Source organism: Monodelphis domestica, chromosome 3 (genome assembly GCF_027887165.1).
Source record: "Monodelphis domestica isolate mMonDom1 chromosome 3, mMonDom1.pri, whole genome shotgun sequence".
In the NCBI taxonomy this organism is placed as follows: Eukaryota; Metazoa; Chordata; class Mammalia; order Didelphimorphia; family Didelphidae; genus Monodelphis; species Monodelphis domestica.
Genome location: NC_077229.1, coordinates 306,438,105 through 306,510,193, shown reverse-complemented (window position 1 = coordinate 306,510,193; position 72,089 = coordinate 306,438,105). Strand labels below are relative to the sequence as shown.

The following is a 72,089-nucleotide window of genomic DNA, read 5'->3' as shown; positions in this document are numbered from 1 at the left end:
TAATATTTCTAGGAGTTAGCAGCTAACTGTTAGCCTCTTAGGACCTCTTTTAGGAGGTGATTGGTAGATTCTTTCAATTTATATTTTGTCCTCTGGTTCTAGAATATTAGGGCAGTTTTCCTTGAAGATTTCTTGAAAAGTGTTGTCTAAGCTCTCTTTTTGATCATAGCTTTCTGGTAGTCTGATTATTCTGAGTTTTTGCAGGTCAGTTGTTTTTTCCATGAGTATTTTCTTCCATTTTTTTCATTCTTTTGACTTTGCTAGATTATTTCTTGATATCTCATGGAGTCATTTGCTTTCAGTTGCCCAATTCTAACTTTTAAGTCATAATTTTCTTGATTGAGTTTTTGTATCTTCTTTTCCATTTGGCTGAAACTACTTTGTAAAGAATTTTTTTCTTCATTGATTTTTGTACCTCTTTTCCCAAAGGGCTAATTCTGTCTTTCCAAGATGTTTTTCACTTCAATGCATTTTTGTATATATATTTTTTCCATTTGGCCAACTCTGCTTTTTAAAAAGTTCTCATTTTGGATTTTTGTGATTCTTTTACCAATTGGCCTATTTTGTTTTTGTCTTTTCTTTTTTTAATTTTAAACATTATTTTATTTGGTCATTTCCAAACATTATTCACTGGAAACAAAGATTATTTTCTTTTCCTCCCTGCCCCCCCTCCCACCACCTTTCCCTCTCCCATAGCCGACACACGATTCCACTGGTTATCACATGTGTTCTTGACTCGAACCCATTTCCCTGTTGTTGGTATTTGCATTAGAGTGTTCATTTAGAGTCTCTCTTCAGTCATATCCCCTCCACCCCTGTAGTCAAGCAGTTACTTTTCATCAGTGTTTTTACTCCCACAGTTTATCCCCTGCTTGTGGATAGTATTTTTTAAATCCCTGCAGATTGTTCAGGGACATTGCATTGACACTAATGGAGAAGTCCATCACCTTTGATTGTACCATAGTGTATCAGTCTCTGTGTACAATGTGTTCTTGGTTCTGCTCCTTTCGTTCTGCATCACTTCCTGTAGGTTGTTCCAGTCTCCATGGAATTCCTCCACTTTATTATTCCTTTTAGCACAATAGTATTCCATCACCAACATATACCACAATTTGTTCAGCCATTCCCCAATTGAAGGACATCCCCTCGTTTTCCAATTTTTGACCACCACAAAGAGTGCAGCTATGAATATTCTTGTACAAGTCTTTTCCCTTATTATCTCTTTGGGGAACAAACCCAGCAGTGCTATAGCTGGATCAAAGGGCAGACAGTCTTTTATCACCCTTTGGGCATAGTTCCAAATTGCCCTCCAGAATGGCTGGGTAAATTCACAACTCCACCAGCAATGAATTAGTGTCCCCACTTTGCCACCTCCCCTCCAGCATTCATTACTTTCCATAGCTGTTATGTTAGCCAATCTGCTAGGTGTGAGGTGATTCCTCAGAGTTGTTCTGATTTGCATCTCTCTGATTATAAGAGATGTAGAGCACTTTTTCATGTGCTTATTAATAGTTTTGATTTCTTTGGCTGAGAACTGCCTGTACATGTCCCTTGCCCATTTATCAATTGGAGAATGGCTTGATTTTTTGTACAGTTGATTTAGCTCTTTATAAATTTGAGTAATTAAACCTTTGTCAGAGGTTTCTATGAAGATTTTTTCCCAGTTTGTTGCTAACCTTCTGATTTTGATTACATTGGTTTTGTTTGTGCAAAAACTTTTTAATTTAATGTATTCCAGATTATTTATTTTGCATTTTGTAACTCTTTCTAAGTCTTGCTTGGTTTTGAAGTCTTTCCCTTCCCAAAGGTCTGACATGTATGCTATTCTGTGTTCGCCTAATTTTCTTATAGTTTCCTTCTTTATGTTCAAGTCATTCACTGTTTTGTTTTTTAAGGATTATTTTATTCAGGATTTTTTGTGCATCATTCTCACTTCTTTTCCTAATTTTTCCTCTACCTCTCTTCTTTGATTTTTAAAATCCTTTTGAACTCCTCTGTTCATTCTTTTTGGGCTTGAGAGCAATTCATATTTTTCTTGGAGGCTTTGGATGCAGCATTATTAGCTTGTTGTCTTCTTCCAAGTTTGAGTATACTCTGTCAACAAAATAACTTTCTATGTTTTTGGTTTACTCATTTTCCCTTCTTTTCTTTTAGTTAAAAAAAAAAAACTGTTAAAGTTGGGCTCTGTAACTGGTGAAGGGAGAAGTGTTCCAAGCTTTAGATACTTTATGTAGCTGCTTTCAGTTGGCACTGAGTATCTATTTACTTTCAATTATTCCAAGGTGGTATGATGTAAGAAGAGGTGTGTTTTATACTGTGCCCTGGCTGTGCCTGTCTGTGAATAACCCCAAGTACTCTTTTACCCCTTGTAACTATGACCAGAGTCCCTTGCTCCTCTTTGGCTGCAAGTGCTGGTGTGGGTTAGTGCTCCTCCTCACCCTGTGGTTGTATCCCAAGACTGTACCCTAGTTCTGTGAATGGACAGTGTGACAAGAATCTTGCACCCAGAGTCAGCAAAGGGACCCCTGTAATCTCCTTTTAAGTAGATGCCCAACCCCTCTTACCATCTGTGACTGAGAGTTCTGGAAGCCTTGGCTGCTGCTTCAGTTGTGCTGAGTTCTACCTCTATCTGGGTGCACTAAACCCCTCGTGCCAGCTTTCTAAGTTGTTTTGGGCTGAGAAGTTACTTCTTCTTTTCTTTTTTGTGGGTTATGCTTAGCCAGAATCCATTTTGAAGCATTGCATCTGCTTTTTGGAGGGTTATTTGGTAGAAATCAGATGGGTCCCTGTACCTCCTCCACCATCTTGTCTCTGCTTTTCTCTCCTTGGTTTAAGTCTCAACTAAAATCCCACCTTCTACAGGAAAACCATCCCCAATCTCTCTTAATTCCAGTGGCTTCCCTCTTAATTATTTCCTATTCATCCTGTTTATAGCTTGCTTTGTATTTATTTAAATGTTTTCTCCCCTTCACTCCCCAATTTAAAAAAAATATCTTTTGCCCCCTTTTTTCCCCACCAGAGCTTAGCACAGTCCCTGGTGCACAGTAGGTGTTTAATAAATGTTTATCAATTGATTGATTACTCTAAAATTTGGAAGCAACTATTCATAAAAATATAGGGTAGCAATTTAATAGAATAGTCACATATAATTTAGGATGAGGTAAATATCTGATGAAGTATGGATTTTTTGGTGAAGCCTGGAGAAAAATCATACCACCCATAATCCTAATTGAATTGTCTTGACAGGTACTATAAAGTCTCAGAAGAAATTTTTTTCCCCCAAAATCTACTTCATGTACACAGTGAGAATGGCATAGAATACCTAAACACAAAAGAGAATAGTCATGCAAGACATCTAACTCTTTGTAACAATAATGCATACAACTATTGTGCTAAAAGGAATAATAAAGTGGAGAAGTTCCATGGAGACTGGAACAACCTCCAGGAAGTGATGCAGAGCGAGAGGAGCAGAACCAGGAGAACATTGTACACAGAGACAAACACACTGTGGTATCATCGAACGTAATGGACTTCTCCATTAGTGGCGGTGTAATGTCCCTGAACAATTTGCAGGGATCCAGGAGAAAAAAACACTATTCATAAGCAAAGGATAAACTATGGGAGTGGAAACACCGAGAAAAAGCAACTGCCTGAATACAGAGGTTGAGGGGACATGACAGAGGATAGACTCTAAATGAACACCCTAATGCAAATACTATCAACAAAGCAATGGGTTCAAATCAAGAAAACATCTAATGCCCAGTGGACTTACGCGTCGGCTATGGGGGGTGGGGGGGGAGGAAAAGAAAATGATCTATGTCTTTAACGAATAATGCTTGGAAATGATCAAATAAAATATATTTAAAAAAAAACAATAATGCATACAATTCAAAATAAGTATAGTATGATTTTGTCTAGGGCTTTCTACAACCATAAGATGGTGGGTATGGAAGGCATGGTCTCTTGTGTCATTAACTGAAAAACTGTCACCACATTCTATTTGTATTTGCTTTTTGAAGTTTTCTTCATCTTTGCTGTTATTATTTATTCTTATTAATACTGGTAAAACCAAAATTTTAATAATTGAACTGAGTAATATGGGAATGAAGACATTTTAAAAATTCAATATTTTGGGTGAATGAAAATAATGTGTGACATTTAGAACTCTAATTTACAAAAATAGTGGTCACAACTTTTCCAGACTTGAAAACTTCCACTACTTTTCTGATCAGGTCATTGTTAAGAGGGCTATGGGAGAGGTGGGGGGGGGGGTAGGAAAAGAAAATGATCTTTGTCTCCAATGAATAATGTTTGGAAATGACCAAATAAAATATTGTTTTAAAAAAAAGAGGTCTGACATATTGGTTTCAAAACTAAAATGAGAAAATTCTGGTTCTGGAGAATTGTAACTAGTCAAATAAATTTCATCTGATTTTATCCCATTGATTAAATACTCCAAAAGATTCAACAGAGGTAGTATAGAACCTAGGTTCTGGTCACAAATTCCATTCACTTAAGTGATATCACCTGCAGTTAACATCTTTCATGCAGAATTGACCTTTAGGTGTGGGGTCAAGCTCAATAATGAGATTTCTAGGATCTGTTTTGGCTGATAATTATCCGACTGGGAAATTCAGAGTATAGAATTCATACTTCTCATACAATTGCTGTTATTTCAGTTGTGTCTGCCTCTTTATGACCCCATTTGGGATTTTCTTGGCAGAAATAATAGTTGTCTGCCTTTTCTTTCTTCAGATAATTTTCTATATGATGAAAATGCAGCCAACAAAGTTCAGTGACTTGACCTGGGTCACAGAGCTGGTGTCTGAGGCTGGATTTGAACTCAGTTCTTTCTGACTCCAGGCCTCACACTTGATCCAATCTAGTCATGCCACCTAACTGCCCCCTATAATATGCTGCTTCACTTGGGAAATTTTCATTAAGGAATTCTATTTCTTCTTGGAATTTCTGGGTTGGTACTTTTTGTGGTAAGATTTTATGAAATTCTTATGAGAAGAAGCTTTCGAGTCAAATCCACTGCATTCCGTAGCAAATTCCAGAAGGGGGACCAATCAGTGATTCTATCATCTTAATACCAGGTTTTGTTGAGAGATTGTGTGCTCTGAATATTATTTAAATGTTTTTTTAAGCCCTTACCTTCCATCTTAGAATCAATACTGTGTGTTGGTTCTAAGGCAGAAGAGTGGTAAGGGCTCAGGCAATGGGGGCCAAGTGACTTGCCCAGGGTCACACAGCTGGGAGGTGTCTGAGGTCACATTTGAACCCAGGACCTCCCATCTCTGGGCCTGAGCCACCCAGCTGCCCTTGAATATTATTTAAACCAATTCTTGACTAGCACATGTCTTTGAGTACTTGGTTACCTACTGATTTTGAAGATTAAAAAAAAAAAAGACAAAATCTCACATTTTAAGACAGAATTTTGAAAACCTTTATTTTGTTTGTATGATAAGCAACAATAATTATGACTGAATATCAATATTAATGCAGCTTCATAATTGTTTTTTTGGGGGGGAGGAGGCAAAAACATGGAAACTAAAATGTTCTGATCTTGTTCATTAATTGGTGCTCTTTGGAAAGTGTAACTCCAGGTCATCTCTATCTTTACTGCCTGCGTGGAAGATTAAGCAATGAAGTCAATTTAAAAAGAGAATGACACACAAATAATGATAAGTGGTGAACTTTCCATAGGATCAGCCAGAGGGACCTGTTGACAAAGCCAACATTCACTTCAAGCTGGCTTGTCTTCTAAGTTGTGAGTCACACATGATTGCAGCTGGAGTGTCATTTGATTTTCTATAACACTTTTGTTTGTTTATTTTTAACTTGTCTGTTCTTTAGCACAGTTTATTAGCATGCAACTTTATTAACCCTGTATTGATTTGTTTGAAATCTCAGAAAGGACTTTGCAAGGCTTTAAGTACCAATAAAACATCAGTTATTTCACGGGATACGACATATTTGAGAGAGGAAATGAAAAATATTATCAGTGTAGCAAGTCAGGCATCCTCCCTGTCACATGGGATCCCTAGAAAAGTTCCCTGAAATTTCAGGGATACTCTGGGTTCAGAGTCACATAAAATGTATCTGCTCCCACAGATATGCTTTCTTTTACCAGTCAGCCAAAGGACACAGTTCAAATTCAATGCATTTAATGAAATAGTTTTTTTTCTTTAAAATGAGAAGAGAATATTTATCCATATACCTGCAGGGCATTCCTCCACACATACCCGTACTAATAGGAGAAAGAGTGGACACAACCAAAAGGCAATTATGGAGGATAAACTTGTAAGAAGCACTTGAGGCTATGGAACACAGGAGGAGAGGGCACTGATATAACAAACAGGAGTAGCCACAGTATGCATGGAGAGAAGCAAACAATGTTCCTAACACCATAGGATCGCTGATATAAGGAAAAAAACCAAATGACCAAAACCAAAACTAAAAAAAGGTGAATTCACACCAGTGAAAAAGAAACAAGAGCAATTGGTGGAACAATTTTGCCTAACTAAATGCCAATCAATTTGACAATCTTAATGAAGTGTTTATGTAAATACAAATTGCCCAGATTAACAAAAGCAGAAAGAGAATATTTAAATAACCCTACCTTAGAAAAAAGAAATTGAACAGTCCATAAGTGAACTCCCTAAGATAAAAACTCTAGTACTAGCAAATTCTACCTAACTTTTATTTTATTTTATTTTACTAACTTTTTTTTAACATTATTTTATTTGGTCATTTCCAAACATTATTCATTGGAGACAAAGATCATTTTCTTTTTCTACCTCCCGGCCCCCATCTCTCCCCTAGCCAATGCGCGATTCCACTGGGTTTCACTTGTGTTCTTGATTCAAACCCATTTCCATGTTGTTGGTATTTGCATTAGAGTGTTCATTTAGAGTCTCTCCTCAGATATGTCCCCTCAACTCCTGTGGTCAAGCAGTTGCTTTTACTCGGTGTTTTTACTCCGACAGTTTTTCCTCTACTTGTGGATAGTGTTTTTTCTCCTAGATCACTGCAGACTGTTCAGGGACACTGCATTGACACTAATGGAGAAGTCCATTATGTTCTCTTGTACCACAGTGTATCAGTCTCTGTGTACAATGTTTTCCTGGTTCTGCTCCTCTCGCTCTGCATCACTTCCTGGAGGTTGTTCCAGTCTCCATGGAATTCCTCCGCTTTATTATTCCTTTTAGCACAATAGTGTTCCATCACCAACATATACCACAATTTGTTCAGCCATTCTCCAATTGAAGGGCATCCCGTCGTTTTCCAATTTTTGGCCACCACAAAGAGTGCAGCTATGAATATTCTTGTACAAGTATTTTTCCTTATTATCTCTTTGGGGTACAAGTCCAGCAGTGCTATGGCTGGATCAAAGGGCAGACAGTCTTTTATCACCCTTTGGGCATAGTTCCAAATTGCCCTCTGGAATGGTTGGATCAATTCACAACCCTACCAGCAATGAATTAGTGTCCCTACTTTGCCACATCCCCTCCAGCATTCATTAATTTCCTTGCTGTCATGTTAGCCAATCTGCTAGGTGTGAGGTGATACCTCAGAGTTGTTTTGATTTACATCTCTCTGATTATAAGAGATTTAGAACACTTTTTCATGTGCTTATTAATAGTTTTGATTTCTATATCTAAAAACTGCCTATTCATGTCCCTTGCCCATTTATCAATTGGCTTGATTTTTTGTACAATTGATTTAGCTCTTTGCAAATTTGAATAATTAAACCTTTGTCAGAGGTTTTTATGAAGATTGTTTCCCAATTTGTTGCTTCCCTTCTGATTTTGGTTACATTGGTTTTGTTTGTACAAAAACTTTTTAATTTGATGTAGTCAAAATTACTTATTTTACATTTTGTGACTCTTTCTAAGTCTTGCTTGGTTTTAAAATATTTCCCTTCCCAAAGCTCTGACATGTATACTATTAGGTGTTTGCCTGATTTACTTATAGTTTCCTTCTTTATGTTCAAGTCATTCACCCATTTTGAACTTATCTTGGTGGAGGGTGTGAGGTGTTGATCCAAAGCTAATCTCTCCCACACTGTCTTCCAATTTTCCCAGCAGTTTTTTTTTTTTTATCAAATAGTGGATTTTTGTCCCAAAAGCTGGGATCTTTGGGTTTATCATATACTGTCTTGCTGAGGTCACTTTCCCCAAGTCTATTCCACTTATCCTCCTTTCTGTATCTTAGCCAGTACCAAATTGTTTTGATGACCACTACTTTATAATATAGTTTGAGATCTGGGACTGCAAGGCCACCTTCCTTTGTATTTTTTTTTCATTATTTTCCTGGATATCCTTGATCCTTTGTTCTTCTAAATGAACTTTGTTATGGTTTTTTCAAAATCAGTAAAAAAAATTTTGGAAGTTCAATGGGTATGGCACTAAATAGGTAAATATGTTTGGGTAGGATGGTCATTTTTATTATATTGGCTCATTCTACCATGAGCAGTTAATGTTTTTCCAATTGTTCAAGTCTAGTTTTAGTTGTGTGGAGAGTGTTTTGTAGTTGTGTTCATATAGTTCCTGTGTTTGTCTCAGGAGATAGATTCCTAAGTATTTTATTTTGTCTAAGGTGATTTTGAATGGGATTTCTCTTTCTAGTTCTTGCTGCTGAGCTGTGTTGGAAATATATAGAAATGCTGATGACTTATGCGGATTTATTTTGTATCCTGCAACTTTGCTAAAGTTGTTGACTATTTCGACTAGCTTTTTGGTTGAATCTCTAGGATTCTTTAAGTAGACCATCATGTAATCTGCAAAGAGTGATAGCTTAGTCTCCTCCTTGCCTATTTTGATGCCTTCAATTTCTTTTTCTTCTCTAATTGCTACTGCTAGTGTTTCTAGTAAAATGTCAAATAGTAGAGGTGATAATGGGCATCCTTGTTTCACTCCTGATCTTATTGGGAATGCATCATTTATCCCCATTGCAGATGATAATAGCTGATGGTTTTAGATATATACTGTTTATTATTTTTAGGAATGACCCTTCTATTCCTATGCTTTCTGGTGTTTTTAATAGGAATGGGTGTTGTATTTTATCAAAGGCTTTTTCTGCATCTATTGAAATAATCATGTGATTTTTGTTGGTTTGCTTGTTGATATGGTCAATTATGTGGATGGTTTTCCTAATATTGAACCAGCCCTGCACCCTGGTATAAATCCTACTTCATCATGGTGAATGACCCTTCTGATCACTTGCTAGAGTCTTTTTCCTATTTAAGATTTTTGCATCTATATTCATTAGGGAGATTGGTCTGTAATTTTCTTTCTCTGTTTTTGACCTGCCTGGTTTTGGAATTAGTACCATGTTTGTGTCATAAAAGGAATTTGGTAGAACTCTTTCTTTGCTTATTATGTCAAATAGTTTGGATAGTATTGGGATTAGCTGTTCTTTGAATGTTTGATAGAATTCACTTGTGAATCCATCAGGCCCTAGGGATTTTTCCTTAGGGAGTTCTTTGATGCCTGTGGGATTTCATTTTCTGATATGGGATTATTTAAGAATTCTATTTCTTCTTCTGTTAGTCTAGGCAGTTTATATTTTTGTATATATTCATCCACATCGCCTAGATTGGTATATTTATTGCCATATAATTGGGCAAAGTAATTTTTAATGATTGCCTTAATTTCTTCTTCATTGGAGGTGATGTCCCCCTTTTCATCTTTGATGCTGTTAATTTGCTTTTCTTCTTTCCTTTTTTAAATTAGATTGACCAGTACTTTGTCTATTTTGTTTGTTTTTTCAAAGTACCAGCTTCTTGTCTTATTTATTAAATCAATAGTTCTATCACTTTTGATTTTATTAATTTCTCCCTTAATTTTTAGAATCTCTAGTTTGGTTTTCTTCTGGGCGTTTTTAATTTGTTCACTTTCAAGTTTTTTTTTTTTTAATTTGCATTTCCAATTCATTGATCTCTGCCCTCCATAGTTTGTTAATATATGCACTCAGGGATATGAATTTTCCTCTGATTACTGCTTTGGATGCATCCCATAAGGGTTGAAAGGATGTCTCACCATTGTCATTTTACTCAATGAAATTGTTTCTATGATTTTTTTTCTCTAACTAACCAATTTTGGAGTATCATATTATTTAATTTCCAATTAATTTTTGATTTGGTTCTCCATGTACCATTACTAATCATTATTTTTATTGCCTTATGATCTGAAAAGGCTGCATTTATTATTTCTGCTTTTCTGCATTTGTATGTCATGTTTCTGTAACCTAGTATATGATCAATCTTTGTGAATGTGCCATGTGGTGCTGAGGTATGTTCCTTTTTGTCCCTATTTATTTTTCTCCATATGTCTATTAACTCTAATTTTTCTAAGATTTCATTCACTTCTTTTACCTCTTTCTTATTTATTTTTTTATTTGATTTATCTAAATTTGATATTGGTTGGTTCAAATCTCCCACTAATATGGTTTTACTGTCTATTTCCTCCTTCAATTCTCCTAGTTTCGCCATTAGAAATTTGGGTGCTATACTATTTGGTGCACACATGTTGATTAGTGCCTTTTCCTCATTACCTAAAGTCCCTTTTAACAAAATATATTTATCTTCTCTATCCCTTTTAATCAGGTCTATTTTTGCTTTGGCTTTGTCAGATATCAGGATTGCAACCCCTGCCTTCTTTCTATCAGTTGAGGCCCAGAAGGTCTTACTCCATCCTTTAATTCTGACCTTGTGGGTGTCTACCCGCCTCATATGTATTTCTTGAAGACAACAAATGGTAGGGTTCTGGATTCTAATCCATTCTGCTATTCGTCTATGTTTTATGGGTGAGTTCATCCCATTCACGTTCAAAGTTATGATTATCACTTGTGGACTCCCTGGCGTTTTGATATCCTCCCCTAATTCTGACCTTTCTTCTTTAGCAATAACCTTTTAATCCAGTGATTTACTTTAAATCAGTGCCCCTTGTCCCCTCCATTTATGTTTCCCTTTCTAGCCCCTCCCTTTTTGTTCCCTCCCCCTCCCCCTCTCCTTCCCTCCCTTTTTGTGTTCCCTCCTCCCCACCCCCCCTTGGTTTTCCCTTCTCCCTACCCTTGTTGGGTAAGATAGAATTCAAGATCCCAATGGATCTGGATGTTCTTCCCTCTCAGAGTTGATTTCCCTGAGAGTAAGGTTTAAGTAAAAACTCTCTTCCTCTCCTTCTTATAGGAGAATTCTTCCCCTCCTCTTCCCATGTGTATCTTTGTGTGAGAAAGATTATTCTATTTAGTTTTTTCCCCTATTTCTTAGAGTATATCTTAGTACCATCAACGATTCCCCCCCTCCCTTTTCCTTCCTATCCCCCCTTTCTCCATATCTTCTTGATGCCCCAAACTTTCCCTATGCATGATTCTTCTTACTACTCTAATGATGCATACAATTTTTGAGGGTTACACATTACATTTTCCCCACATATTAATATATATATATATATATGTATATATATATATATATAAATTGATATAAATGTTGTCCTTATAGAAGAGAGTTTGAATAAAAGAAAAAGATACCATTTTCCTCCTTTTCCCTTTCCTTCATATTTACCTTTTCATGTTTCTCTTGCTTTTTGTGTTTGGATATCAAACTTCCCACAGAGCTCTGGTCTTTTCTTTATAAATGTTTGGAAATCTTGTATTTTGTTGAATGCCCATACTTTCCCCTGGAAGTATATAGTCAGTTTTGGTGGATAGCTGATTTTTGGTTGAAGACCCAGCTCTCTTGCTTTTCTGAATATCATATTCCATGCCTTGTGATTGTTCAGAGTGGAAATTGCTAGGTCCTATGTGACCCTGATTGGTGTTCCTTTATATTTAAATTGTCTTTTTCTGGCTTCTTGTAAGATTTTTTCTTTTGCTTGGAAGCTTTGGAATTTGGCAATTACATTCCTTGGAGTTGTCTTTTGGGGATTTAGTGTAGAGGGTGTTCTGTGAACTCTTTCAATGCATATTTTGTCCCCTTTTTCTAGAATCTCTGGGCAGTTTTCTTTGATATCATGTAGTATGATATCAAGATTACTGTTTATCTCTGGTTTTTCGGGCAGATCAATAATTCTCAAGTTGTCTTTCCTTCCTCTGTTTTCCAGGTCTGTCACCTTGTCAGTGAGATATTTTATGTTGTCTTCTAATTCTTTAGTCTTTTCACTTTGCTTTATTAATTCTTGCTCCTTTGCAAGATTATTGTCTTCTAGTTGCCTGATTCTGACCTTTAAAGACTGGTTTTCTTTTTCAGTTTGGTCTGACCTGTTTTTTGAGGTTTTGAGCTGTTTCTGCATTTGCATATTTTAGTCTCTCATATTGCTGAGTTCCTTTAGCATTGTTTCCTATTTTTCCAGCCAGAAGGCTTCCATCTTTTTAATAATTTCAGATTTAAATCCTTCAAGAGTTTGTGGAGAATTTCCATTTCCTTTGGAAGGTTTTGGAGCATTTGTTTGTATTTCCTCTTCTATCTCCTCTGTATTTTGTATTTTTGCTCTATAAAATGTGTCCAAAGTCACCGCCTTCTTGCTTTTCTTGGTGTTTGGAGGCTTTTGCATTTCTGTACTGTTTGCCATCTCTATCTGAGTGAGGAGGACTGACTCTTAGTGTATCTGTCTGATAGTCTGAGGCTTTAGCCCTAGGCAAATTGTCCGTTCTCCTCAGCTACGCTGTCTTCCCGGGGAAGACCAGGGTCTGCCCTCCCCTGCCTGCTGGCGTTTCAAGTGTTACTGCTCTCAGTTCCCTCCAGTTGCTTCTCCGCTGCCTTACTTCCACGCTCTGAGCCTGGCACAGCACTGTCCTCAAGGTACCTCAGAGCCTTTGCCGGCCCTGAGGTTTCTGTCCTTTTAGAAGACCCTGCACTCTAAGGGGGGGAAGGGTCCTGGCCTCCCTGAGCTCTGAGGGCTCCTGATGGGATTAGGTTCAGGTAGGTTGGACTGGATGTTCCCCAAAGCAAAAACCTCCGGTGAGACTCAGATGGAGCCCTGTAAGGCTCAGCGCCAGGGTCGGCTAGCCCTGTGTGACCTTACTTGGGGTAACGAAATGAAGAGTAATGAATGGACGCTATATGAAATGCATAGCGACAAAGCTTTATTGGGTTCACACAAAGCATATATAGGTTAATACACACAGGAAGATATGATGTTACCTCCCAGCAACAGCAGGAACCAATAATTGGGCAGATTCATAGGAATTCATGACGTTACCTGCCAGGCACAAGGAAGAACCGAGAAGATTCCAAACAAGGGCAGAGAAACAAGTTTCCCACAGTCTCTCACAATTTCTCACAAACCTTATCAATCCTCCCTCTGCTGCCTATTCCAACCTTGAACATGCAGCTGGGCAGGTCATACACAGTTCAACCCACAACCTTGACTATTCAGCCCAAGCAGGGAGAAGAGGAGGCTTTAACCATTATGGCTCTGCCTTTACGGCAATGCCTCGACTACAATTCCCCCTTTTTGTTTTGTGACAGTACGCGTTGTTAGGTCAGAACTTGTACAATCCTATCCAAGCTGGATACAAGGAGCTGGAATAGGCAGGGAAGGAGGACCAGTAAGATAACTATAAACAGTATGAAAGTCAATATGGTTATACTCATTTGAGCTAAAGGAGACAGCCAACTTTGGCCTGATTTAATCCAATTGTAAATAGAATCAGCAATATGTTCAGGATAAAGATCCTCAGCTACGGAACTATCCATTTCTTCAATAATACGGTTCAATTGTTGGATGTTTTCAGAGATATTGCCTTTTAGCCAAAGACCTTGTAGATTATTTCTAATTTTTTTTCAAATGCATCAGATGTGTTAACTTTAACAGGAAGAAGACAAAAAGCTGAATAACAATAATCACACCTTAATTTACCCGTAATAGCTACAATTTCTACTTGATTAATTAATAACAATACATCTTTAGATATTTGTTGTAAAGCACAAAAAATCCTTGTATTAATATCTTGCTGTATATGCAAGGCCTTGGTTATATTCTGCGCAAGCCCGTGTAAATATTCTGCATCATGTTCCAGGACACGAACATTAGCTACACTTTGTGCTATAGAAACACTACTGACAGTTGTAGCAGTAATGGAGGCTATCATGGCTACAATACCTAAAACTATGCAAGAAATACATCTTCTTTTTCTAGAGCTAATTAATTGAGATAATTTTTCCATTGCTCCATTTGCTGGTGAGTGATACCATCCCCCTGAGTGTCTAGCTTGAGTGTCTAATGTAACACTTCTATTTACTGTTTTTTTCATTATAAGTAACATTAACATAATGAGACATATTTACTTTATCCAATGCCAGGGCTATCTTTCCATAATCAGTCAAAATCGGTGTGAAATTAGCAGAATGTACCCAATTAGTTCTGGGGGCATCACCCACAAAGGCGAGCTGTATCCCCCTATAAAACAATCATGAAATTTATAAGAATCCAGTTTCTTTCTAATACACCTTGTGTTGTTATACCAATACACCCAAATCATATTTTTCCAATGAATACATGATGCCCTTTTAGATCTACATGACAGCAAGGGCGGAAACATATTAACAGTGTCTCTTTGTTCATATTCCATCACATATGGACAAATAGGTCTTTCTTGTCCCCAAATACAATCACAAGATTCCCCCAGCCAACCTAGATATTGCAGTTGGCCGTAACCTTCATATTTTACCCCTTTGTTTACACGATAAGGTCCTATCCAGAAAGAGTCTGACAGGTCAGGATGACCATAATAATGTACCTGCAGAGATCTGAGGGGCAGACATGCAGGATGGTCTCTTGCGAGGCACACTGGGGGTGCCTCAACTAGTCCAGTCCAATTGAAAGGCACAAACAAATTGTTGGCCTGATTGTTGTCCTTAGCTTGTCTCTCAAAATGATAAATGCCAGGAATATCAGTTAGTTTTTGTATATAAGATGACTTCTGGTAAAGCGTGTCCTGTGCTGACATACTCTACCCAAGGTGGTTGTTCCCCAAAAACCCATCTCTTTATTCCAGTAGCTGACCTTAAATTCTGGAATAGAAGCAGAAGAGTCAGTATCTTATGGAGACGTTGTCAAGTCTCCTTGCAAGGCTTCTTGTTCTTCTCTTTATGGTCAATTTCTCGAACTCAGCGGGGAGGGAGCCATACTCTGTCTTTACCTGTGGAGACACAAACAGAACCTCGGCCTTGCAAGACCACTGGTGGTCCTTGCCAAGTTTGATTATCATCTTTCCACATGCCACATTTTTGTTCTGGGTCAGGGAGCACAGGAATGGTGAATTTCGTACATAAGAAAATGCAGAGAAAATTTTTTCAGCTCTGGATACATTATTGGAAGTAAAAATCAAATTATTTATAGTATATACAGCTATTGCCAATTATCGATGTGGGGCACTGTCTCCCCCTTTTTATTTTAAAAGAAATGTTTTTTAAGATCTGATTACTGTGCTCCACAATAGTTTGTCCTTGTTGGCAAAAAAGAAAAAATTGTTTGGAAGTATAAGCAGGTCCATTATCTGTTTTAGGGAGGGTAAAAATGACAGGTGAGCTACTTTCCTTGTATACTCCTGCCTTGTAATTAGCATTTGCATCAACAAAAACATTAGGTCCTGATACTGGACGATCTCTTAGAATATGAGGAAAAACAATAGGATGTTGTGACAAAAAAGAAAATAAGCCTTGTGGAGTGTAGGTGGTAATAGCAATAAGGTACACTAATAGTAAAGACCATTCGTCATGACTTTGTAAATATTTCTGTATTATATCTTTAGCAATGGGTACCCGGACTTCATGAGGATACTATCCTAAACCTGAGATCACATGTTCTATGCCTTTCCCATTTTGCGTTTAGATTTAACCATTCAATGACTTTTTGTTTCTCAGTTAAGGCACCTCTTGGTAACATGAAAGTTGCAAAACTTTCACTTCCACGGCTAACTGAGGCTGATAGTGGTTAAGTGGAGCCTGATTCAATTTGTCTTCTACTATCTCTAAAGCAAGAGAGGCCTCAGGTGTTAAAGTTCCAGGGAAATTCAAATCAGAACTCCCTTCCAGTATTTTGAATAACGGTTGAAATTTAGTTGTAGTAAGAAATGAATATTACCTAACAATTTCTGATTATCATTTAAGGTATTAAGGCAGTCCTTTCTTAATTATATTTTTGAGGGATAACAGCTGTTACATATAACTGAGCCCCTGAATAGAGTACGGGACTTGTTTTTTGAATCTTTTCTTGAGCAATGACTAAATGGTATTTTTGCAAGGTAATTTCCAATTAACTATAGCACTTGCTTATTTGGGATTCATCTTCAGCCGCAATAAAAATATAATCTATATAATGGATGATGTGCAGAGCAGGAAAATGTAGTCTTAATGAAGGCCTGAAGCTATATATTGTTGGCTAAATAATCTTATCATTCTGGACATGGAATGTTTACATTAAAATTCCTCAGCTTCAAACAAGCTACTCGGTCAGAAAAGGCTGGCAAAGTTTGTTTGTTTGAGCGTCTTAAAACCTCAATTTCTACAATTAAAATATACTCATCTTAAGTTCTATCACACAGTGGTTGTTAACTCTTTGAGGTCCCTATTTCAGTTCCTAAGTATCAAAGTAGAATAATTATAAGCACTTCTTTCTCCTTCCTATGTGCAAGGAAGGGGTTAATAGCTTCTGAGAAAGTTTTATCCCAAGGCTGCTTGGCTCAGTTTAGATTTATTACCTAAAAGCCTTGTCCCATCCTTCTCTAACAAGTGAGCTCACTACAATTTAAAATATTGAATTTCTCAAACCTTTTTCATAATAATTTACTCTCAGTGGATTTTAGTTTGAATTCCACAACTCCCAAATAACTTTGATTAAGTCCTTTAGCGATGTTTCAGTGTTTAAACCTCTCAAATTTCTGTCTAAAGTAGAATAAAACCTACAGTTTAGTTTTCTTTTAGCTCAAAATATTGCTACATACCTGATTAAATTCCAATTTATAATTTGTTGTATATATTTTACACTAGAATTCACAGTATCAACTAGTATCTCTACCCATTACTCTTATTTCTTCTGGCTTCTCCTCCTTACCAGTATTGTAAGTAGAGGAAAGGTACTATCCTGAATTGTATTTAATCCTTATGACAAGCCCTTTTTGATTTCAAGGCTGCAGTTTGCATATCATATACCCTTAAATTCCTTCCTATACATTGTACACATTTTAAAAGCAATTCATATAACCTTAGTCAAAGACAACGTTTAGAAATTTTCTCTTGCAAAATACCAAATTCCTAGTACTAATATTATTAAATCCCATGAACAGATTAATCACTTAAACAACTTGTGTGTCATATAATTTCTTGTTACTACTCCTGACAGCACATGCATGAAAATAAATCTAATTTGAAAAAACCCAAATTTAATTTTTAGAATAAGTTCTTCTCAACAACATAACAACTTTTTCTGGATGACTTTTACATCTATAAATTGGCCAGTGCAATTTTTGTCCTTATAAAATAAAATATTCCCTCTCTGAGTCAGTCTGGCTATTAGCCACATTTAGACAATTCTCAAATTCACTGAAACCATTATGCATAGCAAGATTTAACAAAATAAACTTCTAACCATGAGTTTTGTTGTGCTCAATAAAATCTGGTTAACATTATTAACATGACAAATAGTTACACGAAATTAAATTTAGATCATATCCAAATCATTAACAATCCTTCCAAATTGTATACATCAAACCATTAATCTTAAATGAAAAATAGCCTCTAATTGTGGAGTAAAAATTTCCCTTTTTCTGCTCTGAATTTTTCTCTTTTTCTCTCCTTTGGGGGCCCATCCAAAGGAAGAAAGAGGAAAAAAAATCATTGAACAGGTATTTGCTTTTGTCCTCTGCTGAGGATTTTTGACAGGCAAGTTCAATCTTGCAACTATCGCATTTTATTTTCTTTCTTTTTGTGAGTGTCCAATTTAAAAATACATAGAGACGAGACTTTGACAAAGACAACGATAAACAGAAACACACAACATTGTGACAAGCATGCTTTGAAAAAAAATCAGTGTTTTAGGATCCATTCTAAAGAAAAAATATAATTTCCCTATCACCCTTAGAGTATCTCGTATATTCACCATCAAGGGGATTTCCGTAGCATCGAAACTTTGTATGACCAGCACACAGTGTCTGGGGTTCTCCAAAGAGAACCAAAGGGGGGGTTCCAATAAAAGAACCGGGGGAAGGGGATCCCTAACAGGGGACAGTTTAGAACTATCGGGGGCCAGCTTAGAGCTGTCCGAGAAGTCGCAAGAAAGAAAGATTGGAACATTATCAAAGAGGGATAATGAACGTTTTCTCGAGAGACATAACCTATCCTCCCCAATCCTCCCTGGTGTTAACAGGGGAGTTAACCCGTTCCTAGGAGATCTTGGAACTGTTTGCCAATCTTTGTCCTTTAAAAGGACAGGAATTGAATTACCCATTACTGCTAAAAGATAAACTAAAAAGCGAAAGAGAGAGAGAGAGAGAGAGAGAGAGAGAGAGAGAGAGAGAGAGAGAGAGAGAGAGAGAGAGAGAGAGAGAGAGAGAAAGTTGGGGAACAGAGGAGGCCCGCCAATGCAGTGCTCTTATCTCTGTTCGATTCCCTGCCCACCTGAGCTGCTGTCTCCCAGCAGAGGCCGTTAACTCTTCGTCATCCTATGACCAGCAAAGGAATCGGGGTTACAAGACATATGTCCCTGTATCCAGACGCCATTTTCGTAAGGCTCAGCGCCAGGGTCGGCCAGCCCTGTGTGACCTTACTTGGGGTAATGAAATGAAGAGTAACGAATGGACGCTATATGAAATGCATAGCGACAAAACTTTATTGGGTTCACACAAAGCATATATAGGTTAAGACACACAGGAAGATATGTTACCGCCCAGCAACAGCAGGAACCAATAATTGGGCAGATTCATAGGAATTCATGACGCTACCTGCCAGGCACAAGGAAGAACCGAGAAGATTCCAAACAAGGGCAGAGAAACAAGTTTCCCACAGTCTCTCACAATTTCTCACAAACCTTATCAATCTTCCCTCTGCTGACTATTCCAACCTTGAGCATGCATCTGGGCAGGTCATACACAGTTCAACCCATGACCTTGACTATTCAGCCCAAGCAGGGAGAAGAGGAGGCTTTAACCATTACGGCTCTGCCTTTACGGCAATGCCTCTACTACAGAGCCCCCCCCACCTCTGTTTCCCTGCCTTCTGTGTTGGACGCCCCCGAGACTGGCTCAGGTTGCTTTCAAGGTGCACCCTTCAGAATAGACGGCCCTGAGGCCCTTTTGCCGGCCCTGATGTTCCCGCGGGCGCTCTGGGTTGGGGGGGAGGGGTCCTGGGACCTTCCTTCTGCCTTCCCCTTAGACCCGAGTGATCTAGGATTCCGGCTTTTGGGGGACGTACCTTTTGATCCGAGTCCAGGAGGAGGGTTCCTCGGCTCTGTCCTGTTGTTAAGTTTGAATTTTAGTCCCCTAGGAGCATTCAGTTTGTGATCGGTAAGGAAGGGTTTTCAGAGGTCTGAACTTTTGCTGCCTCTAAGCTACCATCTTGACTGGAAGTCTTTACTAACTTTAAAAGAGCATTATTCCACTAACACAATCCAGTTTTAAAAATTGGTAAAGGAGTCCTACCTAATTCCTTCCTTGATGCAAATATAGTCAAGTAAAGTAAAAAAAAAACTAGACCAATTTCCCTAATAAATATTAATGTGAAACTTTTAAATAGCATATTAACAAGAAGATTACAGTAATGTAAAGTTCAGATATTACAACTAGATTGGATTTACACTAGGGATGCATGGCAGGTTCATTATTAGTAAAACTATAAGCATAACTAATGATATTGATAACCAACCCCCTAAATCATGATTATTTTAATATAGAAAAAAACTTTTGACAAAATATAACATTCATTAAAAACACTAGAAAGCAGAGGAATAAATAGAGCTTTACATAAAGTGCTAATCTGTATCTACCTAAAGTCAAGAGCAAGCATTATTTATAATGTGCATAAGCTAGAAACCTTTCTGATACAATCAGAAATGAAGCAAGGATATCCATTTTCACCATAACATTTAAATATTGTACTAGAAATACTATAGCTATCAGAAAAAGAAATTAAAAGAATAAGCATAGGCAAAGAGGGAAAAAACTATTACCTTTTATAGATATGATGGTTTACTTGAAGAATTCAAATGTTAGTTAAAAAACTAATTGAAACAATAACTTCATCAAAGCTGCAATAAACTCACAAAATAGTCAACATTTCTGTTTATTGTCAACAAAACTGAGCTGGAAGAAGTAGAAAGAAAAATTCCTTTTAAAATAACTATAGATAGTATAAAATATTTGGGAGTCTACCTGCCAAGACACATACACAGGAATCACATGAATACAATTACAAAATACTCCACACAAGTAAAACTTTATCTAAATAATTGGAGAAATATTAATTGCTCACAAACAGGTCAAGCCAATGTAATAAAAATGACAATGCTACCTAAATTAGTTACTTATTCATTGCCATATGTGGGAGAAATGCTTTATTTTTTATTAGTAGTCTGATCCCAGCTTTCTATGGATAGAAATAGACTAACCTGGATACACTGACATTGGAGATCCTCTAACAAAGCTAGAGTGCTTAATTTAGATTGATCCAAAACATTTGTTTTTGGCCTGCCTCCTTAGGTGTTGGGTCCGCTCATAAAGCTTTTAATTTTGCTTGGATCAAATGTTTTTGAATGTATATTTCCCAGCTGATATGTATCTCAAGCAATTTTACCTGTAAATTGCCCTTTTCTAGAAACTAACTGCTTATGTGTGAGCAGCCAGCTACTTATCTTTAATGCCTGTGTTTGAGCTCTTATATAAGGTGATTTATGAAGACTCCAGAGCAAGTCAAACCTTTTTTTTTTCCTTGCTCTCTATTCTGTCAAAACAACTTAGTAAAAGATTTTCTTAAAAAGCCTTTTTGGTTTAGAGTTTGTTCTGAACCAACCATTTCGGTGTCAGAAGTGGGATCTCTAATGTCTACCCAAGTGGTAGGATGCCCAATGCAAGATCAAATCAGTTGCTGTAAGAACCTAATGGGTATTCAGACTGATACTTGGGGGATGTAATAAGTAGTAATAAGGGACTATATATTGATTGGTAATTGATAACTAACAGATCAGGCTGTTACATACTTTCTTCCTCCCTTCCTCCCTTTTCCTCACCTCCCCCCTTCCTTCTTTTCTCTTCTTCTAAATCAACTTGGGGGGTGAGTTTATGATGTTTCAAATGAAATACTTTTTCTCTTCTCTATCTTAAATAAAAGGGTTTATTTGGGAAGAGAGGGAAGGATAAGGAAATGGAAGGAAAGAGGTTTTCGGGGTTTCCCTATCACTAAGATGAGTCTTAGTTTGGAGGATGGTGCAATATAATTCAATTGAGAGAAATGGCTAAGAGGTCTGGAAGTTCAGTTACTATCATCAACAGAGCAAGTCAAGAGAGAGCTATCTGGACTTTTGTCCTTCTTTCTTCTGTCTTCAAAAATCCAAAAGACCACCGCCTTTCTGTCTTCAAGGTTAAAGACATAACCCTTCCATTGGTCTGTTCCTCTCTTCCAACCACTTCTCCTGGTAACATTCCAAATCAGAATATTTCTCATTTGACTGACAGGTCATCACTCAGCTGCTCCAAACTCTTGTTGCATGCTTTCCAATCTCTCTTCCACAGTGGGTTGAGACCTAGCCTGGTTGCCACTATCATCAAATCAATAGTTTAAGATCTTGCTCTTTTGTGTGTTTCTGGACATGGCTATTGTTGAAATATTTTGCACACCATATTTACATATTTGTTGTGAAATCTGCTCACAAAGATTATTGTGGGTCCCCAAGGCAGGGTGGGGGAGATGAGAAATAAGTTTTGGGATCAGGAGGGCCAAGACAAGCTGTTTGCAAATGAAGGCAAAGTTTATTGATCACAACTTCTATCTTATAAAGAGACTGAAACAGGCTGAGGGATTAGGTAAGCTTTTCACATACACAATGGATAGTAATAATTTACAAGACTGGTACAATGGATTTAGCTTACCTCATCAAATCTAGACAGTTTTCTATAGGCTAATAAATCAGTATGTCAATGTGTAACCATCTAATCCAGATTCCCAGAGAATGCATACATCAGTAGGTTCGGTAGGAACATACAGTTTCAGCAAAGGAGAAGAAGGAGGGGTTTGAAGCCTCAGGAGAGGAGTGAGCTTCATGTCTGTCTTTAGCTGAACTATGGCTACCCCAGAGTTTTGCTGCTGGGGGCTTTTAGGCTTTCCAGAGCTTTGCTCAATGGAGGCCTCTGGCTATCTTCACACATATTAATAATGGCTTTTGTTTTTCTTGACTTTTCAACAGGTGGAAAATGGGAAAGAGGAGGAATTTGGAACTGAGATAAAACAGAATTTTTAAAAAATGATAGTAAGGAGATATGCAGGGAGACTAAATAGAAGACTATTTCAATTCTCTGGGGGAGAGGTGATGAGGGCTTTGTTCATAATAAATAGATATCAGGCTTCTGAGCAATCCAAAAGCCTTTTAAAAAATTTGTTAATTTACAATCTTATATATGTGTGTGTGTGTGTGTGTGTGTGTGTAAGACATGTGTATATACATGTATATGTAATTCTCTCTCTTTCTCTAATCTCATTCCTAATTTCAAATTGAAGCAAGCAAGTTAGCATTGTATTTATTTGATTTGTCATGAAGGATCATGCATTTAGTCAAGGGACCTCTGAATCTATCAAGTCCAAACTCCTTATTTTACAGAAACTGAAATCCAGAGTAGTGAAGTGACTTCATAGTTACTAACAGGAGAGACAGTGTTAAAACTCAGGACCTCTAACTTTCTATGTACTATAAGGCACTTCAATAATTCAGTTTCTTTACTTCATCTTCTTCAACAAAAGTTGTGTTAGATATAATTATCTTCATGATGGTCTTTTTTTATGTATGCTCATCCTGGGCACTGACTGCAAAGGCAATTTGACCAAAAATACCATGAAATGTGGTTTCATTTGAATGTTCAATGAAATGAACTTGTCAAATTCTTACTTTTCTCTTTCAAGTGAACTTGTGAGCTCCCCTTCCATTCAGTTGCAATTTTTAAAAATGTCATCTTATTTATAGTAAGCATATCAGTATTGATGAATTTAATGAAATTAAAAGAGCATTTATGAATATTTGCCAGGCACTGTGCTGATCTCTGGGTCAATAAATACAAAGCAAGACAGTCCCTGCCCTCAAGGCACATGCATTCTAATGGAGGAGAACAATAAATAATGGAGTGGTGTGTAGGGAAGAGTACTTTGGCTTGAAAGGTTGGTTTGTGGCAAAATAAGGTAGTCAATTGACAAGTACTTTCCAGAATCAATGGTAGTGTTCACTTAATTTCAAGTTGTAGAGAAAGGAAAAGGAGGGAGAACAGCTACATATAAAGGTTGGAAGGCTGAAAAATTGCTGAAATAAAAATCTGGTTGGATCTGGGCTCACTAGATGACCAACAAAACACACTCCAAATTGTGCACAACTTCATAAAGGTACTCTAAACTGTGCCAACTCAATCCAGATTTTACATTTGGAATATCTATAGCTAAATTAATGTTTCTATGTTGTTGACTGATGACCAGATTTCTTTATTTTTAGGATACTTTATACTCTTTTTCACCACTGTTATTGTTAGTACTACAGAAATAGAATGGGACTATCAAGGACAAAAGGATATTTTCTACTTTTTTCCGTTTGTTTTATGAGCTGCAATGGCCAAATAACTCATCTGTAGTATCCACAAGTAGTTATTCTATATGATATTTTCTAGGATTTTAGTGTTTGGGCATCAGGCTGAACCAGGAACCTGAACCATTTTCAAATTCTTTCCTGCTTGACAGAGTCTGACAGAGCTTATGCAGAGCCTAGATTTAATACAATAGGCATCAAAGCAGGGCCTTTTCTGAAGAAAGTCATCATCTATATTTAAAAGCTGATTATAACTACATATACACTTGCTCAGACTCTACTAAAAAATATAGATCAAAGAAACTTTGAATAAGAAAAACCAGTAAATTTGTCAAGTACAAACTTCTTTATTGATTAGCATGAAATGAAAAACATTGCTTACACCATCATGCAAAACAAATATGGCCTACTTTTTGAGGTCAAAAAATTTAAATAAATTATATTAACTCAATAAATAAAAGGTCTTTCAGGAAAATAGCATTCGGAAAAGCATTACTAAATACTTGTTAAAGTGATATTATCTCTTTCAAGGATTTAATTTTATCTTCTTACATGGGTCCAAGTATTTTGGAAGACAGTAATGCACAAACATGATAGCCAATTTTATACATGCAACTATGGCCACTCTCATCAAATGTAGAAGGAAATCCACAAGAATGAAATTTTAAAGAGGGTTTGAGCTAAATTTCTTTGCAATTTTCATTTTCTTATGACCAAATAATAGTTTCAAACTACTGGCAAATGGCAGTATTCTCAGTGAAAGTTGGAAACTGGAGAAAAGTCTCTCAATGGAAAAGACTAGCAACTTCATTATTAAAACTGCTGCTCAGTCTACCTCCAAGGGGAAAAAAAGTGAACTGTTTTTCTAAGAGTTTTGTAAAGTTCAGTTGCCTCAGTGCAAAACTGATTTACAAAACTGATTTAGCAAAATGGCAGTGACAAAGCAGAGACATTCCTAAGTGTCCTTGTCATATAAAGTGCTGGGGGAAAGTCACATAAGAAAAAAAATGGTGACTTGGGAAGAAAGAGAAAAGAATTCTCCCAACACTTCTGATGTTGCCATTCATATTGTCACTCATCTCTCCTGTGTCATCGTTCTAGCAATGATTTCAAATATCTATGTGTGCAGTTTTTTAGGCAAGAAATACTTGAAAAATACCACTATCAGTAAATTTTAATTTTAATAGAAGTTCTGCTGGGGAGTGGGGCAGGGCAGGGGTGGGGATAGGGTAAGGTGTCCTAGGTTTGAATGTAATTACAGATGACTCTAGGAAACAGCATGGAGTTCTACTAGTTGACAGCATTTGCCTACATCACTATTTCTAGTACTGCTGAGGTTTATGTGTTTTTGTTTGGTGTCTGAAATAGAATCAGAATGGAGAAAAACTATATTTGCTTGAAGGTCAAACTAAATTGTTAAATATCATTAATAAACCCAATGTAATTTGTGGAGATTCATATGTAAAAACTTATGTATTAAAAATGGCTTTTTGCATAATCAGTCTGCTTCTAAATCAGAATATAGGTATATTTTCATTATATAAATTATAGTAAAAGAAAAATTTCAGTTAAGCTGATCAGAAACTTTTAAATGGCTATCTGTCAACATAGCATCAAAATACTTTAGTGTAAATGTTACCAAATATAATATATATTCAAAAAGGTGGTTTTATTTTGCAAGGGTTACACACACTTTTAAAAATTGATATGTCACTGAGAGTAACTCATTTTTTATCCAGGAATATGGAACTTATAAACATAAGAAGGCTCAGTTATAAAAAAGTCTAAAAATCCAAATGAACAATTACTGTATTGGACCAAATATTGGCTACTCCTGGATACAGGTTGTATCCCTCCTTTTTTTTTCTTTTCAAAGAAATCTATAGCTGAACATTGGGGGGAAAAAGTTACTGGCTGCATTCAGGTTTATACAAGCCATATTTGGAGGGAAAGTGTGGCCTACATTTGGACCAACACAGAATACAAAAAATCCATTAAAAATGGATTTAGGTACGCTGAAGCTGGAAGACAGAATAATAAAAGCAAGATTGATCTGGGAAAAAATACTTGTGGTAATTATTATTTTTTGAAGTGTTCTTTTTTTTTTTAAATATGGCACATTATTTATCTCACATGCTACTGCAGAGATAAGAGCAAGATTACTTTAGTTGTTGAAGAATCACAGTGTTAAGTATATCTGCTTCTTGAAGTGTCAAACTTTCATCAGTTAGCTCTTTGTTTGGAAATGTTGTCACGAGAACAAAGCCAAGAGTTGCAAATTCAGGGCGAGACTGTATAATAAATTCACGAACATCCATGATCCTGAAGAAAGGATAAGTTATGATTGAAAGGATTTGTTTATTCTAAAAAGGGTGAGAATACTTGAAAATAATTATAAACATTCTCCAATTTTGTTTATATGATTAATTTTGTTTACATGACTAATTTTCACTATGTAGATTTTGCTTTAAGCAAATTTCAAACAAGTCTCTTTTAAGTTGATTATAAATTCCCAGCCAGTAAAGTTCAAAATTAATAATATGGGTTACCTTAATAAGTGATTTTCAGGAAAATTATGGTATTTATCATTTTTAAACATTTACTTATCAATAATACCCCCTATGTATTCTGGCTCTCAGGGTTTTTTAGAATCAGTGGGAAACTTTCTGCCTTGCTCTAGTTTCGTTTAAGTATTGAGATGCTGAAGGAAACTTGTCTTGTGAAAACTTTTACCACTTATACTCTTAAGAGCACTTTTATTTTTAATTTTTCCATTTAATTCCATTTAATACTTATTCCAAAGGTAATATCCAAAGTATTTACATTTTATGCTATTAAAGTCATTTATTATTTTGTATAATTTTAACCAGATAGCATATTATGTGCTTATGTAACTGATGGTTTGATAGTCCTGTATTAGCTTACCTATGGGTGTGGTTGAATCTCTGTATCAAGCGGCTTCCATCCGCTAACCTGATTTGGATTTTTGTTGTTGGCACTGAATCATCAATGAGAACAACTGCATTAACGATCGACTTCTCTTCCTCTTCTGGGGATGAAGGTGTACTGACTATTTCAGGTGTAAGACTAGGATAAGGCAGAAAATACAAAGAATTCCAAACCAAATCAGAAGTAGAAACATTTTTAGCAAAAATAGTTAAATAAAACACTAAAAATAATTATAGATATAATTCTCAACTTTTCCTCCAAGTAATATAGTAACTGATGATTCTCAACTCCCCCCCCCCCCCATGAGAAACTTGTCAGGGACACTGCAACTTTTGAATTTGCTATGTTTTCCACTCTCTCACTCTCTTTAATTATTCCCAGGGTTTTAAACATGTTTTATGTTCATTGTGAAATTTGGTTTATTTATTTACTTGCTGTCAAAATACTTTTCTTCCTAACTTACTAATCTGAATACTATCTGAGCAAAGAGAGAAATAGTCGGCTACATAAAAAGAGCTATAAACACCTTTGCCTTATTCTGTTATTTGTATAAACCTTCTAATAACATTTAAAATATACATCTATTATCCCAGTCAAATGCCTCATTATGCTACATAGATAATCATGAATTTCCAAGCTAATAAGCACAGGCCTTAATACTTGTGGTCAGTTGGGAAAATCTTAATATGGGTCCCATAGCAGCCTGTTCAGAGGAGCTGTCAAGCCAGGATAGAAAGGCTCAGAAGGGATGGCATTTTTTTTTTTGCCATGGCAACCCACAGAACAAAAGATAATATGTAATCTAGATGGTCCACCAAGTGATGATGGAAGAATGAAAGAAAAGAGGACAGGGGGCACTTAGGAATTAAAAAGTTCTAAGAACCTCTCCAAACATTAGATTATTAATCTCTTAATGGGATCTTTATCCTGTGAAATTAGGAAATTACAGTAGGAACTGAAGTACATTTATATTGATTATTTTTCATATGAAAATTTTAAGATGAAAAAATTTAGTTTCTTAGGACAGTTTAAAACTTCTCAGAGAGGTGAATAAATGAATTAGTTGATACTGAATTGTTACTCTAGTTGGGAAATTGGGGAGTAGATAATAAATTTTGTCTTCCTAATTGCCTGCTTACTTTAATTTGCATATAGATGAAGATAACTCTCAGTATGAAGGCACAGCTGGGCAGATATACTGCATAGCAGAAACATTGGTTGAATATAGGGAAAAAAGAGCAATATTGCTTCATTTGATTTGCCAAATAAAAAATTTTAACTAAAAGTAACCCCTCCACATCTCAGGGCTTGGGGGCATGGCACCCTGTGGCCTGCAAAATCTTCATGAAATTTTATGGCCCTTTCTTTGTACCAAAGAAGTCTGATTTTTTTTTTCTTTTTCTTTTATGGGATGTTCACAATACCTTATTGTAAAATTTGGGTTAAACTTTTTATGTTTTCTGAGACTTCTGCAAAACTCCCCCAAGAATCCCATTTAATTTCTTCTCTGGAACAACAATGGGGAAACTGGAGATGAGAAAAGAACAACTCTATAACCAAATTCCTATTATGAAGAAGCTTCATTTCTAGATCTTACTAACTGAGATTTAACTATAGCACAATAGTCATTATTTTAAAATGTATACTTTTGACTTGGGAGAGTCAATATCTTGAGCCTGGCTAGAAAATTGTTGCTTAGTTCAACTTGTGTCATCAGTTTTATAATTAACTAATTCTATTAGGATTATGTAAATAGGAATATAGGGCAGACATAGTTAAAAATGAGTAAAGGCCTAGAACACTTCAAGGGAGTCACACCTAGTAGGACTCAATCCAAATAGCCTTGATCATGGCTGATGCCTGGCCTACCTAATTTGTAAAGTCAATGGTGCTTTGGTACACTCTGTGTCTCTCAATCTTTACATTTTTAATGGAATGGCTTTCATTATTCAAGAATAATTTCGCATCACTGATGTTTTTATTTTTCCTTTCCATTTCCTATCCCTCTCAATGCTATGCTAAATATAGAAAAAGTATTTTCTTCTTTCATGTTTTACCTTCCAAGTTTTTGTCCTTCTCCACTAAAAGCCTTGAATCGTAATCTAGGTTTTATGTATTCTTGCTCCTGGTGATCTTCCATATCCAAATTCACCTGTCCACCATGGACTAGTCGCTGAAGCTCCAGAGGAATTTCACTTTGAGGGGGAGGAAAAATGTCACTGATTGTTATTATAACCAAAGTGGGGATGAAGAAGAGGGCAGAAATTTATCTATACAATAACATTAAGTGGAATTTTCCCACAAGGTTGCTTCTGTATTTATTTCCTAAAGGTATGTTGATTCATTACATCAGCCTAGATACTACCTTTAATTTTCTGAATTGAAGAACCTTGAACAAGTCACATTTGAATTTTTCATTGAGAAAAAAATTATGGTGATATTCCAATTGTTTTAAAAATTTTGTTATAAAAATAACATTTAATGTGTGAGGTCACTTACATTTACATAATGCTCTACTGACCTAGGTTTCCCTTTCTCTCACCATTCCTCTCCCCAATTTCTAATGCAGTGGGAAAAGCAACTGCTTTTACTATTCACTTAGCAACTGAGTAGCTGAATATGGGCAATGACTTGCCTCCAATGCCTGGCTCTGCCCCAGGCCACTACTGCTCCAGATGAGTCTCAGCATCCAAAAGGCTAAAGAACAACCCCCAGCCTGGATTTGATCCCTGCTAGCATCTGAGTGGCTTGTTGATTATTCCAACTTGATAATGGCAGGATTTGTTTGGACTTAGAAAAGTAAGGACTCCTTGCAGCCGGTTCACAAGTATTTTTACTTGTTAAATGAGTAAAAAAAAATATCAAAAGATCAATTTAAACAGGCAGTACATTGCACTCCATTCACTTCAGTTCAAAAGCTTTGGTTCTTGATTTGAATTCCCGTCTAATACTCATAAGTCAAACTTACCTTATGTTTCATTGACAGTATTAATAGAGTATTATTATTTTAATATTTATAAAACATCAAATAAATTAATAAGATTTAAAATATAAGAACAGTGTAATTTGTAAGTATATTCAGGACTGATTATAGTACAAATGCAGATCACAGAAAGTTCCTGATAATTTATGGGAAAGGAATATTTCTACCATTTGATATCTATTGATAAAATTTTTTAAAACAATGATAAGACTTTAACACACACAAAATAAACTTGACTAACAAATTATAAACTCAACTAAGTACTCAATCTAAAAAATTATTTAAAAATATGAAATGTTTACTAATGTATACTGATACTTTTTCAGACTTTCTCATCTTTACCTAACATACTCTTCGCTGCCAACATCATCAGTTAACAACTTGCTGTCTTGTCTGTGATGGCATGCTTTATTTAAACTTTCTATCACCTTTAACACCTACCATAGTGCTCTATCTATACTTGGGGCTTAATGATTGCTGAGAAGTATCATGGTGTCATGGAAATGTGGCAAGCATTGAGTCAGGAGGGACCTATGTTCAGATTCTGCCTCTATCTTTCTACATTATATGACCACAGGCAAGATGCCTAATCTTTCCGTACCTCAGTTTCCTCATCTGTAAAACAGGGATAATCATGCCTGCAGCACTTTCTTCATGGAATTATAAACTTCAAATGAGAAAACATATGTAAAATACTTTATGAACCTTAAGATAATCTATCAGCTATTTTTTACTATACATTTTCCTCAATTACTTAGATTGGGAGTCACAATTTTCCTTTTCAACTGATCATACACTATGATTGATATTTAACTCCCACATTTACAATCCTAATACCTTAAAATCAAGATTTCTCCATCTTGAACTTTATTAGCTTTTATGTACATTTTACTTTAGACACCTACAAACACAACTGTACCTCAGATAGCATCATCACTCAAACTGTACTGAATGCTGGGAATATAAAGGCAAAAATATAGTCTCTCCTCTCAAGGAGTTCACATTATTTTTTTAACCCTCACTTTCCTTCTTAGAATCAGTACTGTGTATTGGTTCCAAGGCAGATGAGTGGTAAGGGCTAGGCAATGGGAGTCAAGTGACCTGCCCAGGTTCACACAGGAAGTGTCTTAAGTTAGATTTGAATCCAGGACCTCCCCTCTCTAGGCCTACTTCTTAATCTACTGAGCCACCTAGCTGCTCCAAGGAGTTCACATTCTAATGAGTTCAATATCTGACAGTAGTGCTTTGGAGAGCATGGAAGGAGATATTTTGCAAGACTACAGCTAGGAAGAGAATTCTTAATCAAATAAGGCATATAGAAGTAGTTATAAAAAGCAAAATAGACTATTAATACACAAAAGGAAAAAACTTTTACATGACAAAAAAGAAATTTAATTAGAATAAGAAAAACTGCTGATTGTGTTGTATAAGTCTTCAAAGCAAATACTTTTAATAAAGACTAGACATTAAAGCCCCAGGGAGATGAATCATGTATATAAAAATATGAAACATTCCCCAGAACATAAAGTGGCCAAAGGTTTTAAGGAGACATACTACCAAATGAAAGAATACTCCAAATCACTAAAAATAAGTAAAATGCAAACTAAAACAATTCTGGGTTTCACTTTATAACCCTCAGATTAGCCAAAGGAACAAAAAATGAAAATAGTAAATGTTGGAGGGGCTGTAGAAGACAGGAACTATGGATTGGTTCAACCATTTTGAAAAAAAAATTGGAATTATCCTGGAAGTCATTAAACTGTTCATACCATTTAACCTAATGATATCACTATTAGGCACAAAGGTCATGGAGGTCAATGACAAGAGAAAATAAAAAACAATATTAAAAAACATCATAATTCTGATCAGTGTAGCTTTCAATTTTGACTTCAAAAGGAATGAATTATGACTCCTCAAGAAAGACTGACTGGGTTCGGGGTGGCAAGGGGGGTGGAGGGAGGGCATCACTAGGAAGTGACAGATGTTTTTCAAAAGAACATAAAATCATCAATGAAATTAATATTTTTGTAAAAGAATATACTATTTCTATTTCAAAATTTCACTGTGTCTTCATACATATCTTCTTCCCTTGTCTCAGAGAAGAATCGTCCCTTATATCTTTTCCCAGATCAATTCCTTCACTGACACTCTTTAAAATATTATCTATCTATTGATCTATCTATCTGTCTGTTTGTCTGTCTATCCATCTATTTTCCCTTTCCTCACTTAAGCCAGGTCAGCTAAGTGGGGCAGTGGATAGAGTGCTAGGTCTGGACTTAGGAAAACTCATCTTTCTGGGTCTAAATTTGGCCTCAGACACTTATCAGCTGTGTGATCCTCTCACTTAACTTTGTTTGCCTCAGGTTCCTCATCTGTAAAACTGAATTGGAGAAGGAAATGGCAAATATTGCAGTATCTTTGCCAAGAAAAGACCAAAATGGATCTAAAAGAGTCAGACTCAATTGAAACAAATGAACAAACAAAACAACACCCCCCCCAACTTTTCCATTCCCAATTCAGAATGAAATAAAAACAAAACTTTGGTTATAAATTGATGCATTAGCAATGCTAAAAAGTATGTCTCTTTCTGCACTCTGAAATCTTTACACCTATTAGGAGGTGAACAGCATTTTTTAACATTAGTCTTCTGAAGTTGTGGTTGGTCACTATGCTGAGTTCCTAATTCTCTCAAAGTTGTTTGTCTTTACCATATTTTTTCGCTGTATTTTAATTGTTTTCCTGCTCCTGTTTATTTCATGCTGCACTAGTTCATATAAATGTTCTCAAGTTTCTCTAAAACCATTTTCTATTTCATTTTTTACCACACAATAATGTCTCATTACATTTCTATACCATAACTTGTGTGGTCATTCTCCAATTGATGGGTACCCTTTTTGCCACCTCAAAAAAGAGCTATAGATATGTTTATTGACTGACTATTACCTATAGAATATGTGAAGGACAGTAATGTGTAATTACCTTGAAAAGGCAGGAGTGAAGCCAAGATGGCAGAACAGAGGCAGGGACTCACCTGAGCTCTCTCAAAATCCCCTCCTGTTGCCTTAGGAAATTATTAGCTTTTCCTTGTCCAATTCCAGTTCTTAATACATTATTTTCATCTGTGAGTTTCTTTATCTCTTTTTTCATTTTGGTGATCTTTCTTTAATAATTTTCTCATACAGCTTTTTTTCCCCTAATTTTTTCTCAGTCTCTCTCATTTGGTTTTTGAGGTCTTTTTTAAAAGTTCTTCCAAAAGCTCTTTTTAATCTTCTGACCATTTACTGTTTCTTTGCTGTTTTTGAAGTAGGTGTTTTTACTTTACTGTCCTCTTGAATTTGAGTTGTGATCTTCTCTGTCCCCCATAATAGGTATCAATAGTTAAGATTTTCCTTTGCTTGCTATTTATTTTTAAAATTTTAGCAGCCAGGCCAATAGATTTAATGACTGGCTTTTTACTATACTCTCAGTATTCCTATTATACTGAGATATCTTATTATACTGAGATATACTTTTTGTGTTTGTTTTCACTTGGGTCCTTTCTAGTTTCTTCATTTTTTATAGTCCAGGGTCTGATATAGTCTTGGTCCCCTGCTCAAGCCCTAGTCTGTGACTGACCTCAAGTATTCCATCCAGAGCCAGTGGGTACTTCTGCCACAGCTGCTGTCAGAAGCCAGTTTGTGGACCTTTGTGGTAGTGTTCAAGGATTCCACTCTCCTGAGAGTGACCACAGCTGATGAGACCCCAGTCCCATGGTAACCACTCTCACCAATGTATGGTCCTTCCTCACTCCTCTCCTGCAGCTATAGCCCTGGACAGAGCAGGTATCCAGTCTGTGTTCCTTGGGACTCCAAAATCCCTTGTCCCCTAGCAACGATGCCTGAGCTCTTGCTCTCAGGGCCTAGCACTCCCAGACTTTCATAAGACCACTCCTTTAATTCTCAGCTATGGGCCAGTAGAGATCTCCAGATTTTGCTGGTATCCACTGGGATACAGGCAAACAAGGGGAGTTGCTAATTCTGCCCTAGGGTTACCTTGTTGATTCCACTTTTTAGCTTTCTTCCTGTCCCCAAGGCCTAAGGTAGTCAGAAATTTTCCTCCCTGTTTAGCTTCACTCTAGATGCCAAGCTGTTTTTGCCACTTTTGGCTTTGATTCTGTGGGATTATTATTATTATTATTATTATTATTATTATTACTTTTTTGTGGAGGGTAATAGGAGGGCAAGAAAGCTTCATGCCCCACTCCACCATTTTCCCACAATGCATCTTTGGGACCTGGCCACTATTCTATCCTATGGAATAGGAGCCAAGTTTTTTTGACCTGGTATTACCTCAACTGTGCCAAGGGTTTCTTTAGTACCCACTGCCCTCACTCTTTAGGGTAAAGAAAATTTAGTTAAGATTCTCTTCTAGGTTCTCATCCTCTTTGATAAAGTGGCTCATACTCTTTGATATAGTGATATCCCAAGGGACATGGTAAGAGCTATTGGGTGATGACAGAAATTTATTCTTGTTTCAGGGGAATATTTTAAACCACTTTAATCCTAAAGATAAATATATTTTTTTGCTTTCACAGCACTGTAAAAGGCAGAGTAAATATGTCTTACATATGAAATGTTTAATAGTATGCAGCATAACAAAAATAGTTTCATAAGAGATAAAATGATTTTGATTATATAAAATTAAAAAGTATTTCACAAATGAAACCAAAGCAGCTAAAATTAGTAGAAAGACAGGAGTCTGATAAGACAAATTTTAAGAACATGAGCCATTCTCCAATTGGTAATTGATCAAAGGATCTGGACAGGAAATTTTCAGAGGGTGAAATCAAAGCTATCAATAGTCCTAAGAAAAACTACTCTAAATCACCAAGAATTAAAGATGAAAATTAAAACAACTCTGAGGTACCACTTCACATCAATCAGATTGTCAAATGATAGAAAAGGAAAATGACAAATATTGGAGGTAATATATGACAATAGGTATTCTAATGCACTGTGGTGGAGTTGTAAATGAATCTAGCTATTCTGTAAAGCAATTTAGAACTCTGTCCAAAAAGCTACTAAATTTCTCATAGCCTCTGATCCAACAATATTGCTACTAGGTCTATATCCCAAAGAGCCAGAAGGATGAGGAAAAGGACTCATTGTTTTTTGTTTATGTTTATTAAAACTAACCCTTATCTTCTGCTTTACAATTGATTCTAAGTATTGGTTTCAAGGCAGAAGAGCAGTAAGGGTTATGCAACTGGGCTTGCCTGGGACCCATCTATACAAAATTATTTATACAGTTCTTTTAGAGGTGGCAAAGACCTGGAAACTGAGAGGATGTCCATTAATTGGGGGATGGCTGATCAGTAGTAGTAGTGGTAGTCTCTCGGTGACTGAGAATGACTGTCGTCTTTGTGCATTATCATCTATTGATGTACCCCCATGTGGCTTTGTGAGGCGCAGAGTCTGTGGCACATGGGGCATGGGACGCCAGTTGTTACGGGAGGTGTGGTTGTGGCCTGGTGTCAGCGTTCATGCACAGCGGCAAGACGTCGACGTCGCTCATCTTCAAAGGGGGGGCGGCATGGTGAATGTGGGTTCGCCAGCTGCTTCTCTCAGAGGCAGCGAGTTCTAGTTGCTTTGGTGTAATGTCAGCCCACTTTAAGTTGGACTTTGGCTGATCCTTGAATCTTTTCTTTGGTCGGCCTTGTTTCCTGAGTCCAGCTGACAGTTCACCATAGAATACCTGTCTTGGTATTCGCTGTGGGTCCATGTGGATGACGTGTCCAGACCATCGTAGCTGGGTTTGGAGGACCAGGACTTCGATGCTGGTGGAGTTGGCTCTGTCAAGGACTTCCTGATTGGTGATTCGGTCCTGCCATCGGATCCTCGTGATTGACCAGAGAGAGCATTGGTGGAATTGCTCCAGCTGTTTCATGTGCTTCTGGTACAGTGTCCATGTCTCGCGGGTTGTACACTTTGAGCTTCGTCGCAGTGCTTACACCGCTGTGTTGGAGGACTTTGGAGCACAGCCGCCCGAGTGCCTGGTGGCCTTTTGGATCCTGGCATTAATCTCATGGTCTAGGGACCCGTCGTTGGCGATGGTGCTGCCCAGGTACTTAAAAGTGTTGGCGTTAGAAAGCCGCGTGCCGTCAATTGTAATGCACGGCTGGTTAGTTGGCCTCCCTGGTGCAGGTTGGAACAGCACCTCTGTTTTGCTGAGGCTGATAGTCAGGCCAAACAGTTTTGTTGTGGTGGAGAACCTGCCCACAATGGTTTGGAGATGATTTTCTTGGTGGGCCATGAGAGCACAGTCATCTGCAAAGACAGCTTCCAGGATGAGTCTCTCTGTTGTCTTTGTTTTTGCAGTCAGGCGGCGAAGGTCGAATAGTGAGCCATCCAGTCAGTATTTGATGTAGATGCCCAGGTCTAGATCCATCACAGCATGTCGTAATACTTGGGTGAAGTATAGGTTGAATAATACCGGAGCAAGGGCACAGCCTTGTTTCACACCATTGGAGATGTTGAAGCGATCGGAAGTCTCTCCACCAGATAGGACTTCCCCTGTCATGTCGACATGAAAGAGCTGGATCAGTTTGGCGAATTTTGCTGGGCAACTGAGCTTGCTGAGGATCACCCACAATGTGTCCCTGTTCACTGTGGCGAAAGCCTTTGTCAGGTCTATAAAGATAATGTAGAGACTCAGGTTCTGCTCAAGGCATTTTTCCTGCATTTGCCTCACCATGAAGACCATGTTGATAGTGCTGCGATCTGTGATTCAGGCAGGTTCTGCTCTGAAACAGATGACAGGAGTCTGTTGAGTATAACACAGGCGAGGATCTTTGCAGCAGTGGAGAGTAGTGAGATGCCTCTGTAGTTGTCACAGGCTGCTCGTGAGCCTTTGTTCTTGTATAGGGCTACGATGGAGGCATCTCTGAGTTCTGGGGGCATGTCTTCCTCTTCCCATATGCTGGTAAGCACTATGTGGAATGGCAGGAGCGCCTTTCCATTTAAGGCCTTGTACACCTTGGTTGGGATCCCATCTTTACCGGGTGCCTTGCCTGCACTCATTTGGCTTATCAAGTTATGGTATATAATGTGATGGAATACTACTATACTATAAAAATAATGAAGGTCATTGATTCAGAAAAAAATTGGGAAAATTTAAATGTATTGACAGAAAGTGAAGTGAGCAGAACCAGGAGAAGAATCTACATAGTAACAGCAATTTAGTAAAGAAAATCAATTATGAAAGACTTAGTAACTCTAATCGACACAATGACCTATCATAGTTCTAAAGCACTCACAATGAAAAATACTATCCACTTCCATATAGAGAACTGATGTACTCACAGTGCAAACTGAAGTATATTTTTTTCTCTTTCTTTCTTGGAAAATGCCTAATGTGGAAATCTGTTTTGCAAGACTTTGTATTTGCAATGAGTTTTCTATTTCTTGCCTTCAAAATGTATGGAAAGGGTTGTGGGGAAGAGGGAGATGATTTGAAACTGAAAACAAAACAAAATGAAATTGAAGGAAAAAATAGGATGTAACACAAATTATACTCTGTTATCAATTAATTAATATTTGATAAGGTCTTTAAAATAACCCCTTCACAAAGTCCTCACTGCAGAGTATCTGAGTATAGTTTGATTATTTACATTTTTTAAAAGCTGAAAATATCTAGAGTTTATCCTCTTCTCGCACTAACCTTTTGAAATCTTCTGCCAGTAGTAAATGCCACTTAATAGATTTCTAACATAAGTTGCTGAATTTCAGGCATACATGCACTGAGAGTCACCCTGTCAACAGTAAGCAGGACAGTGGCTTAGTGGATGGGAAGCTACATACTAATCCATTTAGTGAATAGTACTAAATAATGAAGATCAAACAGATTTGGCACAAAAGAAACAAAAGTTTCTCTTTTAAAAACAAACCGCTTCTTATGAAATAATTTATTGTGAATTTTCAGGAAATGGCAATGATTCTCCCTCCTACTTCCCAAAAGCATTTCTAATAACTCTGAAAGAGTTTCTATAGTACGTAAGTATTTGAAACACTGACAGCTTTGTAGTAGATAAATTAAAGAGACTAAAATGAACTTTGCATTCAGGAATAACTACTGATTAGGGAGAAAAACATGATAATTTTTCTTAGTGTATCAAATGCTTGACATTGCAGCAGCCACTTCTTGAAAACTCTTAAGTACACAACCAAATCACAATGGTATAATTGAAAAAAGTACACATTTTTCCAATATTGCATAACAGAATATTAATAACAAACATCTTACCCTCTTTTAACAGATTCCAGAAACTGTGCATTTGTTGGATCAGTGTAAGATCTTAATTCTCCATCATCTAAACTGAAGCCATTGCTCCAAAGTTTAAGCAAAATTTGAACCTATAGAGCAAAACCAAATAATTAAACATGTAAAAATAATACATTTTGACCAAATAATTATTTACATTTCAGTTATAGTTATTAATTTAATCTAAGATAGAGGACATACTATTATTTATCTCATAATAAAAAGAACATATCAGAAACCTTGCTTTTGCTTGGCAGATTATATAATTAGATTACAGAATCGATACAACCTGACAAAATCAAAGAGTCTTGACAATGTCTTTAGAAGCAAAACTACATAATAAACTAATAGACTTCTTCAGAAGATTAATATCAACTTGAGTCTTACTAATAACTTGGATGACCTATCTAAGAAGGGAAGTTATTAAAATGTATGCTATGTCAAATAAATGATGCTTTTTAAAAATACTGTGCTAAAGAAACTTTCTTTCAACATACTTTCAAATTCATATACTTCCAGGATATCAGAGTTGGAAGGGACCTCAGTATCCATGTGGCATTAGACCAATTTCAAAAAGTATTCCCTATACAATATGACAGTGGTAATTCAGTCTCTGCTTCAAAATTCCTAGTAATCATCAATCTACACAACTTGAGTGGTCTTATTCCTTTCTTTGATTTTTTTTCCTTCAAAGAAATTCTTAAAAAAATAAATATTCAAAACAAAATACATTTCACTCCCCAAAGAAAAAACAATTCCAACAATCCTTTTTGTTGTCCTTTGTTTTCTCCACCAGTCACAGTTCATTCTGAGCTTTAGCATTCCTGACACTATTATCACAGTATTGAACCATGCATTCATGCTTATGTTCTGCCTTCTACATAAAGCCTTTCCTGATTCCCCAAACTACTAATGCCATTACTCCTTAACTACCACATATTTCTTCTTATATTTCTTCTGCATATGCTTACATATATAATTGTTCTCTTTCCCATTGGAATGTATATTCTATGAGCATAGGGATTATTTCATTTTTGGTATTTGTATCCCTAGTCACTGGGATAGGGCCTGGCATGAAGCAGAAATTTATTAATTAAGGCATAATACCAATAGACAAGACCACCTGGTAATGAATTTGTTTGGCTTAGCAACCAATGAAACAAAAGAAAGTGGTTCTTATAGTAGCCTTTTCTGTAGCCTTTTCCCACATCTTCACCGATGGTCGCAGAGAGGAGAAAGAGGGTAGAGGGTGCTAAAAATCAGTTTTCAGTTTGTCAATAAACTTTATTTTGTCTTTTGGTATTCTGAAAGTTAGATGCTTGCCTAATGACTAATGAGGATGAAAAACATCAAATCAAGTTAATCTAGACACTCTTGTTATACATGAAACCAGAAGAAAGGAGGAAAGTATGGCAAAATGGAGAGATGGCTCATTGGCATACTTTTTTGTCAAGGCATATAAAGCAATTAATGGAGTAGATTTTACTGTTTTGTCATCCACGTATTGCAGCATTATTGACATTTACAAAAAGATAACCATGAAAATAACTACAGCTTACCCTAACAAAATAAACATTAAGGATGAAGTTGCAGATTAATTTTGCAAAGAAAGCATCATGGACATGGAAGATGAAGAACAATAATGGACAGCATTATATTATAAAACAAAGAAATGTAGTGTAGAGTAAAAACCAGTTTAATAAAAGTTTGGCAAGATATTCAATTAATCAAAATAATCCCAAGGGCATTCAAGGCATGAAAACGGAAGGAAGATTACAAACTAGAAGACTACAATTTGAAAAGACCTGTAGAAATCATTTACGTTTTCCTTATGAAATTGCATTAAAGAGAACAAAGATAGGAAAAGTGAATAGAATGGATCAAATTATACAGAGGTGATACATGCTTAGGGGGATGCAATTGTGAGGGTAATGAAGAACCTATATACTAGAAAACAAAAAAGATGGGTGAAATCTTAGACTTTATTCATACTAAAAAAGGCAATTAACATTCCAATAATAGCTGGTATTCAAGGCTATGAAATGATAGCTTAAAAAAATAAAGAATCTGAAAATCAATAGGTATCCTAAGATTATGAAGTAGTTTAAACCTTTAGCTTTAGAAATGGATTCAATCAATAATGAATAAATAAATAACATAAGACTTAGATAATATAGGGATCATAAATAATTTTAAATTATAAATATTACTTTTAAAAATTTGAGAAAGAATAAGAAGACTGAGTTGGTAAGGTTTCAAAATAAAGTTTCTAGGAAGAGTGTGGTACAGTGTAAAGTTTACTATGTTTGTAGTTAAAATACCTAAATTTTAGTTCTGATTTTTCTACTTATTCCCAGTATGACTTTGAGCACTTATTCTCTGTGGCTCAGGTTTCCTTATCTATAAAACAAAGGAGGATGAAATGATCTAGTGAATAGAAGACCATTAATACTTCTTCCAGATCTATAATTCTAAGAAAAATTCTTAAGTACTATAAACATTTAAAAATATATAGAACCAACCAAAAAAAAAAAAACCATAAACTTCCACCTAAAGTAACAGCATGATTTTCCTTAATATCATAAACCATTGCTAACTAGAAGTAAATTACATGAAAAAAAATAAATTTCAAATATTTCACTTACATCTTGTAGCTGATTTTCGCCATAGACATATTCTGATCTCTTTCGTGAGGAGTCACCCAATCGATATCCACCACCCAAAAATGACTAAAAAATTAAATTTATATGTAAGCTAAAACTTTGTTTAGTTTCAATGTTAATTAACACAACAATTTAAGAATGAGATTATTTGTAATAAGGGTTATTGGTCTAATTAATATGGACATTTATTATTAGATTACAAGCCTTGTGTTATAAAGAATTAATGTGATAAAGCAAAAGTAAATTTTTCTGTGGAGAAAAAACTAAGAGACTTAAAAGCCGATGTTTCAGTTTAAGCAATTTAAACATAGAAAATGAAATGAACATTGACATTTATTGAGTGCCAAGAATCAGACTGAATTCATTACAAAACTTTAAAAGTAATGACTTTATAATGAATATATGCCTCAAATTTTTAAATAGATACCACAGAAAAGCTCCAGTTTTACATGTGGTTTTACATGTTATATTGGGAAACAGGCACTGAATTTATCTTAAAAAATATTTTTATTTAAATGTGATTGTTCAGGTGTATCTGCAGTTTTTTTCTAATATAAGGCAATTTAGTTGATGAGTTAAAATTCATCTACTTTATATTCATAATTCATATTCATAAAGATGGTTACTGATTAATACTCTCTTCTCCAGACCACATAGTTCCACTTAGTTATTCCTCAATACTGATGAAAAGTTATTTAAAATTCTTAATAGAATATATTTCTTTATGATTTTTAGTAGTGAACTGAAAACCAGAACTTAAACCAGAGTTATAAGTTATACAAACAAAAAGATAATAAGCAACCTTCTTCAAAATGCCCAGGATGTCCTACTCTTAATCATTATGAAACCTTTGCAGACAATAGAACAAAATAAAAAATCTATAAGAATAAAAAATGTCTATTCTATTTATTCTAAAGAATAAAAAAAATTAAGGTCTAATTAAAAATGTACTATTTGCCACTTACTTTTGATTTGTTACCATCACCTGAAGCTCTTGTGGTTTCATTCAGAGGAACTGCTCCATGTTCTTTTGCTTCTTTGAAAAGTTCATCCACGATTTTTCCAGTTGTCTTTGAAGGTCCTGATATATGTAGCCCACTGTACTCATGTTCACCTGAGTATAGCCTTTAAATATTATTCATGAATAGAAACTATTAACAACAGAAATAAATTATTTTTAATGAAAAATACTTAATTTTTATTATATTGTCAAATGTTAATTTGACATAATAACCAATCAGGATGCCTCTGTAAAATAAGAGCAATTTCATTGATTTTCTTGGAACCTTATAAAACATAGTAATATTTATTAAAGTTTGTGAGAAAAATAACAAAAACAATGAATTCTTTTCTGAGTTTAGAGTTGGAAAAGGGCACAAATTTATAGAGAACAGAATATACTAACAGAAAAAGGTAAAATTGTGGAATCTTTGGTATTGTACCTTTTTGCTTTTATCCAGATCTTTGTTGCCAAGCTTGGGTAGGAGACTATGTATGCATGCAGACGTGTAAAATATAAGAAAGTTATGAGAGCCAAAGCAAAAATTCAAATTATCAGAAATAAGCCAAATACCAAGGCAAGATTAAATGAAGATTTAAAGATTAAAGTTAATTCACAATTAAGCCCTATACAAGGAACTACAAAAAACATTAAATTAAAAAAGGCCAATATTCTATTGAATAGGTAAGAAACATATAATATTTACAACTCTCCAAAATTCATGTAGTATCTGTCCAAAGAGTGGACAAAGAATACAATGGTAGTATTATGTACATATAGAATACATGAGGCCAAGGCAACTCATAATTCTAATACTAGAAGGTCTTGTTGTCCCTTTCTTTCCTTGTTTAGTCCTCATGATATTTAACTCTCAATTACCAGGGTTAACTCTTCTCTTTCAGGTCCTTAGCTACCTTTTATCTTTGCTTCAGAGGTTCTGTTTACTAAAAAGTTAGAAGCAGCTTTCTCATTCAGGTTTCTGGCTTTCTGAAGAGTATGCCTCTGCCTCAAATTTTTTCAAGATGACTCTTCATCTGTCAGATGGCATATTTACTTTTTGGACTAGACAAAGACTATAGCCAGTGGGGGAATTTCTGAGGGATGGGAGAGAAGAAATCTCTTCCTCCCATCTCCAAGATCAGAGACTAGGTTCTGTCTTGACAAGACTCTGTTGCAAAGACTCTTGCAAAACTACTCAGACTGCCCCCCTCTCCAGCTGGCCCTTTTGATTCAATTAGAAAGAATTTTATTGGTGCTAATGCCTTGTTACAACATTAATATCTTGTCATCTGTAATTATATCAATTAAGCAGTGATAGGAGACTGAAACTACAAAATCTTTTGTACTTTAGTCTTCACAAAATATTGATTCACTAGTGAGGAAATTTAGCTTCTGGTTCAAGAAATATGAATTAAATTCTTCCTTTCTTCTCTATTTTCTTTTGACTCTCTTAGGAGCTTGTGTTTAGATATTATTTCTGTTTTTAATTTCCCTTGAACTATGAAAAATTTTAAAATAGCCCTCAAACATTAACTTCATCATGTATTTTGAAACTGCATTACTTTACTTTTATAGTTTTTCTTTTTGGTTGTTGTTTGATGAGTTTGTATAGCAAAAGCTCTGTTCATGTCAGTTTATTTTTTCTAAAGAAAAGACTTAAAACACTTCTCTTTTCTTGGATATCCATCTTTTTTTCTTTGATGATTAAGTTTAGATTTGTAGCCTACATTAATTTGGGCATGAAAATGATCTGTGCTTTTCAGAATACAGTAGGACTTCATTTTACCTGACTAATATGTTCTAAGACCCTTTATGTAAGCTGAAAATCACACATAATAGGTAGCCCCTTTATTTAATAAATATGTCTTATACAAACACATCTAGGCATTTTGAAACTTTTCTTAAGCTTATCAGAGTTACCAACATCACTACTTTTGTACTTTGGGGCCATGTTAATAGCTAAATATCATTAATGAAACAAAGAAAAGCACTGCTCTGAGGCAGATATGAGAACCTGGGAAAAAGACTGATGCAGGAGCCAATGTTTGACATAAAACAATGTAATGGCTCACACAAAGGCTTCTAAGAGTGAGAATGAGCAAGATTGGGCTAACTTATGCCACTTGGAAAAATGGCTTGGATTTAGTGCATAATTAAAAATGTTTATTTTATGTATTTTTATGCCTTTTTTTGAAATTTCCAGTTGTATATACCTGAATAAGCCTGTATTGAATTTGTTTAAAACAATTTTAAAATGTGATTTCTGGCAAATGAGTAATCATTTTGTGTAACTTGACCTATTTTCCTTACTGTTTAAAGGGCTTTCTAGCTGCCAATAACATTTGTTGTTTGACACTGTATTTCCACAATTTAACCCTGTATTTCTGAAGTTTGATCCACTTTTCTCTGTAATCTTTATATTATCTCTTTATATCTTACCATTTCCCCTTGTATTATAGGATATTATCAATCAACATTTAGTAAGAGCCTACTATGTGTCAGGCACTGTGCTAAGCACAGGGAATAAAAAAAGGCAAAAGAAAGTTCCTGCTCACATGGAGCTAACACTCTAATAGAGGAGACAACATTCAAACAAATATATACAGAGCATAGACAAAATAAACAGGAAATAAAAGGAAGGTAATGAGATTAAAAGGGAATGGGAAAGGCTTCCTGTAGAAAGTGGAATTTTAGTTGAGATTTCGAAGAAGTCAATGAAGTCAATAATCGGAGTAGAAGGAGTGTTCCAAGCACATGAAACAGCCAGAGAAAATGCCTAGAGTTGAGAGATGGAGTGTCTTGTCCATGGAAAGTCTAGGAGGCCAGTGTCACTGGCCAGAGTGCCTGTTTTAGAGTAAGGTATAAGAAGACTGGAAAGATAAATAGGAGCTGGGCTACAAAGGGCTTTGAATAACAAACAGAGCACTCTGTATTTGCTCCTGGAAGCAACAGGAAACCATTGCAGTTTCCAGAGAAGAACTTTTTATTCTGGAGGATGGATTGGACTGGGAAGAGTTTGAGGCAGATAGACCCACCAGTAGGCTATTTTGATTATCTGGGAGTGAGATATTGATGGCCTGTATTAGAGTGGTATCAGTGAAGGAGAGAAGGGGACATATTGGAGAAATGTTGCAAGGGTGAAATTCATAGACTGAATCAGGGGACAGAGTGGGGTTGAGAAGTCTGGGTGAATCATTTTTCATGTAGCATGGTATATCAGATAAGGGCTAGACTTAGAAACAGAAGTGAAGAATTCAGGATGTCTCTTAGGTTGCAAGCATGAGAGACTGAGGGGATAGTGGTGCCCTCTATGGTCAAATGTTCTTCCAATAGTATCAGTTTTGTTCCTCAGATTTTCTTTCTATTTCTGTATATTTAAAATTTCAAATCTGTGGTTTTCTTCAGGAAATCTGCTATTTTGAAAAGGTTCTCTATTTTTTACCTTAGATCTACTATCTTCTTTGACTTTTTTGTTTCTTCTTTGAGACCTTTAAGTTCTTCTTTCCTGATAGCCATAATTTGTTGTAAAATTTCCCTTGCATCAGAGATTTCTTGAACTTATTCTTTCATACTATAATATTTATTGTACACAATTATTTTAAATTTATTTACTCTTTTCCTTCTTTATAAATTTGTTTATTCTTTTTTCCCCTATGGGCTCCCTAATAAGTTCCTTGCTTTTTGCTACTAATACTTTTTTTCTATTTTCCCCAAATATACAAAATGACCAATTTTGAAAAATAGAAAGAAGTAAAGTTCAAGAATTATGGAGCCTCTTAGGAAAAAATAATAATTAGCTTCTGACATTTACATAACAGCACTTTAAACCCTGAAAAACACTTTGTATACATTATCTTATTTTTTAGAACAGTATGACAAATTGTTTATATAGCCCACACATGGGTTGTTTACAATCCAATAACATCCTTATTGTTGTTTCCATATACAGAGATTTCTTTATTGCATCTCTGATGTAAAATATAGAATATCCAAATTCTCACTACTAAAAGGACCTAATGGAAGACATAGTAGAAAGGGAAGAAAAATGACTTGGCCTGGGAATCCTACTTCACAAAGATCTCCAGATGAAGATGGGAAGGTGGGGTACAGAAATAGATCAGCCTATGAGGTCCTATGTCTGAACAAACCCCATAATTCTGGAAGTTCTATCAAGATTGAGGTAGGCCCAGGTTCCTCTCTATTCTACTTTTCAAGACCCCCATTTTTCTAGGACCATATAATAAGTAAATATTTCCAAGATAGTGAAGGAAGCAGCAGTATAGGAGAACCTGACCATGATCATAACCTGAGAAGTATCCATTTGGTCCTCATACAAGTCTATGCCTGTCTCAAATTGTTAAGAATAGAGCGTGGTTATTGACACCCCATCCCTTAAATGAGAAACTGCCAGAAGATTCCATACTTTCTATGCCACAGACGGTCAAAGGAGGATCCATAGCTTCTATATCTATGAGACCATCTATGCTATAACAAAGGAATTCTGCAACTCAGAAAAGAGATCCCCAATCAATTTAAAGGTAGAAGGAATGACTTGTATTTGTGTGGCATCCAGTAAGGAACTCTAACAGGTCAGAAAAATGGAAGGTAGCTAGTTTCCCAAGTTTCTCTTTTACAGTTTAGAGTCACAGTATGACAGACTGGGTTATCTTTATCCTCTTAACAATTCAAAAGTGAGACTATGAAAACTGCTATACCTCATACCCACCCTCTCCACCAAAACTCCAGAATTTGTTCAACTTTATCCTATTTGTAATAGGAATTTGTCATTTAGTTGTGGAAAGCTTCCTGATCCTGTTGGATGGCTTCTTAAACTGTGAAGTAGTCCTCTGAGTACTTGACTGGGAAAATCCTTCCATGTTCTCACATTCTATGGGACTCTCTTGGGCTCAGATTATGACATTTCTGGTATCTCTGTACCGAGTCTGTCTTTTCCTTTGTCAATTATACCCTCTTTCTAGGAAATGTGAAGTTCTACTGAGTGGTTTCATAGTACCAAGTTATTCTGATGAAGTAGATGAAACCCAACACTCTCTGAAAGTTTATAATTGGACAGTAAGGGTAAGGGAGAAGTGCTAGGCTAGAGTGGACTCTTAATCCTTTTGAGAATCTCAGAACAGGCAATATTGGAGGAAACAAAGCCAGGTAAAAAGTATAAATTGATGCAATTGAGAAGAGAAGACTAGGAATCCATCCACTTGCATTATGGAATATCACAGTCATACTTGACAAAGGTTTTGTGAACAAGCATAAAGAAATTCACAGCAAGGTATCTTACCTTACTGAGAAGCTCTGAAAACATTATCCTACTATAATTTCAGAAACTGTATGAGCTCTTTTGCTATCTTTTCAGTGCTGAAGAGCTAAAGTAATTCTACAATTAGCTTTTATTTTCACATTGCTCCTCAAAGTAAAACATTTCCTCCATTGAAGCAACAGCCCCCGAAGCAGGAAAAAAATCCAGAATCAAGCAGATGGAAAGAGAGGTCTTCCCTTAAATATCAGAGTAGAGTAGTAGCCTCTGAATTGGTACTAGTGCTATATACTTACCTATCTGGGACTGTCTGTTAGAATAATGAACTGTAGGAGAAGTATGATTGAATTAAGAATAAATTTGGGCAGCAGTGAACGAGAAGACATCATGGCCTTGTTACTTGTAAATTGGCTTAACTCTTACAGCAGGAACTATGGAGGGAACCAGAATGCCCAAGCTAGATGAGAACCTTATTTGTTTCATCAGCCCAGATAGTCTTGGTCTTCCTTGGTCACAGGGACAGGAACAACCAAGTACTTGACACTAGATAGGTCTTCCAGAAGAATTTGGGTGAGGTAATGGTTAGATGGTAGTTATAGCTCCCTGCCCAGACCATTTAAATTTAAATTATTAAAAAATTAAATTATGTTATTAAAAATAAATTTAAACGTAGACCACTTATGGGTCTGTAACTGTCCATTTCTAAGAATAGAGAATATATAAGAAAGGTGAGAAAAGTAAGCCAGTTACTGTATGAGTTGGAAATGCGTAAATGAAGCCTATATCACTGCAGGCCTATATTCACACCCATGTTTGCCTGCATCTTTCCATGGGTCTAGATGACCTTTTTACAACTCATGAGACCAGGATCAGGACCAAGCTCAAGTCTTGTTGGGTCAGCCTGTTCTCAGTACTTTACCAAAGGCTCACGATTTCTCCTCTAGAACTTACATATTTTCATATGATGTCTCATTACAACAACCTTTAGAAGATATTATCCTCACTTTACAGATTAAGAAACTGAAGGTCGGAGAGGTTAAAGGGTTTAAGACTAGATCCCACTCCTCACTCCAAATCTAACATTCATTCTGTAGCACTATGAGGCATTTCAGGAAATTAGATAAAAATTTTTCCTGAAAATACTGATTGTAAGGGGTAGATAGCAAATTGACAGAAATCATACCTTGCAAGGGCTAGGTAGAAATAAGATGAGTGGTCTGGAAGTTGTTGATGTTCTCAGGGCTTTTGGGCTTACTTGCTCATGGTGGCAGTTGACTGGACGCTGGTGTTGGTATGGGAAGAGATGTTTAGTGCCTTCTCCAAAGAGTAGCTTTCTCTATAAATCTTCAAAGGTCAAGTATGAAAGCAGGGTTGGTGGCTTCAGGGTAGGGCACTGCTATTTATGAGGCTCTTGGACTTAGTATCCCACATTATCTTCATCAATGAGGTAGTAGTAAAGAATTGTTTGATCAATTTGGCACATGGAACCTCCAGTGTCCATCTCAGGGTGCCTTACTGCTTCAGCTAGACTAGTTTGCCTGGCATGTTGGTGGTAGCTGGTCACTAGTTGTTGGTGATGAGGATGGTTGGTCCCTTCTTCACAGGGTCACAATCCTGGCTGATGCTTCAAGGACCAGGTTGGAAGCAGGGCCAGCAGACTGGAGAAACTGCTGTTGCTGAAGATTTGGCAACCACATCTCTTTGTGGCACTTGACTGCTGGTGTAGTATGGGTAATAAATGCTTTAATTGACAGATATACTTTACAAATATGGAAAGAAATGATTCTCTCAATTAAATTACTGCAGGGGAATTAAAACAGTAATGTTTTTTGTTTTAACTACTGAATGAAGCTTTTGGGGAATATGTTAATTTGGGTAACATATCAAGTAACAAAAAACAAAATCAACACAATAAGAAGGGCACAATCTCCAAATAAGAGTGATATCTAGAACAAGAAGGAAGGCAAAGGAGTCAAATTTTTATGATACTTAAAGTGCCTGGCACACAAGAGGTGCTTAGTAAATGTTGTTGACTGATTGATATAAAAACGAAAAGGGGCTATTGAATGGACTAAAAACAATTTAATAATGTATTTCCTCTAGGAAACAAAGCTAAACAACATCTAAAAATTTCAGGTATTAGAATGACTCACATATATCATACTTAAATGAAAAATTACTTGGAAATTACTTTTTTTAGTCTAAATTTCTAAAATTATTACAAATCAAAGAAGATTATAGAACACTTACCTTTGAGGTGGTGTTCTTGGGCTTTTAAATACTTTTGCCTTGGGTTTCTCAGATTGAAATGATGATCTGCACTTAACTTCATCTTCATATAACTCTGCTAAGGCCAACTAGAAAACAGAAGAAGCTTGCTGTGAAAATACGTAAAATTAAAAATAAACTTTTCTGGTCACATAAAAAGTTAGACACATATACAAAATACAGCTATTGAAGTGGTAAAAATTCTTTCTTAATAAGAATATGAATAATTGATCTTACTTATAAAGGAGGGGGATATTTTTCTTTAATATAATAAATATAAATAAAATTACTAATGTGGGTTAGTTTAGGAATACATCATGAGAAAAATTAAATTCTCCCATTTAAAATTAAAAATCTCTCACTTATTTTCAATTTTCTGCTTAATGTTTACAAACACTAAATATAAGAATGACATTACCTTTAAAGAACTTTTTACTCTTAAATGCCTTTGTTAAGTTTTTCTAGAATTTTATTTTTTTTCTTCTTAAATTCCATAAAAACATTTAAGTTGTTAAATTACTGAAATATAGATAACTCTAAATTGTTCAAGTTCCTTATACTTTACCTCTGTAACTTATTTAAGTTTAAGAAAAGAAGTAATTAATGATTTAATAACATGTATAGTTATATTATACCACCATCCCACCACAAATTCATAGCTTAGTTTAAATTACCACTTCATGCCTAAAATACTGTATTACTTGCCTAACTGATCTTCCTTCCTTCAGTTCTTTCTTTCACATAGATGCTAAAAAGAAACTTTCTAAGGTATAACTCTGATCAAGTATCCCTCTCTTCAAAAAATCTTCTGAAGTTCCTCTGTGCTAATAGGATAAAAAAGAAACCTCTAAGCCTGGCAGACATTTAAGTACCTCCCCAATCTATCACTGTACTTACTAGCCTCATTTCACTTTAATCCACTTCAATCAATCAATTAGTCTATATTAAGTACTTATGAACCAGGTACTGAGGATAAAGAGCAAAAAATAATACCATATCTGTTCTATAGGAGCTCATATTCTATCAGAGAAGCTAACATGTACCTATAAACATATACAAAGCAAATGCAAGATAATGGGGAGTTACTTGAGCTGAGACGGGAAGAAAACTATGGACTCAGAGAGGTGAGGTGAAAGTGAATTCTAAAAATGAAGATTAGTTAGAGCAAAAGCCTCTTAGAGAAAGGAGCTGGAGAATCCTATGAGACAATGAGCAAAAATGCCAATTTGACAGTACAGTAGAGGATGGGAAAAGGAGTAATGTATAAGGCTACAAATATAGGTTGGGTTTGGCTTTAAAACCAAATTGAGTTCACATTTCATTTTACAGGTAATAGGGAATCACTTGAGTTTTATTAAGTAAAAGAGTGTTCAGAACTGTGCGATTTGAAAGATGAATTGAAAAGGAGACATATTTGAGACAGGAAGACCACATAGAAGGCTATTACAATAGTAGAGGGGAAAGGTAAGTATACTGTGTTCTATTTTGACTAGACTAAGTGTTCCCCAAACCTAACAAGTCATCTCCTACTTCATGTGTTCATGAATTCACTTTTTCCTCATCACACTTTTCAAAATGATTCTCACTTTAGCTCTGGTGCTACCACCTCCATAAGCCTTTCCTTATTCTCCTACGTAAAGGTTTTCTTTTCCTCTTCAGATTTTCCTAGAGCATTATGTCTTCATATTTCCTATGTCCCTACCATTCCCAACATCTTACATAATACTTATTAATGTACATATCTTCCTTCTTTTCCAACCAAATGGAAAACAAGCTCTTCGAGGGAAGGGACTGTCATTTTAAAAAATAATTATAGCTCTAGCATCTGTACTTATATTTAACTTGCTTTACAAATATTTGTAGAGTGGATAGATCCAAATATTTACAAATGGAAGTAAAGATAAATTAGTTTTTGAAATTGAAATTCAAAGAGAGATTTTATACACAGACACACATATGTATATATATATATAAAGTAAAAACTGAAAATAGAACTCTGGTGCTGGAAGAAACCTTAGAGATTATCTAGTTTAACTTCCTTACTTGAAGAAAACTAATGCCTAAAGAAATGTAGTGGTTTGCCCAAATTCACACAGCTAGTTAGTTAGAAAGAAGGGCTCTAAATTTAAGCATCATTCAATCTCTTATTCCTTTGCCTGGTTGGAAATAGTAGGAATAAAATTATTCCAGATATGCTCCATCATCCTAGGTTAGGAAATGCATTCCCTTCCTCTACCCAATCAAATTAAGCATGATTACTTGGTGGTAGGGGGAAGACAAGATTTAGGCAGCCAAGGATTCTTTCCAAAGATAAAATCTTCTCTAGGAAGGGCTCAGGTCAGATTCCAAAATCCTTTTAGTGACCGTTTCCTTTATATACTCTCTATCTCAACTACATATTGGGATGGTCACATTAGATCTTGCCTTTATACAGCAGAGTTGTACTTCCCTAATTATAAACTTTGACATTTTCCTATTGGACCATAATTTTTTATCATTTCACTTCCTTTGCTTTACCTTTCCTTCATCTCTTTGCCCACATCAAGACTTCCATTCCCTCCATTTCTCAGTACTTTCTCTGTTCATTGCCCCTACTCTGACTTTACTCCCTATCTAACCTCAACTGAATGGATAGCCATTCCAACTCTGCACTGTCCAATACTTTTTAATTCATTGTCTCCTTGTCCTATCACCTACTGTTCAGTTGTTCTTCAGTGGTGTCCAACTTTTTGTAATCCCATTTGGGATTTTCTTGGCAAAGATACTGGAATGGTTTGCCATTTCCTTTTCTAGCTCATTTTACAGATGAGGAAACAGGCAAAAAAGATAAAATGACTTGCTGAAGGGCCACATGGCAAGTAAGTGTCTGAGGCCAGATGTGAACTCAGGAAGATGAATCTTTCTAATTCCAGGTCTGGTACTCTATCCACTGAACCACCAAGCTTGCCTATCAATCATTATTCTCTTTTAAAACTCCAGTCATGAATTACTCCCACTAGCCACCTCTTTCATTCTGACTCACAAAGTACAGAATGAAGCTGGAAGAAATCCCACAGTTGTGCTGACTGAATTCATTACAAATTCAAACTTGATCCAACCTTAACTGGATCCTCACTGTAGCAAGGCAATTCTGTCATTCCTCCCTAAATGAATCCCTATCTCCCACCACACAGAAACTATTCCAAACCTTTTCTTTCTTCCTTAAGCTTTTCTAAACTCACCTAGTTGAGGTTTATGCCTCAACAACAAAACCAAAAAACAAAACAAAACACCACAACAACTGAGGCCATTTAACAGAGTTCCCTCTTCTCCCATTTTCTTCACCTCAAAGTCCCTTGGTATCATCTCCACTCTCTCCTACTTTTCTCTAAGTCCAAAGAAATGACACCTCTACATGGACACTTAAATCCATCCCCTCCCTATTTCTCCAGCAGTCTGCCTCTTCAATCACTGCTCCCTACCCAAATATTCAATCTATCTGTTTCAACAAATTTCTTCCTATTGCCTTCAAAAATTCTCAAGTCTCCCAGATCCTTAAAAAAAATCTTCACTAAATCTGATCTTTCTCCTGAAACTATCATCCTGTGTCTCTTCTACATTTTTCAGTCAAGCTACTTGAAAAAATTGCTTATGCTTGCTGCCTCCACTTCCTCTCCTTTCAGTTATTCCTCTGCAATCTTGGTTTTCAATTGAAATGGCCCAACCAGTCTGACTTACCACATTTGATAGCTTCATTTTAGTCCCAATCCTTCTCAATTTATCTATCAAATTTGACCCTGGAAACCACTTTCTCTTATTCATCTTTCTTCCCTGGATTTTTGTGACTATTCTTTTTTCGCTCATGAGCACTTTTATCTTGTTTAATTAAGAACTATCTTAACCATAACAAGAAAAGATGTTACACACTCTTCTCTATTTAAAAAAAACGATATAACATTTAATATTCATATCATATATGCATTTGGAGCTTACTTTGGAACATGAAGTAAGATGCTAAAATAAGCCTGATTTGAACAAGTTGTTTTCCAATTTTCCCTACAATTTTTTTGGCAAAGGGAATCCTTCCCCCAGTAATTTATTGGTTTAATGGACCGTTATTTACCGTAGAAGATCCTTGACAATCACATCAACTATATCTGTGAAATACTGCTGCAATTCAAAGCTAATATTTTTTTTTGGTCACACTTCTGAAATAAAGCAGTTTTAACACATACTTAAAATCATCTATGCATATAATAGATGTTTGACTTTGTAAAGGGGAGGGAACTTAAAAAGTAATTAGCTGTGTATAAAGGCATACCCCTTTGAAAAAGGTTATATAATTCCATGAAAACATAATTCTAGGCAAAACAATATTATAGAGGACTAGTAGCTTCATCAGTACAAATGCTATAAATAGAAAATTGGCTGACTGATATCACATCTTGGACTTTACAATGGAACTTAGTTAGAATGGATAACAAATGATAAAAGATGTAGGCTGAAGCAATCAACTCCAAGATATTATGAGAAATTGATATTGTAGAACTTAGGATACAAATAACATAACTCATATATGAGTATTCATCACAGAACAACCAACTCAAATGGCAACTTAAAAAAATACATGAGTAAATGTTATACACAAGCATATCTATTAGCATGTTTCTTGACACAAAAACAATTTTTTAATAAGAATATTTTCTAGTGATACTACAGGACATCATAATTTTATATAAATCATGAGACATCATAACTTTTTTTAAATTGAAATTCTATGATCCTCATTTTATTTTATTTTTTAATTTTTTTATAACATTATTTATTTGGTCATTTCCAAGCATTATTCATTGGAGACAAAGATCATTCCCCTCCCCCCCATCCCATAGCCGATGCGTGATTCCACTGGGTATCACAAGTGTTCTTGATTCAAACCCATTTCCATGTTGACATCATAATTGTTAAAGAATCAAAATTGTGGCCCATAGGGTAATGGAAAGAAATTATTGGATATACTGTAGTATACCAATATTATGAAAATATTAGTGAACTGTAAGAAATGTTGATTACTAGGAATTTAGAGAAACCTGGGAAAAATTGTAAGAATGGATTTAGAGCAAAGAAAGTAGAATATGCAGAATGATTATATTCTATATGTTGTAAGGCCTGGTTGCTAAATCAATTTTGCTTAATTTTTTAACATAAGAAAGAGTATTGTGGGAGAAAGGTGTTACTGAGGAATAACTATTGTTAAAAAAATATCGTGGGAATGTATGGATGTATTATTGGGAAAGTAAGAGTGCCAGTCACATAGTGAAAGTGAGCAATAACTATAGGTAAGCAGAGAAAAAACTATACTACTACTGGGAAAAAAAATGAAAAGGTCTTTAGTGAGCTGGATAGGCATTCTATGGCAGGCATATGGAGGATGTAACCAAGAACTGCACAAGATGAAAAGGGATGGATGAGTTGAAAAGAATATTCATACTAATGAGATTATAAATCCACTAAAGGATTTTTTCACTTAAGAATTGAAGCATAATTATTACTAGAATGGATGACTGATCTGGCCCGAATATGTTCTTTCCTTAAAGATTTTCAAAGAAAATATAACCATGTGTTTACTCAAATGTGTCTAAAGTAGAGCAAGTAAAGAACTGAATTTTAGTATACTGTGTATTTTCCTGGACATGCTGGCATTTGTGTTTAACAACTCTATAATATCAAATTGTTTCTCTCAAGGACAATTTTGGTTTTCAAGTCTCATACTTATATTACTCTCACTTCCTTTCTAAGTTTGTCAGCTTGGCCTACTACTCTGTCCACTACATCTCTGCCTTCTTGGCTTCAAATCCCATCTTCTACAAGAAGTCTTTCCCAACTACTCTTATTTTTAGTGTCTTCATTCTTTTAATTATTTCCTGTTTTTCCTGTATATAGCTTGTTTGTACACATTTGTTTGTTGTCTCCATTAGATCCTGAGCTCTTTGAAGGGAGGAACCCTCTTTTGCCGATTTTTTGTATCTCCAGGACTTAGTACAATACTTGGCACACAGTAGAACTTGATAAATGTTTACACTGATTGATCATGCTACTATTCAATACCTCTCAAGTAAAGGTATCAAGTTATAAGCATCACCTACTAAAATGGAAGAAATTAGACTGAGATAGGAAAGTCACTCACTTATTCAAATTTCAGTTCTTTAAAACAATGCAAGGGGCAGCTGGGAGGCTCAGTATGTAGAGAGTCAGGACTAGAGATCAGAGGGCCTGGGTTCAAATCTGTATCAGACACATCCTAGCTGTGTGACCTAGGCAAGTCACTTAACTCTCATTGCCTAGCCCTTACTTTTCTTCTGCCTTGGAACCAATACACAGTATTGATTCTAAGACGGAAGGTAAGAGCTTGTTTTTTTTTTTTAAACAAAACAAAACAAAAAACAGTCCAAGGTTGTAGAAAAATCAAGAAACTTTTTAAAAGTACTCATGTTTCTATGTGTACAACTTCTACGTGAAGATTTTCTTCTGGATAAAATTTGTGGAACACCGGCGAGACGATGAAATAGGGGCCAAAAAAATTCTCAAAGAACAGCTGCTGTTAATCTGGTTTCAACAATGGCATAAAATAAAATATGCTGAGAATGGAGGAGGAGGAGGAGGAATGGGAAGAGAAATGTGTTTAGAGTGATGAGAAAATAAGGTCCGGGATATAATTTTCACGAAGTTTTAACTTCTACATTGTGACATTGTCCCTCATTCATTTTGACACACTGATTTTTAATTCCGCGATAGTGCTTTTCTGGGGTGACAAAGGATCAGGGGGCTAGGGAGAGACCCTGGCCAGTGCTTCCTAACTTGCTTCTAATAATGATCCCGAACCACCATCACGACTCCATCCCTAACCCCTCTTTTTTGCCAGAGGCGGGATAGGAAGAAGGGCATTGAAAGGAATGGACCAGAGACAAGGAGGGGGTCTAGGGGTTGGGAAAGTGTGTGGGGTGGGGGTGGATTTCAGAGCAAGCTTCATCTCGTACCCCACCCCATGCAGAAGGGGGAAGGGACACCAGCTGATCGGGGGGAGAGGAAGGAGGACCGTCGGAAGCCCCCAGCTCTCCTTTCCTCCGCCGCGAGGCTGCCCCGGGCGCTCCCTTCCTTCCATACCTGCAAATCGCGGGCGGTGGGAGGCCTGGGCCCTGCACGTGACCCCGAGTGTCTCTTCTCCTGACGATGCCCACCTGGGGTCGGCGGGGCCGAGACCGGGGCCGTGACTGGGGCCGCCTCAGTCTCCTCCTCTCCCCGGTCTTCGCCCGGGTGAGCTACACCGCCCTCCGCCATCTTCCGCTGGGACCGAAGCTGCCGCAGTCGGTGGTGCCGCCGCCGCCGCCGCCGCCGCCGCCGCCGCCACGGGTCAGGCTCGCCTTCCTAGAGGCTCTGGGGACTTCCGGGGGAGCGCGTTACCCGGGCAACCGCCGCCGCCCCAGAGAGAGGACGCACCTGCTTCTAGCACGGGGTAGGGGACCCTTCTACCCTGACACCCCCTTCCCCTCCCTCCTAGTGGAGGAGCTGAGGCCAGAAGGAATCTAAAGCGACCGCTTCCTCTCCCAGGATTGGTTTCCCCGCTTTTTTCCTAGGTGGCGGGAGCGGGCAGAGGGAGCGTAGTACACGGCTTAGGCTTCCCCTTCCAAGAATGACTGGGAGGACACCCAGCAGCCCCTGACGTCACCGCACCTGCCTCCTGGCCCCGCCCCCTCCGGTCTCTGCTACTTCTATCTTCTAGCGGCCGCATAAACCAGCTCTTCCGGGAGAAGAGGGGCAAGGAGTTGGACAGATGAAGATTAAAAATTTCGGTGTTTGTGGATTGTTTTCCTTCTTAAACAAAACTCCTGAGCTCGTGTTGGGTCGGCTTCTGACACATACTAGCTCTATGATTCTGATAAATTACTTAACCTGTGTATGTGGCCTGGCAAACTCCTTAAGATTGTAAGTTACAAAGTTACACTGATGTTCCTTAGTGAAAGGAATTTCTATACCAGTTACTGTTACCATTCTTATTCGCACTCTACATATAAGGAAACTGAGGCTCGGAAACTGTGACTTGCCTTCCCCGTCACCACCACCCCTCCCCCGCCTAGATTCTATGCTATCATAGCTGCCATCTGTAGGACAACAAGAGAAATTGCAAGACTCTGTTTTCCCCTGGATCGATCCATTACTGGATCAGGAAAAAGGTCAGCTTTATGATGGGATTTGTAAGATTAAGAATTTTCGGTGTGTTGAGTCCATGATAAAAAGAACTGTGGGACTCTGATAGTGTTCTTCCACTTAACTTAGTAGCAACTGTGTTAAGACAGTACAAGGTATGGAGGCAGTGAAATATCTGAATTTGACACTTGTTTTCTCTGTTGAAGTCTAGGACTTTGGGGACACTCTCGACCCAACATTTCTAAAGTTAAGTTATAGGGAAATTAGAGTATTCTTATTAATATTTTATTTGAATCATAGTTTCATGGAATTTAGGATTGGAAAGGACATTAGAGTGCATGTTCTAATTTCTATAGTTTTTGACTCATGCTTTCATTATGGTAGTTTAGAATTATGGCAAGAAAGTTGAATTTGTTTCTTGATTGTTAACTTTTTACCAACTGTGGGACCTTAGACAAATAACTATTAATATATCTTGCCTCAATAATAGTAATGACAACAATAATAAGAGCATTTATATCGTGCTTTAATTATGGAAAAACATTTTATGTATATTATTTCAACTGATCTTCACAAAACTCTGTAAGGTAAATGCTGTTACCATATGACATGAAGAAAATGAGGTAGAGAAATATAAAGAGACTTGCCCAAGTCACACAACTAAGTCAGTAACAGAGATAGGATTTTATCTCACGTCTGTCCTGTCTTCAACTCCATTACTCTTAGAGACCACATGGTTTCTGTGCCTGTAAAATAGACACAATACACTAAATCATAGGGTTATTAGGAGGACCAAATAAGATAATATTTCTGAAGTACTATGTAAATATGATACTTTGGTGGATCCATGAATATGTGTGTGGACTCATATTTTACATAATTGAAGATCATGCTTATTCACCCAGAATGATATTGTTTGCTTTTTCCTATTTAACCTATATGTAGAATCTCCTTAACTAGCTGGAGATCTTTCTCTTGTTTATTTAACATTTTAGGGGTGACAGTTTAATTGTATTTTGCCATGCAAAGGGCTCTTAGAGGTACAAGAAAGGCAATCACCATTTGGCAGCAAAAATTAGATTGCTCAATATAGAGAATTTGGACTTGAAGTCAGGGTGCTAATTTGAGTTCAAAATCTGCCTTAGATACTTCCCAACTTGTTGGCTCTGGGTAAATGACTTAACTTTTCAGATCCTATTACCCAATCTGTAAAATAATTAAATGAGATAATATTTGTAAAGTGTTTTACAAACCTTAAAATGCTATATAAATGCTAACTCTTATTACAAGCTCTCCAAATGGGCTGTTAGCAACCCTACTGGGGAAGCAAAACTTATTCTAATGAGATTTATGGAAGGATTATTATTTTTTATAGGCAGTCAGCACAAGTTTCCTATGTGAGTGAACAAAGATGGGGGAGTGGTGTGGTTCTTCCATTCTGCATAATGTACTAGATTTCCAGACTAGTCTTTTGGGGCCACACAGGTGCCTCTGATCTTAAGCAGTTTATGTAGCTTGTCACTCTGAAAGATGACTTTCCAACTTCCCTTTTTAATATAGAAAAGGCCTCTTCTGACATATGACAATAATGTTCCAATACTTTTCCTCACTTTCCACAAACTCTGGGACAATGACTGATGAGGCAACAAGATGTTGCCTTTTACCACCATTCCCAGATCTCTAACTTGGGATCTAGCAATCAGTATTTTTTAAAAGCCTATAATGTGCCAACCACTGTACAAGATCCTGGGGATATGAAAGCGAAATAGGCTTATGATTATTTAGTAATGTCAACTTCTGCCTGAAAAAGAAAAAAAAATCTGTTTTGCAAATAGATTTTTAAAAATCATTCTCTTTTAAGTAATTAAATAAAAACCTAAAGATTTTCACTTCTTTAGGGTCTTTTCCGCATTAACTTTGTGATTACAACCCACCAGATGCTGGAAAATAATATACAATAACAAAACCATGTATTAGGTACTCCTTTTTGAATGATAGCAGAGCCAGTATAACAGTTCTCAGAGAAGAAAATACTTTTGTATGGTTTTTGTTACCTTATTCTTTCACTTAGAAGCAAACTAGATAACAAGAGTTCATAAGTGAAAATAGCTGCTGAATGTCTTGAATTTTAATTGAATAGTGCCTTTCCATTTGGCAATCAGCAAAATCAACAAACATTTCTTGCCAAGATTTGTTGTCATTTTCATATTTTAATAGAGTAGTCAAAGTGTAGAAGCTATTAATATAATGATGATTCATGTTTATATAACACTGTACAAGGATTTGCCAAGCATTTTCCTCATAATAATCTTGTGAAGTAGGTAGAATAAATCCTTTTAATCTCAATTTACAGATGAAGAAACTGAGGCTCTGAGAAATCAAGTGATTTAAAATCATGTACCCAGGATCTGAGACAAATTTAAACCTACAAAGTTTTTGTGAACTGTAAACTTATTATCTTAACATTGCAACATGCCAACCAAACAAAAAATAGTAATTGCATTTTTAGACTTCACAAATTTGTATTTATATAGCTTTTTAGGGCTTACAAAAGGTTCCCCTCTCTCCCCTCCCCCCACACGCCTACAACAATCCTGCAACTTCATCTTGTCTTCACTATCACAAAATTGTAGCAATAGATAATCTTTTTGTTCTTCTTTGATGTTACTATATTCCCCATGGGAGCCCGAACCTTCAACTGTCTCCTCAAACCCCCTTGTGTTACCTCCTTTTGTCAGTCCCTTTCAATCTTCCTCAACTACAAGGAAAAAGTAACCCTGATGAACTCATTTCTCGTGCTCACTATATAACTTTACTGACTCTGAATTCTCTCTTCCTTTCTAGGCTGGGAGAACTTCTTACAAGGATAACCCCATTTATGATCTCATACATTTCCACCTTGAGCTTGCTGCTCTCATGATTAGCTGTGTGTGTCTCTATTTCTCCATTTTCAATGCTTTGTAACCTCTTTTCTGTCTCATGTAGCTATTCTTTAAAAAAAACATTAATTTGATCTTGATATCTCCTCAAATTATCTTCCCATAGATCTTCTTTTCCCACCAGATTCCTGGGAAACGTCATCTATACTATTGCTTCTTCCTTATATGCCACTCACTCCTCAGCTCCTTAGCAATCTGCCTTCCCAACCAAAACTGATTTCAGATGATCAACACTCTCTTAAATGCTCAATCCCATGGTCTTTTCCTAGTAATCATGCTATTTTACTTTTCTATAGCTGTTGACCCTGTCAATCATTCCTCCTCATAGATACTCTTACCTCCTTTGGATTTGATAACACAGATTGACCCTGGTTCCCTTTTTGTCTGACCACTTCTTAGGCTCCTTTGCCTTCTTTTTTATTCATTCATTACTGCATTCATATGGTGTGTTTAATGAATGTTTGTTGATTGAAAAGAACAAAAGGTAGAATATATACTTTCATTCATCCTTCAGAAAAATACATTTTTTGTCAGTAATGATTTTATTTCCCTTGAACTAGATAGTCTTTTTTGAATTTAAACAACATCCCCCTCCCCCGCAAAAAAACAAAACAAAACAAACACATTTAAACAAAAAAGGACCAAAAAATGTGTGAAACTGCAAATCTCCATTATATACAGCTGGTCTTTTGAAAAAAAAGTATATAAAAAATTCAACACATTACTTTCACAGTTATTTTGCTCATCTATTTTCTTTTGTGAATTAAAAAAAAAATGATTCAAGGATCCTCTTGTCTTTCCTTCCTTTTTTTTTGACAATGCTATTGCTAGCTCTTCTCTCCTCTGTAACTACTTCCCAGATAAAGAAAAAAAAAAACCCACAGTTATTATAGCAAATAAGCATAGTCAAGCAAAAGCAACAACAACAACAACAAAAACTACTTATTTGCCATGTGTACCTTGATTCTATCACCTCTCTTTTAGGAAATGGGTAACATGCTTCTTTATCAGTTTTTAAAGCTATTTCCTTTAAAATGTTGTTACGATCTGAACTATACTAATGGTCCTAATGTTGAATTATATAGTCAGTTAGAATAGATGCCAACCAAATGGGAGATGTCTAAAACATGTTTTAAGATAATAGTTATTAAATAGGATAAGAGTTTATTCTTACAGAAAAGTACTTTTCTCATTACTTGTCATCCCTTGTGATTTCTTTATCCAGTTTTAAGAATGACAAACAAATTTTGCCTACTGAGTGTATACTGAAAATGGCATTTTCTTTTCAGAGAGGTTTAATGGAGTTCTAGACATCCGGGAATGGGAATGGAAATTTGGCACTTTTCACTGTCACTTTAATTTGCATAACATTAATATGGCTACGGCTTTCTTCATACAATTTAGAGACGTTAATTACAACTTGGCATCTTTTTTTCCTATTTGAAAAATTAACCCATGTGTTTTTTGGTTCTTTAGATACTTTAAAATAATCTCATTTATATTTTCCCAGAGAGAGAAAGAAAAAGAGATATTTTATGAAATGAAAATCTGCTGTGTACATTTGTAGCAATAATTTTGAAAAAGAGACCTTAACTAGGATATAATTAACTCCTAATTATCTATGATAATGGAGAACATTAGCATGGATGACTGAAAATAATGAATAATCCATCTTGGGCTACTCTTATTTAAAGAATTGTACCTTATATCCAAATTCCAAAAAGGTAGGCTATGAGAAAAAGAGCCAGAAGAAGAAAAATTTTTTTTTAATAAAAGAATTTTTAAGTTTGAAAGGACCATAGAGATAACCTAGCACCCTAATTTTACAGATTAGAAAACTTCTACAACCTTGGTCCAGGCACTCATCGTCTCATCCTGGGCTACTGTTTGCATCCTGCATCAAGTTTGACCATCTCACTTCAATCCATGTTCCACTCAGTTATCAAAGTGATCTTCCTTAGCACAGCTCTGTTATCCAACTATTAGTAAACTCCAGAAACTTCCTATTACTTCCCAGATCAAATATGAAATCCTCTGTCCTTCAAAGTCTACATAACCCTGCTTTCTCTTACTTTTCTAGGGTTTTTTATGCCTTATTTTTACTTACCCTACCCCCAACTCTATAATCCCTGGATTCTAGTCACTGATCAGCAAACCTTCTTGCTGTTCCTCAAATAAAACTCCATCTCATGACTACATATTTTCACGTCTGTCCTCAATTCCTGAAATACTTCCTAGCTTCCTTCAAATCCTAGCTAAAATCTCACCTTCCGAAGGAAGCCTTTTCTAATCCCTCTTAATGGTAATGCTTTTCTATTGCTTATTATATTTAATTTATTTGTATGTCAGTGGGTCCCTGTATCAGTGGGGGGGAGGTTACATTCCAAGATTTAATGTGAGTGACTGAAACTTTGTATATAACCATACACCTTAAGACCCCCTGCGTTTGTGCGCACATGCTTTCTCTCCTTCCTTTCCCTCCACTTGGTACTCTGTAGTCTCCCAACTCACTCCAAAAAGAAAAAAAAAAGATTAAAGTGGAAGCAGAAGAGACCAGCAACTGGCGACAGATTACTGTTGCAAACAGATTTTTGGCACTTCTAGGGCTGATTTCCTCAGCTTGATTGTTAATCATTGAAACTCTGGAAAGTAAAACGTCTACAAAGAGGCCCTACTGGTTGCTTTTTTGCCCAAAGTTGTTTGTTTATATGTTGTATCCCCTAGACTGTGAACTCTTAAAGAAGGGACTTTTTGTTTTTTTGGCCTTCCTTTGTATACCCAGGACTTGACAATGTGTGGTTCATAGGGTCACAGGACTAATTAGTTAAGTTAGTTACTGACAGTTAAGACCAAGGTCTTCATGGTTTTGTCATTATTCTTGTCACTTGAAGGAAAAATAAAAGACTATGGTAGGTTGGAAAAAATTCTCTTTATGATACCTATCCTCAGTTTTTTTGGCTTTCTTTTTGCATTTTTTTTCAGGTTAAGTAAAGCCAAACAACCTCCTTTGTGTTTGTACAGAATGTCCTCATTTTGTGATATCCTTTTCAATAGTACTAAGAAATCCAGATTTCTTTGGAAAACAATTAATTAATGTAGCCAATAGTAACAAAAAAGCACTGACCCAGGGTTGCTGGGTATACTCTCTCCCCCTAAGAATACTCAAATTTTGTCCTGCATGGAAATTGAATCATTTTCTAGAGGATCCTGGCCTCTAATGAGAACTCTTTCGATTTTTTTACTCTCTGGATCAGATCTTTACTCCCTCCTTCTGGAACCGTGGGGAAAATCACTTAAAGTTTAGGTTTTACTCAAGTTAGGGTGTCCCTAAAGGGGATCAGAAAGTTAATCTATAATGTGGATTAGATATTGGAAAGTTTTTTATTTTCTTCATGCAAAAACAAAAATACTTTGAACACCAAATGCTCGTAAGCATATATGGACAAAGACTTAAAATATGAAACTGTAACTCATAACATCTACATTACTCTTTTGAAAAGCTGATAGTTAAAACTAAATCATGAGACTTAGTGAGACTGCTAAACAATCATTTCACTTTCACCTTGACTTTGCACTGTCTACCTAATCCCCTATCTCCTGAAAAGCCAGTGAATGGCTTGGGCTCATCCTCTTGTGCTTGAACATTTTCTTCAAGAAAGATAGTTGCTGAAAGCTTCTCCTGTTTCTGTTCTGACTGAGGGACCCAAGATTAGTCAACCTCTGAACTCATGAATATAATTCAGAGCCCAGAACCACCCATCTCAAGTTTACCTATGGTCACCTTTGACTAGGGAAGGAAACAAAGCAAAACAAATAGCCAGAAGCTTGAGATCCCTAACTTACACTCCTTTGAGCACAAAGCATATTCTCCAATATGATTAACTCTATTATATGAACTTTAACTTTGTTATTATAAGAATAAAGGAAGGGATTATAAAGAGAAAAAATGTTTAATTTTTTCCCTGACCTGGGACTCCACCAAGGCATTGCATCAATTAGATATAAATTGGGTTCCTCTACTATTTTTCCCCCCAAACTCCATATCCTATTGCAATCAGCAAAACTACTCTTCCCTAGTCTCATTTCATTGTAGTTCCCTTCTTCCATAGCTCTCTGCTTGCACTTTTGGTAATCCTCATTCCATCTCTAACAAAATCTCCATGTTCAATTTTTTCCTCCAGTTCTTGCTTCATCTAGAGGCTGACTCTCCCTTAAAGATACTTTGCAACAGTGCAGAATCTCAGATCTCCAGCCTCTATAGAGAGCTTGTGTTATTTGGTAGGAATAGAATATATATATATATATATATATATATATATATATATATATATATACACACACATATATATATGCATGCATATATATATACATATCAATTGAATATATTTATATATCTGTGTGTCTATTTCTCTTTGAAATAGGCTTTGAAGAGCAGACTATGAAGAAACTAATAGAATTTAAACAAAATTTCCTAAAAACAAATCAGATAGTTGCTTGTGACCAAGAACCTCAGACCTCACATTTGCACAGAGAGGCCTTATAGTAAAGCTAGAACCTTAAGCTAGGTCTATTTTTAGATCTAATACAAAAAGGTGTTAAGTACCTGTAAAGGTTAAATTAGTACTTTAAAAGGTCAAGTAACTTCCAAAAGGGAAGTTTAACAAAGAGGTGTGAAGTAATCAGAAGATTTAATCTAACCAGAGAAGGTGAAAACTAAAGAAGGTGAAAAATAAGAATGGGCAGACCTGGAAAAAAGCATCTACCGTGATTGGTAGATATGAAAATTTAGGGGAGGTGACATAAGAGAAAATTTCTTTAAAAGGAAGGGGTAAAAAGTCAGTTGAGGCAATTCAGTTTGGAGAGCAATTTCAGTTCGGAGTGGAAGAACCCAACTTGGAGATGGTCTTGTGGTGAGTTATAAGGACTGACTCGCTCTCGCTTAGACTCAGGGAGGCCACTTTGGCCTTGGCCTTTAACTACTGCTTGGCTCAGCCTGAGCCAGAGCAGTTTAAATTAATTCTCTCTCTCCTTCCCTTAATTCCTTCTTTCTTTGTTAATTAAAATCTCCATAAATCTCAGCTGACTTGGGTATTTTCATATTTGGGAATTTCCCATGGTGACCACTTACTTAGATTTTAAGTCAAAACACTAAAATTATCCTTACAGTTTTGGTGTTTACACTCTTGAGTTCTGAATTTGGGCATCAAGTTTTCTGTTTAAGTCTGGTCTTTTCTTCCGGTATTCTTGGAAATCTTCTATTTCATTTAGTGATCATACTTTCCCCTGCAAGACTATGGGCAATTTTTCTGGGCAGTTAATTCTTGGTTGTAGGCCAGGCATTTTGCTAAGCACTTTATGATTACTTTCTCATCTGATCTGCATAATAGCCCTGGAAGGTAGATACTATTATTGTTGCCATTTTGCAAAGGAAGAAACCAAAACAAGCAAAAATTAAATGACTAAAAGGGGGACACAGCAAGTGTCTAAAATCACATCTGAACTCAAGTCTTCCTGACTCCAGGTCTAACACTCTATATATTATAGTACTACTTTGTGTAGTTCTTACCATTTTTTAAAAGTGGCAGCTGGTGGTATAATAGATAGAGCATTAGGTCTGGAGTCAGGAAGATGGGAATTCAAATCCAGTCTTAGGTACTTAACTATGTGATCCTTGATTGCCTCAGTTTCCTCAAATGTAAAATGGGGACAATCATAACAACTACCTCAAAAGGTAAGGATTAATTGAGATAGTACTTAGAAAAATTGTTGGCACATAATAGGTGCTTAATAAATTGTTCGTTTATTTCCTCCACCTACTAAGTATGCATCTTGTGTACCTATTTATATTAGTGTTATTTTTACCTTTTGAAAATGTAAGTTCCTAGAGGGCAAGGGCCATCTTTTCTTTTGTATTGGAAGTATGCTTTCCACAGTTCATGGCACATAATAAATCATAAATAAATGCTTATTGACTGATTGCCTGTATTTACAGATCTATAATTTAGAATTCTATTCCTCTATAAAATCTAGTGGTATATACTCCAAGCATGCCTTTGTTGCAGAGTTGAGTCTGTGTAGTATTCTATGTTCTGTTATGTTCTTTTACTCAGTTTTGTGATAATCTTTCAATTTTGAATGATGCTACCTTATCTGCACAGTTATATCTATTCATCCTCATCTACCCCTTATTATAAATGAAAAATTAATCTGGAGACTTATTACTAGATTTATAAGCATTTATTAGTAAAGAGAGAGAAAGAAATAGAGATAGTGATAGATTCAAGCACATAAGAGAAGAACAGGCCTTTTATCATTGCAAAATGAAAGTGGGTCAAACCGCAGTTTAGAAATTACTTTAGCATATAGTGAAGAGCAGGGATAGGTAGGTGGCACAATTGATAGAGTGCCAGACCTAAACTCAAGAAGACTCTTCTTTCTGAGTTAAAATCTGACCTCAGACACTTACTAGCTATGGAATCCTGGACAAGTCACTTAATCCTGCTTACCTCGGTTTCTTCATTTATAACATGAGCTGGAGAAGTGGCAAACCACTCTTGTGTCTCTGCTAAGAAAATACCAAATGGGGTCATGAAGAGTTGGATGCCACTGAAAAATGATTGATGGAATAGTTGTGAACATTCAGATAGAACAATTCTTTTAAAGAGACGAGTATGGGATTGTCAACCTTGAAAAATACAGAACCACTAGAGTAGTTAGAAAGAACAAGACTTTAATAAGGACAAGGAAGGTGGTGCTCTAATGGCCACCACACAGAGTCATGCACAAAATACCACACAGAGACAAGCTCTGGGACTCTGGGAACATTGTCTCTGGGAAGAAGAACTTCAGAAGGGGATTTTTCAACAAACTGAAAAACTTGGGGACTTAAATACACCTTGGGGAATAAAAGAAAGGAACAGAGATTGATTGGTTTACATGGAGACAAGGGAAGGAGGAGTCCAGCCAGAGGCTGGACTACCTACTTGGCAGAGGCCCAGCTTGGCTGACATCATTGGATACTTCAAAGTTTATTGTTCAGTCTAAGACAAGGGTCAGTCTGGGGGTTCCCTAAAGGCAAGTTCCCAAGGGGAAAAGGTAAATTTGGGGGTTCCATAAAACAAGGTCATCAGGTAAAAACATGAATATTAGTCTAAGGTGCTCTGAGTCCATATTCCATTTCCTTAAAGAATTTACTTATAATTTCATCTTTAAAATAGCTTAATCTTCAAAAAAGGACTATTACCACTATTCCCATAAGTTGGGGCACATAGTAGTTAGGGTATGATTGTAAAAAGAGAAATTGTTGAGAACTTTTTTAAGGAAATAGTGAGATAGAAAAAATAGTGACTAAATGAGGCAGCTTCTTCACTTTCTCTGATGCTACTTGCATTTCATAGGATCCTAGATCCAGAGACAGAAGGAATGATACATGAATTAAACTGTTTTACCCCTTCCTTTCCCACTTAATCACACTCAATTGGACTTATTTGGACTTCTCCATGTGGCCTTAGGAAATCTCACCATCTTACAGTTTCAAATTTGCCTTAATATTCACACCTGTTCAATACCCTCTGCCCCTCTGATATGGAGAATGAAGCCATGGATTCTAAAACCTCCATTTCAGGAGGGAGCCCAGTTTAGATATCTTCTATAGGACTTATTTGGACTTTTCCACCATAACCCCAGGCCAGGTATTTCTTCTATCTTAGCTCCTTTCAGCTTCTTTTATGTATTCTCTCCCTCCTCCTCCATTAAGTTATAAGTTTTTGGAGAGCAGAACATGTTTTTCTTTTTAGTATTTGGGTCCCCAGTGATTAGCACAGCACAAAGGAGGTACATGATAAATATTTATTGACTATTAGGGCTGATAATTTTAAGAGGAAATTTAATTAAGTAATTTTTAATCACTTGTAAGAATTCCTCTATAATAGTTTGATAAGTTGTAACTATGTGATTTTATACAATAATAATAGGAATCGTATTAAGAGCCTTTACCATGATAAAAATGCTTCCCACTTTTCTCTTTGGACTCTTACCCATTTTATTTTTGTCATATATTCTAGAGCTGTGTTCCCCCTCTCGACTGCACCTGAGGACAATGTTCACATGTCTCATCCCTCTGCCTAGCAGCCCAGCATGAGCACTTCCTTTCTCCCCTGTCTAGGGTATTGCAGGGAGGCTTGAAGGTGCAGTTTGGGCATGTGGTCTCTAAAAGTTTGCCAACTCTGCTCTAGAGGATGTGACCAGAGGAAATTGGGCTCATGGTCTTGGCAGTGTTATAATCAAGTGACCCAAGAAAGGAAAGGAGATGGGGGAGTTGAGCAATTCATAACCCCTTTACTGAAATTTCTTAACCATTTTAGCAAATTGTTCCCAACTCACTCAGGAACACATTCTGCATATTTTCTATGTAAATTACCTTTGTTAGGCAATTGTTCAAAGCCTATATAACCCTTATTGACTGGACATCCAATATCTCTAGCCATAGATTGGATGTGTTTGGCAGACCTTTCACTTCTGTTTTTTGTGCTCACAAATTAAAGTCAGACCTTCAGCTTGGGAATATGGACCAGGACTTATTATTTCCTATGTAATACTTTAATAAAGACTTATACATCCATCAAAGTCTACAATCAAGCTTTATTGATTATTCAACAATATTAACATTAAACCCTGTAGGAACCACCAGTGTAATTCCTAAAGGTCCAAGTAAACATGTCTTGTATGGATGTTCACGACAAGGTTCTCTTTTAGCTGAAGGCTAAAGACTTCTCTCTGAGGTGGCATTTTGGCAAGATTGTCAACTAGCTTTATGGGGAAAATAGGATTCTGGCATTTGCAAGTATGAAGAATTCAAGAGTCTATCCTAGTATATAATTGGAAATCTGTTACCCTACAAATTACATTTACCGGGGCCCCACTGACTTCCTGCCATTACATACTTCCTGTATACAGGGGATATTAGGCAGTGGGTTTGATGGTCCTGGGCCTTTTTACTTCCTGTCAGTGACTGAGGTGGTAAGTGGGAATTTTGAACAGGCTGCTTAGACATGGGAATGTGGTTTTTATTTAATTTCCTTTTTATTCCTTTATTTCTAATGATCATTAATAAATCTCTTAAAATATATTTTAGTTATTGATATTAATTTTAATTTTTACACTAGTATGATGGCTGATTACCTAATTTTATGATGAAAGGAAACTATCAAAGTTTATGTTATTAGTAAGTGGTTAACAATTGTGTTTTTTTGCCATATTTGTAACATATGCATAGTTATTAGCAAGTGTTTATCAGTCTTCATTAGAAATTATTTACCAAATGTGGGTCATATATATCACTGCCAAACCATACCACTTAACTCTTAACTTATAGGAAAATAGCTTGTATAACAACCAGTCTGTAGCAGAGGGTCCATACTTACCTGATGATTTGCCTTAACTTATGCTAATTAGAAGCCTGAAATACTATTTAGATTTATAGTTCTTAATGCATGCAATCAAATTTCATTAATCAAAGAATGCAAATAGTATCCTCCTCTAATAGCAAATCACCAACTTGATTCTTAGAAGTTCTAATAAGCTTCTTTCATAGCCAACTCAAGACAAGGTTTCCTCAGTAGGCCTTAGGCAAATAGATTGATGTCTAGAGCCTCAAATGGGTTTTTTATTCTTTTAGCTATAGATGTTCCTAAATTGTTTACCACATAATTTTGTTGGTAGTCTATTACATGAATAAAGTAATTTGTAATACTTTAACAAGTTATTGTTCTATCTTAACAGAAAGCCTACATTTGTTTGATGTGTATTTAAGAACACAGACATGTTATTTACTACATTGTGCCACACTTTTGTGTTATTATTGAAAAACAAATTACTCAAAATAGCTCAATCACAAAAATAGAATCAGTTATGTTGAGTTGACAAGCTCATTCTTACTATATTAGGATTACTACTATATTAAAGTAATATAACATTCTCACTACATAGTCACATAATGGTAGCTAAAAACAAAATAGAATTGCTTCTCCCAAGTTAATACATTTATTCGTATTATAGGGATCTTAAGAGTCTTCTAGTTCAACTTACTAATTTTCCATGTATCTCCAAAGTCCATTGTGATTGGACTCTCTCCTCATTGTAGCAAATCAATTTCCTCTGCCTCTGTGAGGGGTGGGACTGATTTGGGAAGAGCAGAGAGGGGAGAGCATCAGTCTCTTTAAGAATTCAAGTTTTTTTCTGGCTTCCAGCGTCAAAAGAGAAGATGGATAATACCAACCTCATCTCATTCATCTTCAGAAGGTCCAAAGTGATATCAGAAGCAAGATATGAACCCAATCAATCATCAAAAAAAAATTATTTTTTTCTATGTGCCAGGCACTATAATAAGCACTGGGTATACTAAGAAAGGCAAAAACAAGATCCTTGCCCTCAAGGGGCGTATATGCTAATAGGAGCAAAACTGCAATCAGATATATGATGTAAGGGATAGAAATGTGAGGGGTTTATATAAAAGGTTGGACTGGATTATCCAACAGTAGGGTTGCTAGGAATTTTAATTAATTCCAAAGAGATTTATTTTAACAATTTATTTATAAAATATAAAAAGAATGAAAGTAGGAAAAATCAGAGAGGATAGGGTAAGGCTACACACTAAGTATTTTGCTCTGACCCTGAATCAACCCAGGCAGGGCTAGTTAGTCCTTAGCCAGAGAGGCCCTGGCCTTGAGCTGAGGACCCGGGGATGCAGGAAGCCTTTCTCAAGAGGTAGGTTTCTCCTGAGGCTAGTCTCTTCAGAAATCCAGGAAAGGAGTCAGCCTTTTTCACTCACCACATGTCAGTCCAAAGGGAAGCAGTCTGAGATCTCAAGTCCAAGCTCTTCCAAAGTCAAGTCGAAGACTGAAGAGCAGACCTCCTTGGCATTTTAAAGACTCCTTATTTTAGTCACTTCCTGTGACTTCCTTCATTTTACCTGTACCAATTACAGCTAAAGCTTTGGCTTAGGACCGCCCAGGGGGCAATCAGTCAATTGTGATTCATCACCCACTATGGCACACATGGGTCACAGACTTCCCCCTCTCAAGTGTAAGTGGGGTGTATACGATTAAATCTAAAAAATGGGCAGGGGAGAGTTAATTTAATTTTCACAATACAATATAAATGCAAAGTGTTCTGTTGTTCAGTTGTGTCTCTTTGTGACTCTATTCGGAGTTTTCTTGGCAAAGACTTTGGTGTGGTTTGCCATTTTCTTCTCTTGCTCATTTTACAGAGACAAAACTGAGGCAAATAGGGTTAAGTGGCTTGCTTAGGGTCCCACAGCTATTAAGTGTCTAACATCAGATTTGAACATGAGATCTGAGCCTTCCTGACTCCAAGCCTGGTGCTTTATCTACTGTGCTACCTAGCTGCCCCAAAGGAAGGTAATCTTTCCCAATTACATTTTAATCTGGTTTGGGGAGCTTCCCTCCTAGAGTACTTAATGATTGGGGCAAAATCATCACAGAAATGATAAACAGCATTATTTTTGTTTTCTCAGAACACTGGTAAGATGCTGAAGACTAGAAAAGAGCACACGCTTAGAATGCCTTTCTTTCAAAAAAGGATAATGAATATTGCCCCTGCTCATTAGGTAAACTTTTATTCTTGGAAAAATTCTGGACCTATTGGCCTTGTATAACTGATTTTACTTTCTAAAGGCTAGTGTAAAAATGCTGGATCTTCTTGTTAATTATAATAAAATGGTTTTGGTTCATTGGTCAAAGTGG

General features: G+C 36.3%; 1 protein-coding gene across 2 annotated transcripts; it reads right to left on the bottom strand.

Annotated features, from left to right (window-relative positions):
• Nucleotides 1-24,101: 24,101 nt before the first annotated feature.
• Nucleotides 24,102-56,916, bottom strand: UBXN2B (UBX domain protein 2B). Of its 2 annotated transcripts, XM_007487090.3 has the most exons (8): nt 56,348-56,916; nt 49,190-49,296; nt 41,633-41,792; nt 40,650-40,733; nt 37,987-38,096; nt 28,781-28,918; nt 26,700-26,861; nt 24,102-26,096 (listed from the first exon to the last, which is right to left on the bottom strand). In XM_007487090.3, the coding sequence occupies exons 1-8, from the start codon at nt 56,519-56,521 to the stop codon at nt 25,934-25,936; spliced, it is 1,098 nt and encodes a 365-aa protein (XP_007487152.2). In that variant the 5' UTR covers nt 56,522-56,916; the 3' UTR covers nt 24,102-25,933. The 2 variants fall into 2 exon arrangements, with proteins under 2 accessions (XP_007487152.2, XP_056679924.1); XM_056823946.1 differs by lacking the exons at nt 24,102-26,096; nt 26,700-26,861 and adding an exon at nt 37,405-37,495 and having other exon boundaries at nt 28,794-28,918.
• Between the last annotated feature and the right edge of the window lie 15,173 nt (nt 56,917-72,089).

Excerpts from the sequence above, each read along its gene's own strand:
- UBXN2B (XM_007487090.3), bottom strand. The coding sequence starts at position 56,521 with ATGGCGGAGGGCGGTGTAGCTCACCCGGGCGAAGACCGGGGAGAGGAG. Across the intron at positions 40,734-41,632 it reads GTGATGGTAACAAATCAAAA|TCATTTTTGGGTGGTGGATA; the intron begins GTAAGTGGCAAA and ends TTAATTTTTTAG. Across the intron at positions 26,862-28,780 it reads GAAGGACAAAAACTTGGAAG|TCTTACACCTGAAATAGTCA; the intron begins GTAAAACATGAA and ends GCCTTATCCTAG.